The sequence below is a fragment of the Wolffia australiana genome, chromosome 6, assembly GCF_029677425.1.
Source record: "Wolffia australiana isolate 7733 chromosome 6, ASM2967742v1".
NCBI classification, from domain to species: Eukaryota; Viridiplantae; Streptophyta; class Magnoliopsida; order Alismatales; family Araceae; genus Wolffia; species Wolffia australiana.
In genome coordinates this window covers 57,584-129,672 of record NC_135840.1, presented here as the reverse complement: position 1 = coordinate 129,672, position 72,089 = coordinate 57,584, and the positions used below count along the sequence as shown (strand labels likewise).

The window sequence follows — 72,089 nt, the reverse complement described above, 5'->3', positions numbered from 1 at the left end:
AAGACACTTAAAGAAAATGTACCAAACGGCTTGTTGTGCACGTGATGAGGTGGTTAGTATGATCTTTATCATTTTTTGGCTCACATTTTTATCCTTTTTCCTTGATTATCATCACCGATTGCCCATGTTTACACGATCACATGCACCACTTACAGCTCTGCCGCTCATCGGTCCAAATCTTCCCCGTATCCACTACTCTCATCTTCTCTGTAGCTCATTGGCATGTATTTACCACTGTCTCTCTTGAACCAGACATGATATTCTGTGCATCTGCACTATCCCTCATGCCATCCCTGTCAACCATCACTTGGAATTCCATAATCATTGGCTAAGGCATTGTAAGTAGAATGAATTAGGACTTTCAACTATCGATTTCTTGAAATTTTCAAATCGGCAGGTTTTCATAAATTAAATAAGGTATGATTAAAGTTTTATGAATTTCCATCATTATGTTGAATTAACTGTCACCAATTTGCTTTCATTAAACTATATTTAAATATTAAAATAAATATAAAAATAAATTGACATTTTGCTTATTCAATTCTTGCTCCCTATGGATTTGACCCTTACTCACTCTATTATTGTGAGGAAAATTATAAATATTCTGGTTTCAACCAGAAGCCTAAAACAATGTATTGAACCCTAATTTATGGTTTATCAAGGGTATGCTTAAATTCATAAAAGGGAGCTTTTGGAGGGTAATTTTTTTTGAAAATTTTTAAAGCTTTTGGCAAATTACATGAAATAATCCAAGGATGATAAAATTTTTGAACCACAAAATCCAATAATTTTACCCCTCAGCTTAAAATATGCATTATCTTTAATGCAAGAAAATGGGAGGAAAATAAATTACAAGCGTGGGTCCTTATGCCTATTGAACTTGTGAAATAATGATGATTTTTACTTCAATACTTATTACCATTCTGCTCACTTCCCCTTCCTGGAAAAAACACTATAGAGAGGTGATGAGATCATATCGTCTACATGAGAGCCACTGATTATATTAAAAAAAGGACAAAAATAGTTTTCATATAAATTTTAAAAAAACAGAGTTAGCATATATATGAAAGAAATATAAGAACTAGAAGAATAATTAATTAATAAATAAATAACCCATGAAAATGAGATCATTGACCATATGTATTATATTTTGAATACGCATGTGCACAAATTTTTACCGTCAAAGGTGTCCTCCTTACTGATTTGGATGGACAATTGATATCGATATGATAATGGATAAATAATTGAGATAGAGAAAAGGGCGATTGTTTCTTACATGGGATGAAGATGATGTGATTGAGATGATGATGAAATAGGGTTGTATATCTAAGGGAATGTGAAGGAGAGAAACGAATGAAAGTCATGAGACTAACCTTAAATCACTATGTCCCATCCAGATACAGGAAATTTCTGATGCAAGTCAGCCTCTCCACTTTTCTGTTGATATTCTCCAATCACACAAAACACCAAGAAAAATTGATGGACCTTGAAAAACCTCATAAAACTTCAAGGCTTTATTTATATATCCAATCGTATGGGTGGAAAGAGTGGGAAAAGGAAGGTCCACTCAAAATTTCAGCCCAAAAATCCTTCTGGATTGTCAGATATCGTGTTTTGAATTTGAATCATTCTCAGCCCTTGTATTTGTTCTATCCATTGATCTTCTCTTTCCTCCAATTTCAAAAATGTCAAAGAGCCACTAAATCATTCCAAAAAATCAATATTAGTTCATAAAAATGTTAGAAATATATTTTATGAATTTAAAAACTGATAGTAAAATTCAAATATCATTCTACGAATAGATTTAATCATTTTTTGCTTTTTATCATATTTGTCTTGATAACACCCATATAATAATCAACTTAATGCAAATACTATGTAAGTATGGTCATATGGACCAACTAAAATGCATGTTGTCAATAATCAGCCCATAATTAAAAACGATTTTCTTCAAAATTAATTTATTTACTCTCCCTTGAAAGCCTTTTTCTAATATTATTTCTCTTTCCATATTTACAGGCCGGACTTCATTATCTTGAGATTCATCAATAGCTTGATGAATTTTATTATATTTAGATTTTTATAGTAACATTTATCCGTATAAGAATCACTTTGAACATCAAACCATATCCGAATATCACAAAAGTCAATAAAAGGACATGAAATATTTATGTTCTTATTTGTATGAAAAACATCTTTTCATAGGCACCAAATCTTAATGAGATTCATCTATAAGAATAACATTTCTAGGATCTTAAAATAAAATCTTAAAATCATCAAAGTGACATAAATATATTCATCTTAATTTTTTTAAAAGTCCTTTTATTCAAGTGATACCATGTCATTTTCATATGATTCCTCCACTTTCATAAAACTTACGTTATCAACATGAAAATCAGACATTTCACCACCAGGGCATACACATTCAACCTGATTTTCATCAAAATAATCCTCTAATGATTCTTCATTAATGTTTGATTTTCTTAATCATAAGGGCATACATAAAAAAACATCCACTTTTTTTGTTTAATTTCCTTATAAAATTGAACTTTTGATTTTTGCCGCATCCGTTTTTGTTCATTTTCCTTATAAAATCAAACATTATCAGAAATAAAGAATTGAAATTTTGAAGAAAGTTTATCATTTTTATAGTATTCTTTATTTTGAATTATACGGTTTTTAAAATATATATTTTGAGAGTATATCTTAACATATAATTTTAAAAGTTAATTTCTAATCCTACTTTGAAGTGATCTTATCGCTTGTACTATAATCCACATTATATTCCTTAACATCATTTTACTAAGTATCGATCACTGTCAAAAGAATCAACAAGTTGTGAAATTTTATTTGGAAGTGATAAATAAACATTAATTATTATTTCATAATACTTAAATATTTCCAAATATGTAGATTTAATCTTTTGATTTTCAGAATATTGAAAATGGGAGACATGTGTCATGGTTTTCAAGAGAATGATGATAGAAATCCAAGAAACTTCTATGAGTCAATTGAAAACGATAGAGTCAAGACTTCATATACATCAAGAGCATCAAAAGTTCATATATTCCAAAGAAATTATTCCAAGAAAAGAAAGTCACTGTATTAAAGTTAAATATAATTCCTAATGGCAACCAATCCCTTGAAACTGCTCCAATTTATTATCTCAAAATTATGGTTTTGAATTAATTTGATTATTGGATTTTGAGTTCAACCAATAAATTTATAAAAACCTTTACTCCAATAGAATATGGCTAGTTAGTGATGAATTAGGGTTGTCTCCAGATGAAATTAGAATTAGAATTTAGTATTATTTAAATGATCGGTTAAGAAGGTGATCCTAATATCTAACATTTAATAAGATTGATATGATTAATATAATGGATAATAGAGAGGAAGTGTTGGTATGAGAGAGAGTGAAAGTGACGGGTAAAGAAGATAGGTAAAGATTTGCATAATATTGTGTCAATACAAGTATATTTATAAATGGGTGTTTCTTCTTATGGATCCAAGTGTAAGGATCGAAACAGGAGAAAAATGACAGCCCCATCAAAATTTCAGCTTGATTGGAATTTGGCATTGTAATAAGGTTTGAATTTGGAGCAATCCTATTATTTTATTAAAATATTTTGTCTCCTCATTGCCACCACTGCCAAGTCAGATTTAGGGCTTCCATCCTTCAAGTCATTGACTATCAATATTGAAGATTAACCTTTAAGGGCATTTTTAGCACAATGCTTTAGTATGTGTTTTGATGGATGTTCAAAGTGATGCATGCCTCAATAAGGGTTGTGATAAAAACACAATAGGCCCTTTGTCAACTAGTTGACTGATTGTAAGTGCAGATAAAATAGGAGGCTTAGTTATATTACAAGGCTACTTACTTTAACACTTCGCTCAACAAGTCAAATCATGTATTTAGGACTTGTATTTGTTATGACATGAAGATAAACATAGTTTTTAACATTGTCAAGGTATTTGTGTGAATTTGTCTTCATTTGATTTGTTGAATAACTTGTTCAAAGTCCTAATTACTACCTTCGAGTATTTAATGCTAAATTTACTGATGATTTAATTAAAATTAATTACATGAAGATATTACAATCCAATAGTGATATCTTTGTATAAAATGATGTGGAAAATGTATTTAAAAGTTTAAGTTTATTTTAAAGGTCAAGTTCTTGGCACAACGGCTAGTTTTTGCTCTTAACTCTTGAAGGTATTTTGAACTAATGCAAAATTATAAATTTAAAAAGTCAAAATTAAAATGATTATTATTTTACATTGATTAATCATAATCAATGCATATGACTGTTGGACTTTTGAGATTACCATTATGCCCTTTCATATTTGAGCCCTAATTCCAAACTACCTTCTTCTTGCCCTTTGAAAATCACAATCCAAAAGCTAGAGAGATCTCTCAATCTCTGGAGCAATTTTCAAGAATTTTTTTATCATTCTTTGAATAGATCATTTGTTCTTAACATAAATCCAAGTCTATAGAACTTGGAATCGTGGTTTTTGGTGCATGGGTATTTCAAGATCTGAAGGAAAGAAGGCTGGCCTCCGAACTTTGCACTTCCTTGACCTTGTGATAAGTTTACAATCTTTAGCATAACATATATATTGATTCTGAACTTCTATTAAACACATTAATTGTTTCTAACATCGATACAAAACCAAAGAACTCGGAATCACATCACTTGGTTGAGTTTTGAAAGAGTTACAGGGTTTTAGATTTGGACACAATGGAATCGGGCAGAAAACTAAGGACATGGAAAGATTAATTTCTGGAGCTTTATCTGATCTCATTTTGAACACTTTGTTCAGATGACACGTGAAAAATTGTGTTATAAAATCGTGCCAGGTGGAATCATCACACTTGGTGCATGATTGAAAAATATATTTGAGTTTTAAGCACCAAAGGTCAAATGCGAATCAAGAATTTCATCCAAAGAAAAATCTAAAGGAGAAGAGGACTCAAGAAATAACGGCCACAAAAAGGAGGTATTACTGAAGGGAAGTCATAGTTATATTTATGAATCTTTATCTCTGAATTAATAAAATTTTGACATACAAGTATTTGTGTTGAAATACATAAAACTGGTCCTTGTCTTGAATACTATTTAAGTAGCTGTCATACTAAGTGTTGTTGAGGAGAAGACATTATTCTGAAATATATTTTATTGCTATATCTTTGTGATCACTCAATTTAAACTTTTGGGGGCCACAAGAAGAAGGCTTTCGGGGTCAAGTTGAAGTCGATCAAGTGACGTCATTCTGTGGAAGCCTTTGGGGGTTAAGGACGACAAAGCTTCATTGACTTTTTCTTTGTCTTGGTATCCTAGTTCAGACCTAGTTCCAGATGATTGTTTGGGGGGCATTCACACAAACACTGTTAGGGAACTTCATCACCTGGGGAAGGATACCCCCATATAGCATTAAAGATTAGCCTAAGCTGTCTAAAAATAATAATTGTGTCTTCCATTTCCTCTACCTCATTTATTAGGTAGAAAACTCCTAGACTAATTAAACATAAAAATATAATACACACAGAGAACCTAATTCACCCCCCCCTTAGGTTATTTCTTGGCCACCTAAACTAACAAATACAATGAGAGGCTAAGATTTTTAAAAAAGACACTTAAACTTACTTCTGATTTGACTTAGGCTCAAAAAATACCTGGAGCCTTGTGTACAAAAAGATAAATAATAATAATTTTAAATAAATGATAAATTTTTGTCATGGCAATTCATTAACACACACCGAGTCAACATGTTTTGTGTTTTCAGACATCCATGATTTCACACTGTGGGGCATGTATAAACATGTGTACCACAGGTACACATACACATGGTGTGTGTGCACCATATAAAAGTTTCGAAACTTTTGACGTGTGTACCATACAAGGCACATAAATCAATGAGTTTTAGTGCACTGATATGTATCTTTGTAGCATACAAGGCACACAAACCTTTTTTCTATGGGCCCACTACTTACAAAATTAAAAGTGCGTTAGCTCATAATTGGCTCATTATGGCCTATGTATGCAATGATTACCTACCCAAATAACTGGTCAAAAAATGTGTTTGGTTGTCATTCGACCAAATTGAATGGTGATACATGATAGGATATAAAAGTAAGACCAAAGTAAAATATAGTTTATAATTCTGACAAAATAAAATACAGTTTATAAAATCATAAAAATATAGATTTTAACTTATACAGTAATTTATTCCTGAATACAATGTCAAGAAATTCATTACAAATTTATTATGACTGAGAAATTTATGTCCTAAAATTTTAAAATACCAAATACATAAAAATATGATGTCAAAAAATAAATAAACATGCCAGAAAATAGGAATATTAGTATTAATATATATAATCATTTTAGCTTGTGTGATATGCATATATAACTATTTTAAATATTTTAGTTTAATGATATTAACCTGATAATCAGTTTGTTATCATCAGGTTTACAATGGAACTTTTAGACTCTACTATAATCGTCTTCAGCTCAGATTCTGAATATGCTAAAGACAGTGATGGAAAGCCATATTTGATATAAAAAACACCATTGAATTAGAGATACTGCCAAGTTGAATCCCACTAAATATTCAGGATGAGGATTGATGCCACCAGAGGTGTATGGCTTATGTTCTAATTGAAGAAACTCAGACTATTATGTATTAATACTAAGTGAATCCTCACTAGCATTCACCTGGATACAACTGACCAATGACCGAGCCCCCTTATTGAAGGATGAATATGACAAACACGAGATGGGATGACTAAATGCAACATAGGATTGGAAAAATCAAGCAAAAGATTTACTTGATCGATTTGAATTTATAACTCAAGTGAAAATAATGATGGTGTGGCCCTTTTCCTCAATCATTCTTAGCCGTATTAGTCATTCAGATTCAAAACCCTAATGAAGTTCAGGAATCTAGTCCACTAACCTATGTTGGTAGATCCAACAATTGCAAAAAAGTATACAAATCACCGAAGAGTGTAGAGACAACCTTATCTCTAGTGTAACATGGAAGGGTGGTGTCGTGAATGGTGGATTGGAAGCAGCAAAGGATGGAAGATGATGTTTTATGGTAGGCCAGATAAGAGTGACCTCTCATGAGGGGAATTAAAGAGTAAGTGGTGGAGCATAAATAGTGACACACAAGCAATAATAAATGGTATAATGACAACTCACAAATGGTGGACTGTGAGAATAGATGGGTGGTGTGAAGACACTGCTGCATGAGCAGTTGATAACATTTTATTATTAGATTAATTTCATAATTTTTTTATATTTATTTTATTTAAAATGATTATATATGCTTATAATCATTGAATTGATTTTGGATTAATATTTTCACTTCCTCGATTTTTGGTACTTTGTGGAATTTTTTGACATCACATATTTTTCAAAGTTAAAATATCATACATGTCAACTTTATGATATTATATTTTTAAAGAAGATGTCTTTACAAGTAGGAATTTGTTTTTAGAATTTTTTGACATGAATTTTTAAAGAAAATAAATTTATAAGCTATCGTATATATTTCAAATATGTATTTGAATTAAATTATAACTTAATGAATTATTTGAATTTTCTGCTTTTTAAAAAAAAAGTGTACGAATCTTGCAATCCACTTATAGATCTAGGAGGATAAATGAAATCAAATGGTTGACAACGATTCAACTTCATTTTCAATATTTAACAATCCATAAGAAGTTTGAGACTAAAATTTTGTGGTCATATTTTTATTTCTCCTTTAGGCATCCCCCATATTTATAAATATACTCATCACTTTATGTAAAACACATATGAATTGTGATGGATATTATGTGGCCGAGAAACCAATCACACAACTAGGTTTATTTAAATTCATTGAAATAAACATATAGTATCTTTTTAAATTATTACGACATGCAGCGGTATCACTATTGTATCTCTTTCCGTTATGTCATGGGCGTGGGCAAATGGGGCCTCTGTGTAATTGGGATACATACACTCTATCCATGCCTATAGACCCTCTAAACACTCAACCTTAAAAATAAACCCCTTCCTGGATGGCATCCAAGGCATGCGTGGATCGGTCTACTAGCACATCCAGGGCTGGTCGTACCCGGCACTGTGTTTTTACCAATAAAAAAATAAAAAATAAATATAGATTAGTTATTATTATCGTTTGATGTTTGAAATGAATTTTGTGAATAAATGCAATTACCTAGAGAATTATGATGAGATCCTTATATAGCTATCACTAGTCTTTACACACATATTTTAAGTATTCCTATTCGATAGATAGTTGAGATGGACATCGAACTATCTCAATAGAATAACACTATCTGATTCTACTCACATGTTAATTATGATTGATATTGTGGCCTTTATTGTGGAGACACTAGTGACATATGGTGGGTGTTATTTGGGAAATGATTTTATTGAATTGATCCATACGAATCCCAAAATGGTATAAATCTAAACATCAATCAGGTTGATTCATGTCTTGGTTGTATAAGTGATCCATTAACCTGAGACACCAAGGACATCTTGTGGATGGACGACTATGTTTTTACTATGAGTTATGAGCCTCCAACGATGGTATTCGAATAAATCTTGGTTGAAATATAGTAAGAAGTACACATAGGTGATTGAGTTCTCAAGAAGGGATCGTCTGTCCCTGGTATAGGAGGATATTGAGTCAAGGAAGGTGATGCAGATAAATTCCTAGATAGGTTAGTGAGGATATTGGAGAAGGTGTTCTCTAATGATCCTCGTTATGCCTCAGTACTAACAGAATGACAAATTAGGGTTTGATGATTAATAATAACATAAGTCAAATGGGAGTCCCATGCAGAAAAAATATTATACATGCAGCGTAACCAATGATTTACAAGGTTTTATAAGAAATATTATACATGTACTCTCTATCTTCTTGAGCACGAGTTCTAGCTTGGCACCTCACAGACTCAAGACTTGATCTGCCGATTGGGTTAAATTGATCTGACATTCATTAATATACAATGATATAGTTAACTAATTTGAAATGCTAATAAAAGTTATTGGGAGACTAGAGGCATTAACTAGACTGATATATGTGCCTAGAGGGTCACACATAAATGATATTTTGGACGTCGAAAGACATACTTATAGTTAGGGGGGTTTCATGAAAAATACGCACTAACTATAAAGAGGGGTCTTTTTCTTCTTCCGCCTTCTCCCCTTGGCTCATGTCTATTCCCGATGTAGTCGACAACGTTTAACCACAACAACGGAGCATGGACGAAGCTTGTCTCAATGAAAGAGGAGATTTGAGGTGACATGGACCCCGTAGATATGTCTAGAGGTTGCACATATGAGAAACTCAAAGAATCGTCGATGTGATCCCTATCAGCATGATTCAATTCCTAGTATTATTAGTGTCATTTTCAATTTTGGTACAAGTCTTCTGCTGTGAGTCATTTAAAGTTTTCACCCAAATTGAGACTTGTTGAACCCAACAACACTATGTAGCCTTGGTCATTCCAAGAGGACATCTGCCCTGATTCTTGATTGCACCCACCATCTTTACTTACCACCCTTAATTTTCTTACTGACATTGACGGATTTGAGTTCAGTTTAAATCTCTTAGAACCGTTGATAACACCCTAATTTCGGTCTTTATTTCATGTTATTAGCACGATTTTATGCATTTAAAGAGCTTAAAATTGGGTTGTTATCATAAATTTACACGAAAATAATGTTTTCAAGTAATTTCTGATTTTTCCCTAATTTTCTGTTAATTATATGAATTTTTAAGGATTTGTTGAAGCTTGAAATAATTATTTTGGGATGAAAATGGCATATTTAACATTTTATTGCGAAATTTATCAGCATGCGAATGAATCAGTAATTTTTCTGGAATTTTCTAGAATTTTTTACGAATTTTTAGGATTTTTTTTGGGATTTATTTCAAGAAGAAATGCATTTATTCTATTAAAAAAGGGCATATTTATAAGAGAAAAAAATGTATTTATATAATTTCTAGACTTTTCGGGGCCTTTTTGCAATGTTTTGTTGCAAAAAGACCCTGAAAACGGCTCTCGGTCGCCATTCCAGGCGTAAAGATCCTATTTAAAATCATTCAGGATTTTATTGCAATTCCATTATTAATTTTTTTAATATTTTAGAGAAAATCAGAGGAGAGAGAAGGTGAAAAACGATATATGTATATATACATTTGAGCGGCGTTTATTTGCAAAAGAATGATTTGTAAGGGGTTTCGCGCAAAAAAGTCAGAAAGAAACTTGGCGGGGGCGACGTGGCGCATCGGTGGCCGTCGGATGCGGATCGAATGGATTTTGAAGAAAGAGAGGGTGTGGACGGTAAGATCACCGCCCGTGCGGCGCATGCAAAGCGCTCGCACGGGGGCTGACGTGGCGACTTCTCAGCGGGTCTTCCTGCGACCAGACGCACGCAAAGGCGCACAACAATACATACGCATTTTCCGCACTTTCGATTTTTCTTATGTTTTCTTTTTTTTTGCAGGGGGTACGTGGCGCCATGAGAGAGCACCCGCCAAAAGAATTTAAAACGTCGCAGCCAATGGGCTGTCGACACGTCATGGCGTGTATTATTAAATAAATCAAACTTTAATCCAATGGCTAAAATTGGTTAAAATTGACTTATTAATAACTTTTGATCCTGAAGTCCGATTGAGATGATTTTTTTATGGATTTGCTCGTCTTGATCCCCTCTTTCTATCACGGTTGGATCATTCAGATCTAGCCTACATCGATAAATAAATATTAAATACTAAACAGGGGTAAAATGGTGATTTTCACCATGTGACCTAAGTATAAAAGCTGAATTTCGAGAGAGGGAGCTCATTCTGGAGGGTGCTTCATCACAGCTGCAAAACAGAGAGGAGTCCCAGCCTGGATCAACAGTTTTGGTATTTTTTTCTTTCATTGTATTCAAACTTTTATGCATTTTGAATTCAATAGGTTAAGTTGTTTGTTTCTTCATCTCTATTATGATCTGAACTTCTAAATCGCTTGGCTTGAGCGGCATGTACAAGCCCTGATTAGGATTGAGAGGAGAAATTGAGGGATTCACCTGGGCATTCAATTGCATTCCAAAAGAAAACTCTAAAAAATTTAGTTTTAATTCTTAGGATACTCAATTACCCCATTTTAGTTCTGAATTATCAACTTGCAAAAATCAACCAAACCCAAATTAAAAATTCCTACCAACCTCTCTAATTGAATTCTTTGATCCATCCAATTGAAGCAATTAATTCAATCTGGAGCCCACATTTCTTCCATTCTTCTCACCTCTTCTACCCCCCTTTCTCAATTCTCATCTAATTAGGGTGACTTGATCCTCGTTGAAGATCAAATTCACTCTAATTAGGATTAAAACACCAAAAAGATAATCACATTGAACTTCCTACTTGCTTCCCTTGGACGACACTCACACTTATCACTATACATGTTAAGTAGAGTTTTACAAAATTTATTGCATAAGCTAGAATTCACAACGACAAGGGCTAAAAATTCATAATTTTTACCCCTATTTTCAGCTTATCAACCGTCGTCTAGGAGGGAAATTTTAACCTTGAGTAAAGAAAACTTACTATAATTCACCTTAGCCTTTCATTAGCATGAGGGATGGTCCATTTTTGTGGATACTCAACCCATGGAGCATTCATCCCTCACAATTAACAAACACTTCTATGGATTTTTTTATGAAATTCACTGCATCAGAAAAAAAAAGTCCAAAACTTCCCTTGCTGACCTGTGATTGTGATTCTAGAGTAGATGCTCTCGCCACCTATGACTCACAAGTCTTTGCTTTCTCGGCCCATTGTTTCCCATTGTCTTTTATCCCTCTTTCTCCAACATTTTCTTATATTTATAATCTCTCTCTCTCTCTATATATATATATGCACTTACATATTTTTCTCACTCTATCTATGTTCATCTAGCTATATTTACCTTTTCTCTCCCTTGCTTTCTCTCTCTCTCTCTCTCTCTCTACCTTTCTCTCTCTCATTCTTTCTTTCCCATTCTCTCCTTTTCTCTATCCCTCCCTTTTGTCAGGTTCTAGGGTCATGATTGACATGTACTTTGACGATTCACATAGCTGAAGACATAAAATAGAATTGTAATAGATATTTAAAAGCTGATTATCTAATCATCTTGGGAAGGATCAGATTTCCAAGTTTTGGTTCTCAAGAGATATGTGTGGAGCTGCTTTAGTGAGTCACCTCCAGACGTATACATGTTATCCCTAACATGTCAAATATCCTCCCTTATCTTGATGATGCCTATAACCAATGCACCATTGTCACCATGACATTTGATCACATCGGGAGTGGAGGATATGGATGAAGAAGAATAACATTTCTTCCAGGGCCTTGTCCTATTTATATTGAAAAAGGTATTTTAATAAAATTTGTAATCTTTATGTATATCTACTAATGTCAAAAAAACATTTTTTGCGTAATCGTCTAGGCCTATGTATCAGTCTAGTTAACAACTCCAATGACTATGCCAACCTTATCAATTTTATATATCAACATAGAGATTAATTAATAAAATATCAATTTAACCTAATATTTGGGTTAAGTTTCTAGTAGATGGGACACCGAGCTACACCTCGTGCTCTAGAAGTGATAAAATGAGTATAATAACTATTTTACGGAAATTTTCTGCCATCAATTATCATGCACATATAGTCCCTCATTCCTTTGATGATCCTACGACAACTTAGATTATGTTTAACTGTGAAAACATAACTGGTCATCCAAATTAGAAGTGATGCCTTGTGAAATTATTAGGAAATAACTCTTTGTTATTGTCCCACCTTGAGCAATGACTTCATCATATCGTCTTTCATGAGATGTCTTCACTTATACTAAGGGTAAATTGTCCTCTCTTGATGATCAATTATCTTCGTAAACTTCTTGTTGCACCCGAGCTACGATAATTTTTCAATGATTAAGAACTCATATACCATAGTTAAAGCTCAACCATTCATACACATGATATTTTTGGTCTAGTACGTCTAAGGACCACTTACACAACTATTGCATGAAATTTTTGTGCAATACCATTCAGGTATTCATACGGATCAGTTTCATGATCCCTTCCCTTAAAGAAAAACTCAAATTAATACTTAATTTTTATGGTTATAGGATAGGCTATACTCGTCATATGAGTAAAACTAGATGGAACTATACTATATGACAAGTTTTTATGTCCTTTTTGAGTATACTTTAAATAGGAATGATTAGAGTACATATTTAAAGTCTCGTGATCAACATGTTATGATCTCATCATAATTCACTTAGTAATTGCATGTATTTATGCACTTGAATTTAAGCAAAGACATATGAATTAAAATGAATAGATTGTATCAATGATTTTGAACAAGATATAGAATGTGTGATTTCTTTCCAGCCACATATATATTTACATCACATCTTGCTTCCTCTCATTCCCACTCTTTTTCTCTCATGTTATATCTTATCCATCTTTCTTTCACTTTTTTACCCATGTCCTCGCATTCTTTATATCTCTTTCTCTTTCACTATTTTCCTTTCATTTTTTTCCTCTTTCTTTCTCTTCTACTTTATGTCTCATTTATCACCTATCATCACTTCATCATTTTTCATTTTAATTTTTCTCCCACTCTATCCTTCATCCTCTCACCAATCACCCTACCTATTGCTCAATTATGGTTTATCTTTTTCAAGTCTTTCATGTTATCCCCTTTTTTCTTAGTGCTATCTTGCTGGATCTGTTTCTTCTCAAGCTTCTCGCTTGCCTCCCTTTCTTCTCGTGCTATTTCGCCCTCTCAGAGGGTCTCAATCTCTCTCACTGCCATAGTCTCTCATTTTTTTCCTATCTTCCCATGTGTACCTCTCTTGCTCTTACATTCAGTCTATCTATGAATTCAGATAGATAGATATTAATACACAGAAATATAATCAAATAACAAACACATATAAATATCATAACTATTGTTCTAACAATCACTAACTCTCTTTATGTCTGTTGATTTGTCTTTCTCTCTTGATCTCTCAACATCTCATTGTCTCTCCTTTTCTCACCCCATCTCTCTAATTCTCACTGTCACAAAAAAATTTACTATATGAAAATAATCTACAAGAATTTAAAATTGTAAATTAAACATTTTTAATAACTGAATACATATGCTTCAAATTGTTTTATGCATTTTGATATACATATTTCTGCCCCGTTACAGATGTGCCCACTATGCAAAGTGCTGGGGGGTGGATGGAAATTCACCAAGTAGGGGTGAATTTATGAGACACACTATGCAATTATCACCCCTAGTTGCTAATCATCTTTGTCTATGTCCCGAATGAGTCCAATCAGTTTGTCCCAAACTACTAAACATCCTCAAATCACATCATCATCATCATCCACTTGAGAATTCAGGATGGTTAAATAAAAGCAATTGTGTTAAAATTATTCAAAAATCTTCTATGGGATGCATGAAAATAGTTAAGAGGTTGGAACTTTGTCTTTTAGTCAGAATCACAACTAAAATTGCTAATTCAGCCTTGTGATTAAATCTCTAATTGTCCCAAACAAATCATTTACACATGCATGCATATTTTAAATTTTCAGAATCTTCCAAGATACTGAGATAGTAACTAGTATAGAACATTTTCAGAACAATTTTATCTAATACATCATTCAAATAAGTTTTCCTCATGTTATCCAGCACCCATTCTGTTATCGGCATCATTATCGTTATCATTATCGTTATCAGCTTAATGATATTGTTATCCCAGTTTAGTCCTGAGACTGTCCCTTATGATTATCTCATATACTCGCTCTAAGGCGTATCCGATATCGATGTCTGTATCGGGTCCGGTTACCCTTAGTAGCACCCCAGATGTCAAGGTCAAATTATTTCTTGCTGGATTCTCTCTTCATCTGTCCTGCAGCTGATCATGAACCCAGGTCCCACTCTCTGGGTCAACGTGTCCCACAGAGAGAGACAGACAATGGGAATCATCCACGCGTCCAAGAAGTGGGGCAAGTGCGCCTGGGCCCAACTAGCCTGGGCGCGGCCTTTGCTGACCACACCTTCCTGTGTGGTGGGCAGGACACGCTCCCCCCCAACCCCCTCACAGGCAAAATATCTCCACCTCCCGACGGTAATTCGGATAAGGTGCAAGTCTATCTAATAGCTGAAATCGAACCACGCGTAAGTTTCTACCTATTCTAGAATAAATTCCTTCTTCCTAATCGCAAAAAATCAGGACGTAATGAATGACTGCGTGTCCCACTGAGCGTGCCACCTGGTCGCCCGTCGCGTCAAGACTAAATGCGTTATTAAGTGGCGATTAAAGGATATTTTTTTCCGGTTACCGTCGCTATCACGTCGTCTTACTCAGCGAATCAAAATCTATCTACCCGCACTTCCACGAAGGGGTCGCAAAAGGCCATGCGCTTGTCTTCTGTGGTTTAATTTTCCTTGGAAATGGATTAGTTCCGCGGGTTAACTATCTTCTCCGTTGAAAGCGATAATCGGAGAACAAATTTGTTCTTCGGGATGTTCTGGAAGGGAAGGAAATAGCCGCGGGCCAGCTGTCCGCGGAGGGTCGGCGGTCGTCACTCTTATCATCTCTCACGCCATCTATTAATGGAGGAAAGCTGAGGAACCCGGGTGCACAGGTCAACTTTTGCGCTCGTCCGAAGGAAGAAAGAAGACAACTTTGCCGTGGTTCAAGCAGAAGAGAGAAGATACAACCCCGCGCTCGTCTCCGTCGCGCTGTTTCTCTAGCTCCGGCCCTTGTCGCCACCGTTGGATCGCCGGGATGTGTGGAGGAGCGATCCTCTCCGATTTGATTCCGGCCGCCAGGTCGAGGCGGGTCACCGCCGAACACCTCTGGTCGGCGGACTGGCTCTCAGATCTCTCGCAGAGAAAGGAGAAGAAGAAGAAGCAGAAGAGCCTCCAGGACGAAGCTCCCTTCCTCATCAAGGAGGAAGAGGAGGAGGACTTCGAGGCCGACTTCCAGCACTTTGAAGAGCGATCCGAGGACGAAGACGATCTCCCCGAGGTCAAGTCCTTCGATTCCTTCATCCGAGGTAAAATTATCTTTCTGTCTTTCTTCTTTCGTTCTTTCTGTCTTACTTTCTTGCTTGTTTGCTTGCTTTCTTTCCCGTGTTCGACGCTCGTCCAATCATCCTATATTGTTTGATCTTGGTTGCAGCCGACTCGGATGGGGTAAGCGAGAGGAGCTCGAAGAGGAAGAGGAGGAACCAGTACAGAGGGATAAGGCAGCGGCCGTGGGGCAAGTGGGCGGCGGAGATTCGCGACCCAAAGAAGGGCGTTCGGGTCTGGCTCGGCACCTTCAACTCCGCCGAGGAAGCCGCGCGCGCGTACGACTGCGAGGCCCGCAAGATCCGCGGCCACAAGGCCAAAGTCAATTTCCCCCCCGGCGGCGACAAGGCCCGCAAACTACGCCAACCCGCGAAGCTCAGCTCTCCTCGAAGCGCCCAAGAAGAGAAGAAGACCCCCCTCGAGAATCTCTCTCCTTATCCTCTTTCAGAGGAGAGCAAGAACAACTTCTCCCACCAAGACTGCGGCAGCGACTCTGACTGCTCGAGCTTTGCGTGGTCGGCTGACTCGAGATCGTCCCGGACTCTGCCCGTCGTTGAAGAACAGGAAGCTCCGCCGAAGCGGCTGAAGACTGACGCCGGCGAGGCGGCGGCCATGGAGGAGGCGTTTGATTTCACGGCGGAGATTCCGGAGTTTGAGTTCGTTAACTATCTCCAAGCGCCGGTTCTGACCGACGCCGACTCGGTCGAGGTCCTCTACGGTGGCGGCAGCTGCTGGGGGCAAGAGTGCGATAATCCGATAGATCTCTGGTGCTTCAACGACATGCCTCCCGCGTCTGCTATCGTCTGAGGCGTGGCCGCCGCTGGGCTTCTCAAACTCTTTCCCCGCGGTTGCAGCGCCGGGAGGAAGGCGGTCGTCGCCCGTAGAGTTGAATTAGTCTTTCTCAATTGGTTTTCTTCTGGCGTGTGTTGTGTGTTGCGTGTGCTCTTGTCTGCTGGTTTGCGAAGACGATGATCGTCGTCGATTCATCTTCTTCGGATATCCAATAACAAGCCAGCGGGATCTCAATGTTTGACTAGTAGGAGATCAGCCAGTGGATTCTTAGCCGTGGAACAAAGTTCGTCAACGTTGCCGGCGCCTTGTTTTCTTCCACAGTTCCTGTTTATTGGCTCTTGCAAGCACCTTCGGTTCACCGGGAGAGAGAGAGAGAGAGAGAGAGAGAGAGAGAGAGAGAGAGAGATAGAGAGAGAAGGGGGAGGGACGGAGAGTCAGAGCGAGAGAGATTGGAGTGGAGGGTCAGAGCAAGAGGGGGGGGGGAGAGAGTCAGAGCGAGAAAGAAAGAAGGGCAGAGATTGAGCGAGAGAGACAGACAGAGAGATGAGAGACAGAGAGACAGAGCGAGCGAGCTAGAGAGACTGAGAGAGACAGAGAGACAGAGCGAGCGAGCTGGCGAGCTGGCGAGAGTGAGAGGGGCAGAGTGGAGAGACGGAGAGACAGAGAGGAGAGGGACAGAGCGAGTGAGAGAGGAGAGAGAGCTAGAGAGAGGATAGACAGAACGAGAGAGAGTGGACAGAGCGAGAGAGGAGAAATGAGAGAGAGCTAGAGAGAGAGAGGAGAGAGCGTTAGACAGAGAGAGGAGAGAGGACTAGAGAGAGAGACAGAGAGAGGAGAGAGCTAGAGAGACAGAGAGAGGAGAGAGAGCTAGAGAGAGAGACAGAAAGAGGAGAGACAGAATGAGAGAGAGAGAGAGAGAGTAAGAGAGTGAGACAGAGACAGAAAGAGGAGAGACAGAATGAGAGAGAGAGAGAGAATAAGAGAGTGAGAGAGAGACAGAAAGAGGGGAGACAGAATGAGAGAGAGAGTGGGAGGGTGAGAGAGAGACAGAGGGAGACACAGAGAGAGAGATAGAGAGAGACAGAGAGAGAAAGAAAGAGAAATAGACAGAGAGAGAAAGAAAGAGAAATAGACAGAGAGAGAGAGAGAGAGAGAGAGAGAGAGAGAGAGAGCGAGAGACACACAGAGAGAGAAAGGGAGAGGAAGGGACACGCACAAAGAGATAGAGAGAGAAAGGGAGAGGGAGAGATAGGGAGAGAGAGAGAAAGAGAGAGACAGAGAGAGACACAGAGAGAGAGAGAGACATACAGAGAGGCGGAGAGAGAAAGGGAGATGGAGAGACAGAGAGACAGGGAGAGAGAGAGAGAGACACACAGGGAGACAGAGAGAAGGAGACATACAGAGAGGCAGAGAGAGAAAGGGAGACGGAGAGACAGAGAGACAGGGAGAGAGAGACACAAACAGGGAGACAGAGAGAGAGAGGGACATACAGAGAGGCAGAGAGAGAAAGGGAGACGGAGAGACAGAGAGACAGGGAGAGAGAGACACACACAGGGAGACAGAGAGAGAAAGAGAGATAGAGAGAGAGAGACACACAGAGAGAGAAAGAGAATGAGAGAGAAAGAGAGAGACACACACACAGAGAGAGACAGAGAGAATGAGAGAGATACGCACAGAGAGACAGAGAGAGAAAGAGAGAGAGATACGCACAGAGAGACAGAGAGAGAAAGAGAGAGAGATACGCACAGAGAGACAGAGAGAGAAAGAGAGAGAGAGAGAGAGAGAGAGAGAGAGAGAGAGATACACATAGAGAGACAGAGAGAGAAAGAGTGAGAGACACAGAGAGACAGAGAGAGAGACACAGAGAGACAGCGAGAAAGAGAGAGACATACACAGAGAGACAGAGAGAGAGACACAGAGAGATAGAGACAGGGAGAGCGAGACAGACAGACAGACAGAGAGACATAGAGATAGAGACAGGGAGAGAAAGAGAGAGAGATATGATTTTTAGATATGATCGATTGATCAAGATTTTGACAAACCTGTTCAATCAGTTATATCGAGTCACGATTAATAATAGAATAAGAAAAATATCGGTCGAGAGATAATGGGAAACATAAAAACAAGCGTCACGTCGACCGGATTGTGGGGTCCAAAATAGGCCACTGAGAGATGAAACAAAATGCTTCTTTGTTTTCTCCGATCGCCGACAAATGTGGAACTTTGGGATTTCGAATCGGTCAATCATGATCAATCAGTGTATCTTTCTCAGTCTGTTCAATTGATCCCACCCAACCAATTTAATCAATCTTACTGGATCAAACAGATCAAACAAGACTTCAATTGATCATAATCGTATAAAATAATAGTACATGATCTATCTAACCCGACTGATGAAACAAATTGATTGATTTATCCAACTTGATTGAAGGATGATGATCAATAAGTAACAAATTCTCCAAATTATGTTACTTCGATCAATCAATTAAACTTAATCGAAAGATCATTCTTATCATGATCTATCTAATCGATTGATCCAACATTTTGATTGTAACTTGATTGATGGATGATGATCGGTCGGAAAAAAATCTCCATATTAAACAAGATCAATCTATTAAACTCAATCCATAGATCATGCTTATCATGATCAGTCTGGTAAGAGTGTTTGAGGAAGATCATTCTGGTTGACCAATCTATTGAAACATTCTTGGATTTGGATCTTAATATCGGCACTGGTTATGTAATCAATAAGGGACGTTATCCATAAGAAATATAACAAGGCTTTATATTTCTATGATGTACTAACTCTCTTCCTCTTCCTTCAATCCTAAATTTTCTCTTCTCCCTGATCCACCCAAGTCAACAGTGCATCTCAGATGTATGTAAAATCTGTGTGTGTCGGTGTTGTTGAACTAGAGTTGTAGAACAAGATGAACAAGAAGAACAACAAGAACAATAAGAGAGAAGATGGAGAAAAGAGAGAGACAAAATATGGTTAAGATGGTTTCATTAACCCATGATCAAATTGATATAAGTGGGATTATATTTAAATTACAGTATAATAGTTAGTTATCTATGTCTTAATCCTAGCCATTATAACAAACATAACAGCTATATCAAGACAAACGAGAACCGTTGGATTTGATCCTATCTATGTGTAATCCTAACCACTATATTGATGATGTCTATGTGTAATCCTGACCGCTAGATTTGATCCTATTTATGTGTAGTCCTATATTGAATACTGACCATCTAATCTCTTAACAAGTATAAGGGTACATGTTCATTTCTTACTAGCTAATCTTAAAATTAAGTTCTATTGGCTCACATCAGGCTCCTTGCTGACTTGGCTGAAAACTGAGAGCCGAGTTTCCGATTCACTAAAATTTTAAAATATCCTCATAAAGATGATGTCGGTGCTCTATGGGTCAGGCCCTCATACCAGCTTATAAATCATGTGGTCGTTACTAACATCAATTCTACATCACATGTGACGCATTGTGGACTGTGGATCCTGGATTCTAATGCCGCAAACTATAGGATTCGCATACTTATGGCTAATGAAAATGTAGATCCTATTTCTTGGACCAGTACCATCCTTGTTAACTGAGAAATCTGAACATGAGCTCTATGTCCCACATTTATCTATGTTTACATAAGCTACATACATGAACAGCTCTGCTTATCTCACCCGAAGATCTAATAATTCATGGATGAAATCAGTGCCCAGGTGATTAAATTCAATGTTTTGTTGATGTTGCTACTATTCTGTTCAAAGCCTTCCACTGCAAATTATTCTAATTTTTTTCATGCACATCATTGGCCTAGAACCCAACATTAATACCATCTCGTGTAAAGGAAAGAAGAAGACCATGGTGTTCCAACCTACTGCTGAAGTTGGGCTTCAAGCGTTAGCCCTAGGCATCTTTGAATTATTATGGGAAATGCATACTTGAGGAATTCAAGATCCATTGTTCCAAGCCCATCATGCGGAGGTGTGACAATGAGTCTTATACATCAATGGCTCACAATCCAATTGAATCACAATCTAATTATTCATCATGCATAAACCAATTATGTGGAAGTAGACAAACACCTCGTCTAGTTCATCATGCCCAAACCAGAACTAAAAGGGAGAACTATTATCCAAGGGGTACATAAAAATTTGATGATGACCTTCTATTATCTCTCTCTATGTAGTCCAATATTGATAGGAACCCAACAAGGTGAGAACCAACTGAACGTGAACAGAGATTCACAAGAACAAGTACCAACTTATTTTGAGCTACATGACTTCTGGATCCACGGTTTGCAACTCATATTTTTATTTCCCTTCTCATTGGATTGCATAAGGGACAATGCATATTTCAAGTAGGTGGGGAGGAAAAGGTGGGTTCCAAAAAAAATCATTTCAGGTTGGGGGTAGCATTCTCTTGTATGAATTTAATCATGACCATCTTGGAGAATCACCCACCCCAAAGCTTAGTAACATGAGTATAGAAGTTCGTATCGTGTAGAGGATCAATACATATCTTAATGGTATGAGCCATGGTATAGATTCATGTGTTTTTCTCCCAAGTGGATAGGACATCTAGTAGGGTGAAGAATAGACATGAAAATCAAAGAGTTAAAGTACTATCATCTTAGGGGAATGGCGAGTAAGCCACCAATCATCCACTCTTCTAGGTGTGAATCATAGCTTGAGTTTTTTATCTTCACTGAGTGAATGCTTCTTGGGGTAAAAGTAGTGATTTATTCAAATCTTAAGCACATAATCACATCTCCTTGAGCCACCTTGAGCTATTTTTGAAACCTATGTGTGTACACTCTTCACTCTTTTTTTTAAATTACCTCTCGCCATTTAGCGCATTGTCACTCATTCCCATATGTACCCACCTATCCCCTGTTAATCCTAAAGGCTTATGATATGCTTAATCCCAGGTTTATTGTATTATTCCCCTTTTTGATATTATTCTCTCATGATATATTTTCTCTTGTTATCCTCTTTGTTTTAGTCTACACCTTCTCATCTTATTTCATCTTTTCTATAATAGTATGTGATGAATGTTATGGTGTGTATTTGATCAACAACTATTTATTTCCATAGTAAGCTTCCATTTATGTTCATCCCCATTTAAAAAAAAAGAGGCTTTCATTTATGATTTGTTCATCAATTTATCATCCATGCTTAGGTGGTGCACGTTATTGCATGCACCACCTCTTTGAACTATGGATTTTCATCTTCCGTACTTTTCTCACACTATTCATGTGTCTTCTATTTTTTTATGTATCACGGAAGTAAGTTATCTAAGTATTCTAAGTCCACCCTTTATACTTTACATATCCTTGATAAGTCCCTAAATTCGGTCTTCATTTCATGTTATTAGCACAATTTTATGCATTTAAAGAGCTTAAAATGGGGTTGTTATCATATATTTACATGAAAATGTTATTTTCAAGTGATTTCTGATTTTCCCCTAATTTTTTGTTAATTCTATGAATTTTAAAGGATTTATTGGAGCTCGAAATAACTATTTTTTAATGAAAATGGCAATTTTAATATTTAATTTCGAGATGAATCAGTGAATTTTCTAGAATTTTTTACGATTTTTTAGGATTTTTATGAGATTTATTTCAAGAGGAAATGCATTCATTCTAAGAAAAAAAGATATATTTATAAGAGAAAAAGAAGTATTGACATAATTTTTGAACTTTGAAGGGCCTTTTTGCAAAGTTTTGTTGCAAAAAGACCCTGAAAACAGCTCTCAGTTGTGATTGCAGGCGTAAAGATGTGATTTAAAATGTTCCAGGGTTTTATTGCAATTATTTAATAATATTTTAATGTTTTTAAGAGAAACCAGAGGAGAGAGAGTGCGCAAGGGGCATATACACAATTACTTTTGGGCGGCGTCCAGCAGCAATTCTAGGCTTTTCGAGGACTTTTCTGCAAAAAGGAGGATTCAAAATGCGCCAGCCAATGAGAGAGCGACACGTCATGGCGTGTTTAAAAATGAAATGAATAAATAAATCAATTTTAAATCCGATGGATTAAATTGGTTTAAAATTGATTTATTAATATCTTTTGATCCTGAAGTCTGATCGAGGTGATTTGTTTATGGATCTGTTCGTCTTGATCCCCTCTTTCTATCTATACGGTTGGATCATTCACATCCAGCCTAGATTGATAGATAATTATTAATTACTAAACGGGGGTAAAATGGTGATTTTTACCATATAACCTAAGTATAAAAGCTAAATTTCGAGAGGGGGAGCTCATTCTTGATGGTGCTCTATCACAGCTGCAAGACAGAGAGGAGCTCTATCTTGGATCAACCTATCTGGTACTTTTTTCTTGTTTGTATTTGAACTTTTAGTGTATTTTGGATGATGTTTAGTGAAATTTCTTCTTCATTCTTCTTGATCTTGGTCTGAGCTTCTAAATCGCTAGGCTTGAGCGGAAGGTACAAGCCCTTACTGAGATTGTGAGGAGAGAATGAGAGATTTACCTAGCTATTCCAAGTGCACATTAAAAAAAACTATAAAAAAACTTCAATTTCTAGGAGAGTAAATTTCCATTTGTATTATCTAATTGTGTAGTTATTTCTGAATTATAAGACCTAAAAAACCAACCAACTCAAATCAAAATTTCCCTCTCAACCTCTCTAATTGACCCCTTGGACCCTTTTCTTTGGATCAAAGAAGCCAATTTAGAGCTCCCTATTTCTTCTATTCATCCCATCTCTTCTACCCCCCTTTCTAAATTTCTCATCTGATTAGGGTGATTTGATCTTCATTGAAGATCAAATTAACTCTAATTAGGGTTGAATTACTAAGAAAACCATCAAATTGAATTCCTTACTGGCTTCCCTTGGATGACACTCATACTTATTACTACACATCTTAAGTAGACTTTTTATAAATTTTATTGTATAAGCTAAACTTGACAATGACAAGGGTTAAAATTGCATAAAATTTACCCCTATTTTTGGCTTATCAATCCTCCATCGCTACATTTGAGCTATCCATCATTTTCTTCTTTCTTTACATGTAGTTAGATAGTAACCTCACCACACATGTTTTCTTGATACACAATTCATATGCTATGTTTGTATGAGAAAAGAAGAATGACTATTTTTTAATGTCATGTGAGAGGAAAGTTAGTGGAAAATCACCACTTGTGAGTGAGTGATAAGAAGAAAGGAGAGAGAGCATCGCCTAGGTAATACTATCATACCAGCGAGAAGTAGGCTTCACTCTTCATGAACACCAGATCTTTCCAACATCATAAGGGAATCTTTAATTCGTTTCAAAAAAAAAAAATAAGGGCGTCTTTCATGTACACTCTAGCATTACATGGGTGTAATCATAGTTAGAGGTGTGGTTGATATCTTAACCACTTCATGATCATGCTGATAGGTTGCAAGGCAAATGGATAATGGAGGAGATTTTAAGTGTCATTGTTAAGTGAATAGCAATGATTTAGGCCGGGGGCTTTGACAACAAACAATATTACTTGGTTAATATATTCATATTATCATACTTATTTTAATTAAATTGTTTATATATGAACGTTATGAAGCCTAAAATAATTAAATCCATTTTTAGAATGATGCTTTGAATTTTGTGCATTCTTACATATTCTTAGGGATTTTAGTGACAACATATTATGAAAGAAAATACTTTTTTTGAGTTATCCAATATGATGTGTTACTGAAATTTTTGACATTAAATTCATAAGCTGATGGAGGCAAATTATGCAATAATTTTGAATTGTTGTTTAAATTTTTAATCTGCCAACAATTAAATAAATCTGATAAAAATAGAAAACTTACTCAACTTTAGAGCAAGGTCGTCTCCACAAGGACTGGCCTTTAGAGATGTTTTTAATAATTGAGTTTTTAGCTAATGAGCAATAATAATAATAATAGCACAAAATATAAAAATAAATAAGTAATTAGTAAGTAGACAAAATAATAGGTGAATAGATAGAATAGAATATCAGATGACAATTATATGTTTTTGTAAGACTATAAAGAGTAAAGAAGATAAGTGGAAGTATAAAGTTTATTTACTGAGTTAGAGAAATAATTAGATGTGATAAAAGAATCTGTAAGGTAGTATAACTAACTAAGGAGTCAACTTGGCCCCCAAAGCCTTCTTCTTATGGCCCCCAAAATCCTAACCTGAGTGATCAAAAATACCCAGCAATAACAGTATATTTTTTAATAATGTATTCTCCTCAATAGCACTTAGTATGACAGCTACTTAAATAGTATTCAAGACAAGGACCAATTTTGTGTTCTTCAACATGAATACTTTTATGTCAAAATTTTATTAATTTGGAGATAAAGATTCATAAATATAACAATGACTTCACTTCAGTAATACCTCCTTGTTTATTGTTGTTCTTTCTTCAGTCCTCTTCTCCTCCACGTTTTTCTTTAAATGAAATTCTTGATTTGCATTCGACCTTTGGTGCTTAAAAATCATATCTTTTTCAATCCTTCACGAAATCTGATGATTCCACTTGAAGCGATTTTTTAACACCATTTTTCACAATTTGTATCTCACAAAAAGTTTTCAAAATTAAATCAGATAGATCTCAAGAGATCAATCTTTCCACATCCTTAGTTTACCATCTGATTCCTCTATGTCTAACTTTAAATCCTTGTAACGCTATCAAAACTCAACCAAATGTTGTGATTCCAAGTTTGTTGGTTTTTTATGGATGTTATAAACAATTAAGATGTCAAATAGAAGCTCAAAATCAGTATATAAGTCATGCTAAATATTGTAAACTTATCACAAGGTCAAGGATGTGAGAAGTTCGGAGGCCACCCTTCTTTCCTTCAAATCTTGAAACACCCTGCACCAAAAACCACGATCCCAATTTCTATGGACTTGGATTGATTTAAACAACAAATAAACTATTCAAAGAATGCTCAAAAAAGGCAAATTGCTCCAGGGACTGAGATATCTTTCTAGCTTTTGGATTTCAATTTTGAAAGGGCAAGGAGAAGGTAGTTTGAAATTAGGGCTCAAAACTTTATATATAGACTTAGAAATCCAAAAGGGCATAATAGTGATATTTCACATGTAAAAATTTCATATGCAGTGATTATGATTAAGCAATGTAAAATAATCATCATTTTAATTTTGAATTTTTCTATTTAGAATTTTTCCATCAATTCAAAATATCTTTCAAGAGTCAAGAGCAAAAAACTAGCCGTTATTCCAAGGACTTGAGCTTTAAAATAATGTTAATCTTTTAGGTATGTTTAACACATCATTTTAATAAATATAGCACCATTGAATAGTAATATCTTAATGTAATTAATTTTCATTAAATCATCGATAAAATCAGCCTTAAATACTCAAAGGTAGAAAATAGTATTTTGAATAAGTTATTCAACAAATCAAATGAATAAAATTTCACACAATTACCTGAACTGTGTTATAAAATATGTTTATCTTCATGTCATAGAAAATACAAGTCCTAAATATATGATTTGACGTGTTCAATGTATGATCAAAGTAAGTCGCCTTTTAGTAATTACGGCTCCTATTTTATCTTCACATATACTCAGTCGATTAGTTGACCAAGGACCTATTGTACTTTGATCACAACCTTATTGAGGCATGCATTACTTTAAACATTCATCTAAACACACATTAAAGAATCGCGCTAAAATGCCCTTAAAGCTTAATCTTCAGTCATACATAGGTATTTCAATATTTTATATTTTTATGGTCAATATGGATCAACGGCTGCGATTAAAGCTCAGTTGTGGACCCATCTCTGCATGGTGTACCCCTTCGCCCACGTCAGCTTGCCCTGTCAGCAGCCCCGTCATCTTTTTGCCTTGTGATTCGTCCATTTGGGTGGTCCCTCATCCGTGTCAGTTGCGACACCCAATAGGGAAGCCTGAAAAAGAAATAAGAAAGACAAAATAATGTGGATTGTCTGATCTTCCTTAAGAAGATCGGACAGTTGTGATTAAGACGACACTTAAAAACTAGCCCGAAACTATACGGGCTTTGAGCCAGGTTGGCTTGAAGCCTGGTTCTATTTCTTCATCTCATTTCTTAAGATCGTTGCACGTTGGGCCGCGATCTTTTCAATTATGTTTAGGCCCAGCCTGACATAGGTCTGAAACAGCATCCCATTACTAATCCCATATTGGAAAATTTTAAAAATAAATATTCTATAAAATTTTTGCATAGAGGTATAGATTGAAATGAAATAATTTCCCTCTCTATGTGAACTGAACTCCCTTGGGCTTTTGATGGCCTTTTGGGGCTTTGCTATGCGGTGATGCAATCTCTGGGTTGTTGTGCCTCGATGCTCATTGGTTGCTGGCCGGCTCGAGCGCTATGCGCTCACTGACTGGCAGATATCTTGAGTGCTGCCAACTGGTCCTAGGCTGGCTGACTTCATACAAAACCACATTTTTTATTATTTATTATTTTCCTATTTTTTAAAGGTCATAATGATTTTTAAGCAATTTCTAAATGAGACAAAAATGGCATTCAAACACTAATAGGATTTTAATGAGAAAAATGGTCATGTTAAGAATTTTCATGAAATAATGCATACAGGGAAAACTTGAAGTAAAAAAAATTAAAAGAATAAAATAATGCATATATCGACTATAAAATGTGTAGATTTTTTAACGATTTCTATAATGGTATTTATTAAGGATGCCATAATGGTATTTATTAACAATTTCTATCTTAGCTTTTTAAGTTCAAGGGTTACATTGCCCAATAAAAAAGGATTAATTTTTTTGCAATAAATGCAATGCAAGGATAAAAAAAAAGCAAATAAAAAATCCTTATTCATTATTTTTTGACTGGTCAAAAGTTGCAGCGCCAATGACATGCAAAGAACACATGTAACACTGATGTGTCATTTACTTATTTATGGAGAAGAAAGAGGATGATGATGTGGCATATTTTGACAAAGCACCACATCACACATCCTCTAATATTTAGATATTATTATAAATACCGCTATTCCTCCTCTCTGTCTTTTTTTAGAACACGACACATGGTGCAACGGGATTAGTTCATCATGAATGACAAGGAGAAATTTGAGCCAAACATTGCATTAAATGTCACAACAAGAGAAAACCCTAACATAATGACTTGAGAGCACTAACAAGGACAAGGAGAGAAATATTTTGGCCAAATGAATGGCTAGGAATTGTCATAATTCTAGGCTTGATATCTGACAATCCAGACCTCTGATTGAGCTGAAATTTTCAGGATAGTTTTGCATTTATATCATATATACATCCATGTGGTTGTGATGGAGAGCATCAAGATGATGCCAACGAGTCATCAGCGGAGCCGTCATCGACGTCATCAGCATTGCCACCGGTCTGTGTCCAGCCCGACCGGCACGCCAAAGCGTCCGTGAAGACACCCAGGTTTAAATACCTCGGGTAGAGCACGTCCACATGCGCATCATTATGTTTTCGTCTTCGTTCGTATCTGTTTTATTTTTGTCATCGTTTTTGTCCGTCTCGTCATTTCAATTCCTATGTCATTTACTTGTGTTGTAAAAGGGGGGTCCCTTATTGGACTCCCCTTGTTGGGCCCTCTCTAAGGGGCCCATCATGGCCCTATATAAGGCCATGATACCCTCCCCCACGGGTTGTTTTCAGATCTGGAATTGTATTGTTGGCAGTTACCACTCGTCCAGGTCTCACCTTGAGAGAAGGAGGAAGCAGAAGAAGAAGAAGAAGAAGAAGAAAGTGGAGAAGAGGAGAGGGAGGAGAAGAAGAAGGATGAGAAGGAGGAAGGCAGAGTTGAGGACACTAGGAAGGTAGTCCTGTCTCAGTCAGGAAACCTCCTCCTACCCCCTCCCCCACTTGGACACAGTCGAGCACCATCATCTCCAGCTAGTCACCACGGTCGTTCCCGATCGATTTCACGTTGTCGTGAAGCAAGGGGTTTTTGGACTAGTCTGTTGCACTGACATCAAGGCTTGAAATTCGGAAGCCCGACCGGCCAGATCAATTCCCAATGAGCCTAACTTTGGTCAGATGCTCGATAGGGCACGGTGATTACTCGGTAACCCGGACGTGTACGCGAACGCACGATTCATCCAGTTCAGTTCAGTCACATGGGCACCTGGCGGGCCAGGTCGAACACCCGACGATCCTGATTTGTGATCAGACGCTCGACACATTCGGTGATCACCAACGGCTCATACGTGTGATTGATCCCGACAAGCCGCCCGGTCAATCGATGACCTAGGCTTGATATCGGAAACTCGCCAAGCCCGCTGCATGCCTAACACCCGAGACTTGAGGCTGGACACCTGGCGCTCCCTTCTTGGACCAAGGGGTGTCCCCCGGGTGCCCGACGCTTTAACAAGGAGGTTTCACACCCATCGATCAGCCGACACATAACGATTCTTGGTCAAGAGAGGGCTGCTTTATCGATAGCCGACCGCCCAGTATCTGCCCAATGATCGTGGGATGAGTGAGACTTGAGAGTGCCCAGAGTCGTCGTGGGACTTGGGGACAATCCCGATCCAGTCTCTTGCCCGACTGTGTCATTCCACCTACACTTGAATAAGCTTCGACCTTGCTCGTCTCCATCGACTCTTCATCTCTGATATCCACCTATTGCTCTAGCCTCGAGCCGTTGCCTGCTGTTGAGCTGGTTCTCTGCATCGCTTCTACCACCTAACCATCTCGGCCCTTGCACCAATGAAAATATCGACGACAAACGCTGCCACCGATGAGTACACCGTTCCCCTTGCTCATCAGTTTAATTACATCTTTCAGTATATTTTCGGCTGCACTCCACCGCACTCGGGTTAGAATAGGTGAGTGAGAGTTACTTCGAGAAAACTACGTCACAAGCGTCTTTTCTAGGTACGTGCCGAGCCAGCCCGTTACGTGCGAGCCCGTACGGAATTGTTCTGTTCGGCGCCCATCGTCGCTCCGGCGAGGGTCATAAGGTCACCGTCATCATCATTGGTCACTTGCCTAGGAGCTCGGAACTCGGCTACACCCCACTTGTCAGCCCTGCACGCACACTTCACCTAGGTCATTCACATCACGTAGTTACATTCACTTAGCGATTCTATCCGCCGGAGGACACCATCGATGACGTCCGACATCATGTTGGATCTATAAATTGAGCTTACGGTTTTTGTTAAAAATATCTTAGGCGCACTTCCTCCTAGAGAAGCAGATTTAAAGAAAGTAAAGCTTTCAAAGTACATCAAGTGTGCGCTTAGTGTTCTGAGTGCTTGGAGAGGATCAACAAAGAAGTTGTGAGGCTGCTCTTCATTAAGAAGGTGCCTTCATCCTGGTGAAACATAGGGATCTAAGGTTAGCTTCTTGCCTTACATTTCTCATTCTTTAACACATTTAGGTAGATCATCCCAATCTATCACAATCTAGCATACACCTCAGGTATCACATTTATTGTCACTATCTCGTTACATCTTTCCTCTAAATTTTTCTAAGATGACCTAAATTACTATCTCCCCCATTTCACTCCTCACTCAACTCCTATTTCACTACCTTCATCACCATGTCTCACACCATCATCTTCATCCAGTTTAGCCTTCACACCCTCTTATATTTTATTAAACCCTAAATCAGATATGTTGGTTTCTAGAGGCCTTTATTTAGATGAACAACTCAAAATGATCTGCAGCATAAGACTTTAACGAATCGTAATGGCATCAAGTAAACATGCAACGAATCACCTGTGCATAGACTGCATCCTTGATTTGTTGGATCCTGGAGTGAGATGAGTCAACATTCTCATGTGTGAAGCCTCTAGATTTATCTACGTGGTTCATGGCACGTTGAATCTCCTCCTTCACCTTGATGACCTTCGTTCACCCTCCAACTTCATCGTTACATCATCACGGTTGCATCTGGAATGGAGAGGAGGTGTGGGGAGAAGGTAGAAGAAGGGGAAGGCCTTTGAACAATTCTGGCATGGGTGAATTTCTTTTATGGTCTTCTCCTATTTATACTAAGTATGTATATTTCATAAAATCCCCATAAGTATATCTTCCAACATCCAAAAGACCATTTGCGTGTCACCCTCCAAGCCCATGCATTATGCTAGCGAGAAATTCTAGTGGCCCAAAAACCTTTATTGGCCTTCCAAAATTATATCATCATATAGATTAATTAATATCACATCAATTTAACCTAATTTATAGGTCGAGTCTCGAGCCGTGAGATGCCAAGCTATACCTTGTGCTCTAGAAGATACAGAAGAGTATGTACCGACTCACGCATGGAACATATTTATTTGTTATTGGTTACCATGTACGTATAGTCCCTCATCCACTTAACTCTCCTAGGATGACTTAGGGTATGGCCAACTATCAAATCCCAATTAGTTATTTGAGGTAATAATAATGCATTCAGAAATCATTGGAAAACTCTTCTCCAATATTTCACTACCTTTGCCAAGGACCTCGTCACATCATGTCCTTTGAGCTATCTCCTCTTATATTGAGGGCAGAGGATACCATCTTGACCACACAATTGTCTTTTTTAACTTCTTGGTGCACCCAAACTAAGACTATTTAGAATCCAATAATTAGAAACTTGTAGCTCATAGTCAAAATAAATTTTGTCCACAAGAAGTCTTTGGTGTCTCAGATCTTAGAACCAATTACACGACAGTGACGTGAACCAACCCGATTGACACTTTGGTATAATACCATTGAGGGATTTGTACGCATCAATTCAGTAAACTCTTTCCAGTAAAGAGCACTCATTATCTATCCTTTGTGTCTCCACAAAAATGGCTATGGGACCAGTCATACTAATCATATGATTGAGGATAGACGGTGTTATTCTATCCGAATAATTTGATGCCTTTCTCCAGTATCCTTTGAATACGAATATTTAGAACAAGGATTAAAGATTACTGCTTTTGTATTAGGATCTCATCTGAATTCACCAAGTCTGATCATGTATTCACATACTTCATTATAGGCATCATAAGTGCATTATAATGAATATTTTCTATAAATGAACATGGAACAAGATATAGAATGTGTGATTGGTGTGTCGGTCACATATATATTGCCATCAAGATACTCCTTACCATTAGCTCTCATTTCATCCAATTTTCACTTCTTCATGGCTCTCTTCATCTTTCTCTCTCATTTTCACTTTCTCTGATCACAACCACCACTCATGCATTCCTTGTCTCATTCTTCTCAAATAGGAATAATCCCAAATTTTGATCACTACCTCCATTGTATCTTTATCTCTTATGTTCTACGTACCTCGTCATCTCATATTCACCCTATAGAGAGAGCTATTTCCTAAGATTTTTTCCGTGTGGAGACGACCCTTGCGCATGAGTAAAGGTTTATAAATATTATTGACTAAACTTGGATACACAACAACATAATTTTACCCCAACTTTGAGTTAATCAGATTCCCTCCCTATCCCAATGCAATGTGAAGGATGAGGATATCCTTCTCGAATCAATTGTGGTGCTTGCAGAAAAACTAAAACGAGATCCTAATATCTATTGAGTGACCATCAAGCCAATCACACGTATTTTTCATGTTTAAGTTCAAAAAAGAATTATTCATCATTATCATCTTGTCATGTTCATAATGAAGTCCTTCAATACATGCAATGACTTAATGAATTATGATGATATCATAATACACTTATCACTAGCCTTTAGATATGCATTCTGAATATTATTATTCAAATAATATTTGAGACAAACTTCAAAACATTTCAAAGAATAACACTATCTGATCCTATTTATAAGTATGGCTGACCTTATGATCATTAGTATAGAGACACTTAGGATAGATGGTGGGTATTTTGTAGTGAAAGAGCATTGAGTTTATTCGTATGAATATCTCAATGGTCATGTGAGGGTTCCTAATACTTGAGTGGCCAAAGACTTAGCGTATGGATGCTTATATTTTGACTGCAACTTATGAGTCACTGATCATCGGATCGAAACTAGTCTTATCTCGGATATAGAAAGAAGTACACAAAGATGATTGTGCGACCAAGATGGGGTTGTGTGTCCCCAATATAAGAGGATACTGAATCAAGGAAGAAGATATATTAAATCACAGGCCATGGTAGTGGAAGAGTTGGGAGAAGATATTCTCCAATAATCTCCATTATGTATCAATACAAACTAGAAAGACAAATATTTCCATGATGGTTAACCATACCATAAGTCATTTGGGATTTTCACATAGATGAATGATTATATTTAAATAGTAACCATTGATATTAAGGTCCCATGAGAGAATCCATTTGCTACTTTGTATCTTCTAGGTCATGAGATATAGCTTGGCGCCCTATGGGCTAGAAACTTAATCTATCTATTGGGTTACATCAATCTTTGATTAATAAATCTTCATGATGATATTCTCAATTAATAAGGTCGACCAATAAATCTAATTGGGCCTTTAAAATTAATAACTAAATTTATACATGGGCCTAGAAGGTCACGCACATAAGATCTATGGACATTGGTGGAAATACTTAAATTATTTAGGATTAAAAAAAACCTAAAGATGCATAAATACTGGGGGCACCTTTTTTAGGTGCCCATGCCAGCCAGATTTGGGTGCCCTGCCCCTTTATCTTCTCCCCATGTCTAAACATCTCTCTCTCTCTCTCTCTCTCTCTCTCTCTCTCTCTCTCTCTCTCTCTCTCTCTCTCTCTCTCTCAAAATTAAGATTGGATGGCGAGAAGATCAACTAGATCGTCAAGGCAGATTGAAAAAGTTCAAGAGGATATTCATCGTTCTATTGATTGTGTGGATGTTTAGAGGCCAGGCACATGAACGCCTAGAAGGTACTATTTCACTGAATTAAGTTAGAGTTGAATCAGTTATAGTTTCATCCAATTCATTTTTTTTGACAATTATGTCACATGACTCACTTTTGGACAACCAATCAAGCCAAAGAAACCAAATAGATTTGATGTATCAAGGACTGCGTGGATACATCTAGATACCAGACGCACATGCGGCTATGATGACTCATTCAAGGAACCAAAAACATAGTGAATTTGAATTCACACAAGGTGATCCAATCACCTTGTGTGGTATATTTCATTTATGTTTTAAAGGTGTCTTCCAATTATTATTTTTACTATTGTTGTAAGATTAATATTAACGAGTCATAGTAACATACTATGTGGTACGTGTAGCTTAATTAAGGTATTCTAATAGATATGGTATGATTAGGTCTTTATTCTTTCTATTAATATGAGATTATGATTGACCTAGTTGTATAGCTCTAGATTAAGCCAGAGATATATATACATGCATACAAATAAAAATATATAATTATATATGTATACACTATATACAATATAACTACTTGTTTTCATGCATACATATATTCATTCCATTTATATATTTAAAGATATGTATTAATTTTAGATATAATATTAGATAAAGACAGATGCATAAAAGTATACATATAGGGGTAAATGTATTATAGACGAATATATAAATACATTATAAAGACAGTTGGAGATTGAGATGGAGATTTCATGAGGTGGACATTGAAAATGTCTAATGAAGTTGGAGATTGAGACGGAGTTTTTTTATTTAAAAAGTGGGTTATTAATTTATGGTGCGTTTTGGGCGTTCTGACCGTTCATGGACATCGATCGACGACTGATGACGGTAACCAGGGAGGATCAGGGGTCAATCTTCTCTCATTACTATCATCAATTCATGTCAATCTTCTAGCCATAAAAAGCAGGCTGTCACAGGACCTTCTACCCCTAGCCCAGAAACCCATCCAACCTTTCGACTAACCCATGTTTATCCTCTCCACAAGATTCCAATGAATATATGTATACCCACTCAAATCTCTCCACCGGCCGCCATTCAAGACGCCAGCTTTCAAACGAAGATAAACAGCGGCAGCGACTCGGATCTCGCCCTCGTGCACGCTATTAAACGTCGCACCCGACTCGCTACAACGAACCAGAAACTCTTCGAAGAGGGGGAAAGTCTATGGTGCGAGAGAAACAGCCGAAGGTCCACATCGGGCAACCAATCGTCGCGTCAGCTGGGTCCGCGGACGGGCCCGGTGGGTGCGGCGGAGGTCAGCGGCGTGCCCGACCAGCAGCCGCTTCCCCGGACACACCACATGGCTCTGTCGCTCCCCTCGACGTCGACCCGGCAACTACTTGTAAATACAAACGGGACGGAAAATCTCTGCATGGAACGGGAAAAAGACCGAGTCTAGTCGCGTCTGATCGAGATCAGCAGCGTAAGAGAACAAATGGGGAGAGAAGGATTTGGTCAGACGGCGTAGAACTCGATCAGTTCGTCGAGGGACTCGGGCTGCGGGTCGGCGTTCTCGATCATCCAAAGGAGGTGGTCGAAGAGGACGACCTCGCAGCCGACCACGGCGGTCGGGGTGGTCGCGCCGTCGCCGCACCGCTGCACCAGAACGCGGAGGAGAGGGTGGTCGACGAGCCGCGAGCTGATCAGATACCGCCGCCGGGACTTGCCCACGTAGACCGGGTGCAGCCCGAGGGGGACCTCCTCTTCCTCCTCGCCTTGGCTCTTCTTCCACTGCTCCTCCTCTTCGTCCACTCGCGGCGTTGAACAGCTGCTTCTGCCGCCCCCCTGCGAATACTTCTTCACCATGAACTTGAGCTTCCCCAGCATCCCTCTCCTTCCCATCCCGCCAGAGCTGTTTCTTCTCTGAAGGCAGACTAGCGAACAACGTTTAGAGAGTTATAGAGGGCTGAGATGAAGAACAGCTGGGGAGAAGGCGGGTCTGATTCTTCTCCGAAGAGAGACTAGCAAACAAAGCGTAAGAGAGATATGGAGGAGAAGAGAGATATGGAGGGATGAGAGGAGAAAGAAGAGCTGGGGAGAAGGTGGGTCTGATTCTTCTCTGAAGAGAGACTGGCAAACGAAGTTTAGAGAGATATGGAGGAGAAGAGAGCTATGGAGGGATGAGAGGAGAAAGAAGAGCTGGGGAGAAGGTGGGTCTAATTCTTCTCTGAAGAGAGACTAGTAAACGAAGTTAAGAGAGATACGGAGAAGAGAGGGGAAGGAGAAGAGAGTTATAGAGGGGTGAGAGAAGAAAGAACAGCTGGGGGAGGTGGGTCCGAGGAGGAGATCAAAGAAGAGATGCCTGCGCAGACATTCGGATGGGTTTCTTGTCGGGGGCGAGCTGTGACTCATGGACCACTCTAAGCCGTCAGCCTCCTATGTATATTCATGATACATGGTTTCGGAACCTTGTCCGAAGAGCGCACACGGGTTGAATTAAAGAAGTACAGCTATCGGCCATCTGGATCAAGTGTCATTGATATGTGGGCCTGAAATCGTGGCCAAGTTGACGTTCCGTTGGCTGATCGTAGGCAATCGCAGTGCCTCCGGAATTGGTTGTATCGTTTATTCTAATCATTCTTTTCTCATCGACGAAAAGGAGGTCTTTAGAGAGAGAAAGGTGGAGAAAAAGGGTGCAAATTATTGGCCCATGAAGGACGGTAGGTCCTCCTCTCCAACTGTGGGAATCGACTTTATCTTTTCTGAGAACTTATGAAAATCAGCCTTCTTTTGTCCTTTTTCTTACAATTGACTGATTAGTCATTTCATAATCCCCCTACCATCATCAAAGCAGATGGAACAAATTGGTGCCAAAACGTGCAGTATTGGACCGACCAGGCATAATGTAAGAGTGGTTGAGTGGGTAGGAGATGAACCCAGAACATACAAAGAAAAATCTTCTTCAGGACAACACAAAAGAGCAAAGCAAGACTGCGGACACAGATAGAAGGAAGCCGGTATGATCATCAGTTGGCGCGGGGGGTGGCCCATTCCACACGGAGGATGAGATTGTCATAGCCATAACCGTTAAGCTTGTTGATGGCGCGCTCGGCGTCGCTGCGGCTGACGAAGTTGACAAAGCCGAAGCCACGGCTGACTCCGGTCTTCTGGTCGACGGCAACATAGACGCGGCTGATGGGTCCGAAGGTGCGGAAGAGCTCGAGCAGGTCCGGCTCTCGCGTGTCCTCCGACAGGTTTGTCACCCGCACCGAGTTCTCGTCGTTGCGCCGCCGGTCTGGCAAGCTACGCTCGCCGGCCGGCGCCGCGCCCGCCCGCATGCCCGGCGGCACGTAGGCGCCCGTCCTGGCGCCGCCACCTGGTGCCGCAGCCGACGACTCCGAAGTCGGAGCCTCGAGGAATGAGTCCGAGGGCGGGGCGAGGTCCTTGTAGGGGCACTGGGCAGTCCAGTGGTCTCCCTTCTTGTGGCAGATACGGCACACCATCAGCACTGCCCCAGCCTTCGCCACCGCCGCCAGAGCATCGGGAGCCGCTGCGTCCTCCGCCTTGCCGCCTGTGCAACAGAGACAGATAGTTACGGCCGCCTTTCTTCTTTCTTAATTATAATTGTGATAAAAAAGCCCAGCCTGTGCGCATTCTTTTAATCCCAATAAATAAAGTTGAATCTACGATAGAGACCTTCTGAATTTTGTCAGCGAAGACTAAAACATGATTTGTAGATTAATGTTTGGGTTTCAAATTTTCACTGTCCTTGAGCTAACAACAAAATAAAAGAATTTCCAAAACTGGGTGTTTTAAACTTGGTCAGACTTTGAATTTTGCATAGAGGTCGCGAGACCAAATTTGCAGGTATGACAATACTGACTTGTTTTTTTAGAAATGGCATCATAATTGCTAATTTGGTCAAACTGTGGAACAAGATGGCTTGGTATGAAGAATATATGATGAAGATAGGGGGGCATAACCAAAAACATGGTCAACTTCAAATACCATTGTGACCCCTAAATTTTCTCGAAACCAATTTGAACCGATGACAAAAAAAAGTCCTGAATCTTAGATTCTCACAAAATTGTGTAAACAATTGAAAGCCTTTGGAATTTTGATCTGCCGGGGGGCGGTGGTTGGTTGAGTTGGGTTTCTCTTTAATTTAGGGTTTCTAGTCGGAAACGTCTTCAATTTGATCGAGTCAAGGGTTATATCATGCACCGAATCTCGATTGATTTCATCAGGTGAGAGCAAAGTCTTTCATTAACAGGGAATCGAAGTAAAATACAAAATCAGGACAATTTACGACAAATCACAACGTCAATGGTGTCTGCGAATGACTTCTTTTCTATCAAAATGCAGGGAATCGGCCAAACTTATTACGGATCTGGTTCAATTTGAACCTTGCGCGCCACAATGCCAAAACTCTACTCAATTTGAAGCACGCTACTATATGATCCGCAACCTCAATTGATCATCAGTGTTCCCGGTTAACACAAAATTCTCCGACCAAACTTGGGAAAATCGCCACCAAACTTTTCACAATTAGAAACCCTTGACTTGAATGAAAATCATTACCCGATTGATACGACAGTTCTCCATTTTCTAATTTGATTACACAGCTCGCGTTTACGATAATCATCGTCCCAAACAGAGTGGGAAAAATCCGAATGGATTCCGGCGTTTCACTAGGGCGTAATTAAAGAAGAAAGATATCCGCAGATCAATTAAATTAAGGAGAAAGTCGGAAAAAACGAAGACGGAACGGGACAAGAGGGACGAACCCGCTGCCCTGGGGCGCTCGAGGATGATCTCCTCGGTAGAAATCATGGTCAGACGGTTCCCAACTTCCTCGCGGACAGCATCCCCGAACTTGGCCCAGCTGCGCCGCTCCAGAGCCTTCTTGCTGAGTCGGGCTTGCGCCAATTTTCGAGTACGGGTAGTCTTGGTGACTTTGATCTTCTCCCCAGCATCGTTGAACTTGTACTCAATCACCTTCTTGATCCCGTTTTCATCTGGGCCGATGACAACGGGAGGAGGCAGGAGATAAGCATAGTAATCGGCGTCGTCTTCTTCGAGCTCCCCCCAACGGATCCTGCTCGGAGGATTCTGTTGTTGTCTTCCATCGACGGCCGCCATCTCCGCGTAGAGATTCGTTCCGCGACGAGCAGAGATCGGCGCAGAGAAGATTGAATTTGCGGCAACGAACTCCCCACCGCGAATTTATACTAGAGAAACCCTAGGCAAAGATCCCCTCTTCCAAATGACATTAAAAATTTTATTTCAACAAATTTCTTCACTAATTAATGGTGAAAATCATGTCTGATTTTGCATCTCTTTTTCGATGGATTGTCCTGTTAATCCACAAGTAATCATCATCAGTGATGTTTAATCGGTTTTGATTATGGGGCAGAAAGGTATCAGTTACCTTCTAAAGTCCAAAATTTGTGTGAAAGTGTTTTTCTATACACCTGTGGGTTGAGTGGGAGTAATGTTTTGGGGCGAAATGTCTTGATGGCAAGGTTTTGAAACCTTTGATATCCATATGGAAGATTTCTTTATTGTGCATAAGCAACATCTTGTAGAAATCAATGTCATGACATGTGAACTAAAGTGGTCGGAATAACAAACCATTCGGCTGCTGGGATCATATAAGTGACTATGACTTCATTATATTCATCATAAAATTTCAGCAGTTAAAAATGTAGGACGTTGTTAGTGTACTCATACCATGATGATCTTGACAATTCTCTATTGTTTAATTATCATCGACAAAGGTGAGTAGAAGTAACGTATAGCATATCTGAGTCAAATCAGGTATTATAGATTAGTTGTCTGCAAGCCCCCTTAAATGAAAATATAATTATTTTCTTAGAGTAATCCAATCAACCAATTATTTTTCTGGAAACATTTCAGTATAAAGACATATGTAAATAATATGACCTTGAAATGAAATTATACAATAGAGAATATTTTTTTATAAATCAACTCATTAGTTGCTTGGTTTTAAAATCCTTACATATTTTGTTTGAATCCTTAATGTCAAATCAAATAAAGAAGTAACTATTATTGGAGAAATCAATTCACACTAGCAATTTGTATCCATTTGAGGATCAATACAAACTAGATGTGAATAAAATCTCAAAATGTATTAAAGAAAGAAGTAGAATATTAGGTATGCATGGTAATTGGAATCAAAATAATTAAATTTTAACATTTTACACAATGTGTACTAAAACGCCTGACCAGGTTATTAAGTAGCCCTATCTATGTACAATCTTTGACAAAAAGGAGACAAATTCATGTTTGCCATATGGGGTTGGTCATCATTTGGCCTTTTATCGAGGAACTAATGCTTGATATCTCAATGTTTTATTTTTTGGCCAAATTTATTTCTATATATAATTCAGTCCAGTGCTGGTCCACCCATCAAACAATTTAATCCCAGTATTGGTCCTAGTTAAGAATCTCACAAGCGAACTCAAAGGCAAAGTGAAATTAAAAATCAAAATCCATATTCAAATTTAATATCATCGTTATAAAAAAAATCCAATCTCAATGTTGAAATTTGAAAGTCAACATGAAAGGAATTTGCCAATTTGGAATTTATCTTGAGAACTAGCGAATTGAGATAAAATAATTTGATAGTTTATATTCTCTTTTTGTTCATTTGACCTTATACTGTCTTTTCGCACTTAGGCGTTCCCAAGTAATCATTATTTTTCATTGGATTAGGGAGGAACAACTTTATTAGGATAAATAAATTATTGTTCCAAGCTACTATGGAAGATTCTCAAGGTAGATTCCTTCCCAGCTACTGAAATAGATGCACATGTAGTCGTAGTCGTCGACCCAGAATGCATATGTTCGTTCTATACAAGAATTTTATTTTTTGAATGGAGAATGGCATCACTCTTCGAAAGGGGATGACTCCCTTCTTAATGCATGCACTATTGTGTTGGCACTCAAGTAGTAGTGCTAGCACCTTATCTCCTCAACAAACTTTGATATCATATACTTTCTCCTTAAGTGCATGTATCAGCATAACAAAATGAGGGTTTTTCTTGTAATAGAACTTCACCAGAAATCTTATGAACAGGAGATGATGAAAACAATGCAGCACATATACAAAAATAAGTATTATCCCATTAAGGACATTCTTTATTGTGCATATGTCAAGTGCTGGTAAGGTTCTGTGCATTGTATCAAACTAAACCAGAATCAAATAAGCCCTAATAAGTATGAAATATTTCTAATGAGATCCATGGATCAATTATTAGATGGCAAGACCTAGCTCATGGTGCAAATTCATAAAAGTAACCAAAGACAATATCAAATAAATTGAAATGCATGTGGTGGTTATTATGTTGGTTTATGGTGCTTTGACTGATGGCTATAAAATATTTTCTATGCAACGGAAGCTACGATCAATTTCAAAATTGATCAGTAAAACACAAAAAATGAAATGTACCTTGTGGGCATCTGGTTCAATCCTTGATCTTTCTCCCTTGGATATTGTTATGAAGCCGTTAGCATGTCTAGCCTCTAGAAGTATCCATGCGATTAAGGTGCTATTGGACCTCTACTTCCTTTTCTCTGAGTTTTCGTTAATTCCTTATAGATTGTCTCTCCATGAAGACACTCTTCTTTGGTGGTGGAGAATATAAGAATGAAGAAATTGGGGGTGGTCGATGTGCAAGCTCTTGCTCGCTGGGTGCTTAAAATGGATGCCCCCTCCCCTATTTATACTTCACTTTAGATTTTTTATAAAAATCCATGTCCACCGATGCCCATATAATCTTACATGTGTGACCCTCTAGGCCTATGTCTTATTCTAGTTAATAATTTTAGCGGTGTAATAAAAATTATTTGTCAACCTTATTATTTAGCTTTATCAACATATATATTAATTAATTAAGGATCGATTTAGCCAAGTCAAGAGGTTAAGTTTCCATTCCGTGGGGTGCCAAGCTATTGTTGGATTCTAGAGGTCTTTGATCTAGATGAACATAATGATAAACTTACACGGAAAGAGCTATAACAGAATCATAACGACATCAATAAAACATGAAATGAATAACCTCAACATGGATCCCATACGTGATTCCTTTGATACTCAAGTGAGTCAAATGGAGCTACTCATGCGTGAAGCCTCTAGACGTATCCAGGTGATCCATGCCATGTCAAATATCCTCTTTCACCTTGACGAGCTCCACTCAACCTCTGTTGCCATTGTAATGTCGTCCCGATCGTCAGGAATGGAGTGGAGCTATGGGGAGAAGCGAGAAGAAGGGGAAGACCATTGAATAATTCTGGCCTAAGTGAATTTTTTTTAGGGCCTTCCCCTATTTATAATAAATAGGTATTTCTCATAAAGCCCCCACACTTTAGTATATCTTCCGATGTCCAAGGACCATTCGTGTGTGAACCTTTAGGCCCATATATCCGTCTAGTTAATGACTCCAACAATCCAATAACCTTTATTGGCCTTCCAAGTGAATTAACTATATCATAATGTGGATTAATTAATGTCAAATTGATTTAACCCAATCGATATGTTGAGTCTCTGACCTATGGGGTGCGAAGTTACACCTCGTACTTTAGAATAAACAAATAATTATGTATCGACTCACTCATGGAACATGTTTGTCATCGGTTATCGTGTGCATACCATCCCTCCTCCACTTGACTCTCCTAAGATGACTTAGGGTATGGTCAAATTTCAAACCCTAATCGGTCATACGAGGTAGTACCGATGCATTTAAAATCATTGGAGAACTCTTATCAGATATTTCACTGCCTTGACCAAGGACTTCATGACATAGTATTCTTTGAGTTGTGTTCTCTTATACCAAGGGTGGACGATCCCATCTTGATCACTCAATCGTCTTAATGAATTCATTGATGCATCCAAATTAACACTATTTAGAATCCCATGATTAGAAAGTCTTTGGTCATTGTCAAAGTACACATGTCTCTCTGCAAAACATCTTGGGTGTCTCATGTCTAAGGACTATTTACACGACCGTGACATGAATCAACCTGATTGACAGTTTCGTATTATACCATTTAGGGACTTGTACATATCAATTCAGTGAGCTCTTTTCACCAAAGAGCACCACTATATATCCTTAGTGTCTCCACATTAATGGCTAAAAAACTGACCATACTCATCAAATGAGTGAGGCTAGATAGTGATACTCTATCTGGATTCTTCGATGTCCTTCTCGAGTATCCATTGAATAGGAATATATAGAACACATGCTTAAATACTAGTGATCTCCATACTATGATCTCATCATAATTCATTGAGTCTGATCATATATTCATGGACTTCTTTATAAGCATTTAAGCATTAATAAACATATACTATTTATGAACATAGAACGAGATATGAAATGTTTGATAGGCTTGTCGACCATATATATTCCCATAAGCTACACCGCGTGCTCAATCAGATATATAGTAGTGTTCAAACTCTCTCATGGAACATTTACTATCATCACTTATATTAGAAGTATAATCCTACATCTGCGTGAGACGCTTGAATGACTTAGAATATGGTTAATCGTCAAACCCTAATCCGTCATTAGTTAGTACTAATGCGTAACGAAGATCATTTTTTCTTCATCTTTTTCTTATTACCTAGTCATTATCACCATCACATATTGCCATCTTCATCTCATCACCACTTCTTATCCCCGGTTTTGTACATATCCCTGATCTTTCTTTTTAATTGCCATTTAATGAGTATTAAATGCCTAATTTCCATTCCCTGTGAAGACAATCAATATTCATCCACTTGATAGAATTAGTTCTTGAGTATTGGTTATACAATTTTTTGAATAAGATCACATCAACAATGATGTAACTTTTACCTTAAATTTGAGTTTATCAATACACTTCAAGTTTTCAACCTTTAACCAGGTATGTCCACCTAGATCATAGAGTAACTCTTACCCATTTCCTTATTCCCACCTATGTTTTGAATTTTTTCTTCATGTGTTTCCCATTTGTTGATAGCCCTAAGCATCTAGATATGTGCTCCCACTTTAGGGTGGAATTTAAGATTGGCACCCCACATACTCATCCACTTTAGCGGGGAACTTAAAACATGTAGTGATTTATGTTGTTTATTATTATATCAATGTCCATATCAAAGCATTATCTATATTTCTCGTCATAAAATTGGTCAAGACGTACTTTTTAAAAAACTACTTGTAAGATGCATTCGCTTAAACTAATTTCTATAAAGTTAACTGTTTAGTAAAAAGTCACAATGGATGCTTGCATAACATACTAAAATTTGAATTTTTATGCCCTTGATTCATAGATTTTGGCATAACTCTATGCTAAAAATGTACCAATAGTGCCCTGATGAGCTCATCAAGTAGTACTATGATTTTTTCAGCTAATAAGAAAATATAACTAGTTGCGCACGTTCAATCACCATTCATGATTTCTTCAATAAGGCATCTATTTGAGCATTCTTCAAAACCCTCAATTGCATTCTTCCAATTTTGGTTAAATTTACATTTTTGGAAGGTACCTAGCCATTACATGTCAATATATTAAAAAACTAGGAAACATAAGCGAGGCAAAATTTATGCGAAAAGCTTAGCAAAATAAACATCAAAGAAACATTACTTTAGAGTCAAAAGAGCATCAGAAAGATAAACATACTGTCATCTGAATTTGCTTGGTCATTAACCCGGCTTGTTATCTTCAAACTACATATTATTAGTTATCCAATTATATAAGATCATAAACATTACAAAAAGATAAAAATGACGCAAGATAGTATTTCATAACCCTGGTAACCTAGTTCAATTCATCTTTTATCGGTTAGATGCCCCATTCAGCAAATTGTTGGGCCTTATGACTTATGAGAATGGACTCTCATAAATTCAAGGAGAGTGATCAAATAAAATTCAAGTGTGTTATACATTGCTACCTTTCTAGTTATAAACGTCCCATCCTCTCTCCGTCGTCGTCTTCCTCGTTTGAGTGGCGGAGGCGCAGGGCTGTCTGGCGCTATCAGTCTATCTCAATATTTTGATTGAGCGTTCTTACAGCTGCCATCTGTGGTGGATGTGCGCTAGACAGCCCCTCAATCAGGAATAATGGTAGAGAAAACGACCGCCACGAGGAGGCAAGAACGAGAGGCTGCGGCTGAAGAAGAGGGAAAGCTTTCGCGGTGTGAAATATGCTGGGCGTCTCGGGTTGTCTGTAAGAAGGGTAGAACTCGAGGGGAGTTGAGATTACTGCGGGGACGACGATTACAAAACTCGGAAAGCCATCGTTGGCGAACCCATTGTTCACGATGGCCTCGTTACTCGTCTAATTGGGTCATGCTTCCCGTGCATAGTACGTGAGAACCGTCGATTTGGGATTTGCAGAAACTGGGTGGGTACCCATAATTCGGTAGTTCCTATTTCCGTCTGGTTTCACCCGTTATCGTATTTCGTAGATTGTGCTTTTGCGATTCCTGATGTGATTATCGCGCGTTCCCTTGTTCGTCGTGGAGCAAAAACTCTTTTGAGCTGCCACCCGTCCGTCCTTATGAAAACAAGCGGGGAAAGGTTCATTTGTGGTTAAAAATCAGCGTCTGGTTTGAGATTTTTATGACGGGCTCTCCGGAATGTGTAATGGGGGAGAAATGAACTATTTTCATTCATTTTAATGCGTCGATACGATCGTGGACGATCTTTTGTGCCTCCAAATTCACCAGTTTCCATCAAAGAAAAAACCAAGTAATTCTCCGCTGAACTTTGATGGTTAATGGAGAAGCTTATTTCTTTAGAAATGTCGGGCTTCTGATGATAACCATCCGAGTCGTTACGAATTTTGAAATCATTCGAGCTAAAGAAACCATTTTCACGACCGACTGATGCATGCAATTTGCGTGATGTGCCTTTAGAATATTGCTTCCTTTTTCGTTTTGACAACTGGCGTTTTGATTCTACCCATTTCCTCCAGGGAATTAAAGGAGCAGGGATTAAAGTTCTTTAGTCTCTTGGGACTAAAGATTACTTCTGAAACTTAAAGATGACCTCAAGCGACATGTTTCTTTACAATGACAAAAGCTCAAGGTCATCATGGTCACAATTCCATTTCAAATCCCTTAATCCCAATGCGGAAGAATTTGTCCCTTTCGTTCTTCGGCCTGCTTCTGGAACTGAGAAGAAGCTGCAAGGGAAACAATTCCAATCGCCCGGAACCGCTGGGAAGAATATTGGCTTTGAGAAAGAAGCTGTTCCAATGAGTAGCTCCGCTGCCGAAGGATCTTGCCAAGACTTGTGCAATATCCTCCCAGAGGACATTACAATTGATTTCACGGACATGGTTGGCCAGGATTTGCAGTCAACGGCTCCCAACTTTTCAGGAAATGAGGGGATGAACAAAGTGAGAGTTGGGTATTCTTCTATTCCTGCCTTGGTGGAATCTCTCCCAAACGCTTATTGTTCCAGGGACAACCGTTTAACGCTTGGTGAGACGGAAGATTTATTTGTAGGAGATTTGCTAACTCATCCTCGAGAAGAGTTATTCTCTTCAAAGGAGGCAGTCGATCCATTGGAATTCTTGTCATTGCGGTTTCCTCAGTTTCCCACGGAGCAGCTTTTAGAAATGCATCTTTCAAATGGATGCGACTTGAACTCAACTATCGACCAGCTTGCTAGATTCGAGGTATGCATCGTACATATTTCAATTCAATCGATGTGTTTTTTCTCCAACACTTTGCATGTTTCTTGAGATAGTGGAATCTGAACTGACAGCAGTTGTGATCTTGTCCTAAACCAATTTTCTTTAGAGTAATTTGGCGCCTATCCGATTCCTAAAAGCACAATAAATCAGTAGAAAGTTTCATATTTTCTCTTTACAAAAAGTCACAACGAAGGAGTTCTGTGGTTTTCAATGTCAATCGATCAAATTTTTTTTCTTGTTAGATTGGTTTTTTTTCAAATTTCGATGCATTACCCTTTGAATTTATTAAAGAAAAAGTCATGCCTAAATGTGCTATCTACAGTTTCAATCAGGAGTATTCAGTCGCAACATGAACCTCAGATGGTCCAGTTCTCCCCAACCAATGCAGCCTCGAAATGGACCAAACTCAGATTATGGGGGAGCAAATTTCATTAAAAGAGGCCCAAGCTCAGTTTTTCTCCCCTCTTCCCCCAAGTCAATGCCTTACACTCATGACTCAGCTCCGTATGGATTTGCCGTAGCAGCCAGAGACTATGTCCCGCCAATAATTCCCCAACCTGCTTTATCCTCCTCTTTCTGGCATGGGATCAGAGATCTGACAGGTAAGATTGACTCTCTTTTCATGTTCATCAGCTTTCAAATAATAAATAGTCAATAAAACCTTTGAAGCCATTGACTTAATGAAATCAGGAGAGACGTGCCCTGGAAGAAGTGAGAATGCTGGGAAGTTTCCGCACCTTTATAACAGAGCCTGTCTGCAGCAGGTGAGTTAAGTCTTATCTCAGTGTTTTTTGAAATATCCCTTCTTTTATTTTGTCAAATAGTAAATGATTTTCCTTGCTGCAAGTGGGTTTAGATTATCTCTAGGTTTTCGAAAGTAAGGCATAGCTTTGTTTCAAGTTGGTAGCTTGGAGAGAGAATTAACAAGTGATTTTACTTTTTTCCATGTGATTAAATTTCTTGGCAGTTTCATGCTCCCAGGCCCTCCAAATTTAGACGCGAGCCAGTCGTGGCTGAGCAGAACCTCCACCTCTCCGGGCATTGGTGATTTGATGCCTTTTTCTCTTTTGTTTTTTGAAATAGGGCAGTGTTAGAGGAGGGAGTCTGTTTCTTTTCTGTTTTTGTTTCTTTCTGAGGTACAAAGGGTAGGATGTTGGGGCAGAAAGTGAATAGAAGAGGTCAGAATGAGTATCTTGAAAGGTTGTTTTCATTTTGTTTTAAATACTTTGGGGATTGAAAGGGCGGTGGATTCATCTTAGGTCGTTCAATATAGTGATGCAACTGTATATTTATAACAAGCCAATCACAGGTTCCGTGCTTTGTTCACTATTCATTATCAAAAATTAGTTCATAAGATATTTGAGAATGCCATCAAAATATCTTTGATAAAATAATACTATATAGTCATATTTCAAACAATGAGTAGGGATGGATTGTGGTTGCTTTCTGGTGATCTATGAATCCCTTGACAGTATAATACCTAATTATCAATTAGGTGTATTCATATCACAGTTGTGTAAATTGTACTTAAACCTTATATACCAAGATATATTGTGGATGGACTATTATATTTTTGCTTGTGTATGTACTAATTCCTAAAGTCTTCTAAAACATCTTACATGGAAAAATTCCATAAAGATGGTTGTGTGATTAAGATGATATTTTTCACCCTGGATGTAAGATAAGACATCTCAAGGAAGACGATGTAGTGTATTGATAGAACAAGGTAGTAAGAATATCAGAGAAGGGGATTCTTTCATAGTTTTTTATGCGTCAGATACTCAATAAGATGAATGATTAGGGTTTAAATATTGACCATACTCTAACTCATTCTAGGAGTTTCACACGGATAAGGGACTAAGTGTACACAATAATCAATAATAGATAGGTCCCATGAAAGAGTTATTAAACTCATTTTTACCTTCTAGGGCATGATGTACAGCTTGATTCCCCATTAGTTGAAAAATTAACCTATCTATTGGGTCGAATGATCCATGATTAATGCCTATATTTTCTATATAGTTAATTAATTAATCCTGTTAGATAATAAAATGTTAATGGAGTATTAGAGCCATTAACTAAATAGTACTTCTTGTAGGGTCAGAAACAAAGTTTACTTGAGGAGGAAAGGTGAACAAAATATTACATTGGCTGTATCAAGTATAGTGCATGCAGTGAATTCTCAAGAATATTTGACTTATAAAGAGCATCTATAACACTACTGCATCTTGTTATACATATTTTGGGGAATCGAAAGGATATCATGTTTCATTCTGCAGAAAATGACTATATCATCATTTTTGGTTTATTCTAAATGTCCATTCTCTCTGTTTTAGTCATTATCTAGTACATCATATTTGGATTATAAAAAACGCAACCAAAACATTACATATACATGAAGATTATTCATTTTACAGGAAACGTAGAGGCAGATAATAAGCATGATATATGAGTATTTTATCAAATTGGTTCCACATCGAAGTACTTATGTCAACTAAGATGGGGCCATCAACACAACTGTGTGAGTTATTTTCGGTTTTGTTTTTACCAAAAAAAGGTATTTATAAAATGGTTTATTTCACTAAAAATATTTATTTAATTTTTTGGTAAATAAACATAATAAAACTTCAAATCAAACCTCAAAGACAACTCTTTTTTGTTGAAACAAAGGCACGCATTCCCATTGTATATTTTGAATAAAACATTTCACCCAATATTGTATTTTCTATAAAATATTGAAATAATTAAATTATAATGGAGTAATTTATACTTATGATTCTTGATCTTGCCATTATACTTTTCAAACAAATTCAAATCAATTTAATATTTTTCCTTGGTGAACTATCTCCATAATTTTAAGGATACTTGGTATGAAGTAAATACATTTTGTTAAAAATGATTTCTTTCAACATTACGTAGTATTTTGTGAAATTTTAGCCAATGAAGATAGTTTTTCATTAGTTGACCTAGTGAAAAATAACATTTGACTTTTTCATTAAACACTTTAAATCATAATGGTATCTTTGAACACTCATCAACATATTCATCTTGGTGTTATAAATCAATACCTTCTTTATATTTCTATAGTGTGATAAACCCAAATCTAGGGTTAAATTTAGTCTTTGATTTTGATTTTATTCAAAAAAAGTTATAAACTAGTACTCACATAATAGTTCTATCTAGTGGATGAGTATGGGTAGTGTCTACAAGCAATGAATCTTAGGGATTTAACTATATGTAGATAGTGAGTAAGGGCAGATGAGAAGGTATACACATAGGGTAGGAGATAGTGATGTAATAAATATGGTGAGATGAGAGGGGGTGTACTAATTATTTGATGAGAATATGACAGTCAATCAGAGGAGATGTAAGTAGAATGACGTGATGAAGTTAGGTAGAGGAAGACATAAGAAGAAGATGGTGGATGTAGGAGATGAATAAGAAGTGAAAGTTAGGAAGGTAGTGCTTTAGGGTTTATGATTTAAATGAAGAATATAAAAAGGGACTTGATAGGGATGAGTTAAATGATGTGTAATGATGATGAATGATAAGTATAGGTTGGAATGAAGGTGAAGTGGTGATAAAGTTCTACCTAATGGATGTGTTGAAGAATCACCAATGTAAATCAGGATACTAACCTTAAATCCCTATGTTCTTCTGAGAACAAGGCAACTTCCTGATGCAGATCAAACTACCCACTTCTCTGCTGGTGTTCTTCAAACAATGAGTAAACCAAAAAACCAAAAAAGCTCAGTATGAAAATCAGCCTCTCTAGGAGTAAATTATTTACAACGATCTGGGCTCAAATTATATATCTAAACCTATGGATGGATAGAGGAAATAAATAAAAAATGCACTCGAAATTTCAGCTTGATCCACCTTTCAGATTGTCACATATCAAGCTCTAAAGTTGGAAGATTCCTAATTGTTGATTTAAGTCAAAGATATATCTCTCTCCTCATCCTCATCACCGTCAACAAGTTATTTTTGGTTTATTGTATTTAAATAATATCAAATACAATGATTAGCCCAGATTATCCTACATCATCCTCTATCAATGGCTCACGTTGCGCTTGATGCCCTTGTAGGAAAAAATACAAGAATAGTGGTCTATGATAAATAAAAACAATAATAATACTACTAATAATAAAGAGATACATGTGAAGTGGTGGCATGTCAGCACATGCCACACCAACACACTTTTCCTCTAGGGCCAATGCTTTTAAGACATGTCCATGCCACATGTACATGTGGCACCATGTGTCTTTTGACACGTGGAGTCAACACTGCCATTGTTGACTTGTAAAGTTAATAAAATAAGGCAAAAATAAAGTTACTTAAATGCACCTCATTCGTCCCCACGAAGCAATTATTGGGAGTAAAATCACATATTTGTTTTTGGGCTATGGCATTAAAAAAGAGTGACCATTAGTAATCAATGGATGTTATAGCATTACAATTTGGGATGCCATAATGTGACAACGAGTAGCACAGCCTAATCATTTTGGAAATGTGTGATTCATCATCTTTGGAAGATTCATATGAAAGAAATCTGATATCTAACTTGGTCAAAAACTTGACTTAAGCGGAAGCGTTCTATGATTCTCTTATGAGTTCTAGGGGTTTGAAACTTTTTCTTGAACCTCAAACTCAACTGGATTACAATCATCTATTCATAGTATGATTGTATGAAACACATTTCCATCATAAAGCAAATAAATAACATACCATTGCCATTGGTAATGATGAAATGGTTGAAGTTGATCCAAGAAGCTTTCCTCTAGAAGAAGATGATGGACTTTTGAGCCTCCCTTGTGTTTGGCCTCTACCGGTATCCACACGATCTTCCCTTGGAGGTGAGTTCACTGGTGCTCTCACAGATCCTTCTCTTTGACCCCTCCTTGTTCTCCTTTGCATGCTCTTTGGAATTCTTCCAATTCCAAGTGAGTAGGAGAGGAAGGGGATGAGAAAAGATGAGAGAGAGAACCAAATTCGACCTGGAGTTGGTTGCTTGTGCCCAGGGCCCACATTTCCTTAAATAGGGCTCTCCACATGTCCTTTGGCATTAATTTCCATTATGCCATCAATTAATTATAACTTCACCTCATAAGATCTTATGTGTGTGACCCTATAGGTTCACTTATCATTCTAGTTTAATGACTCTAATAGTTGATGATCATCCAATCAACTTTACCAGTCAATTAAATTCATAACTCACTTATAATTTAATTGACCTTGACCAATTTAACCTAATTGGTTAGTTGAGTCTCCTGCCATGCCATAAGGACAAGCTTCACTTGCATTGGCCTAGAAGACAAATGAATTTCATCCATGCATTTTGCTTCATGAAAACCTTTCTGTTATCAATACCATATCAATATAGTCCTTCATTCATTAATGATCTCATGATTGATATCTGGGATATGGTGGTTCAGTCAAATCCCAATCATATGAATCAATTTTAATATGATTGCATAAGAGATCTCCAATGAATCACATCATTGGAATCTCCTTTATTACTCTGGCCAGAGATTCACTGCAATCTATTAGTGAGACCATAACTTCTATTCATCGAAGTTGAATGATTCCTAATCGGCTATTCAATTACCTCCATGATACTCTAGAAGTGCCCAATCATATTTATACCGGGCCTCTAAATAGAAGCCTTTGTCAACATGATCAAAGCACAACTTTCGTACCACAAGATATCTTTGATACCTTAGGTCAAAGGACCATTGATACTATGACAACATGAATCTTCCTAGTTGACTTAGATGTTTAACCATCCAGGTGATTCATACGGATCAATACAGTGAACTTCTTCTTACCAAGAAGCACCTGACATCCATCATTAGTGTCATCACACAAATGGCTATTGGGAACGGCCATTATCATCATCCAAGTGATCATGAAAGATGTCACCACTCTTTCCGGAATATCTAGTGTCCCTTACTAGACTTCCTTCGAATGGGATTGTTTAGGTTAATGTCCTTTGAGTCTAGTGATCCCTAAATTATGAACTCTTCATAATTCACTCAAACATATGGACATTACCTGGGACTTCATTAATCATATATGTACAATATAGAAATAATGAAAACAAGAGTCTCGATAGAATTAACTATAAACTCAAGAATGTACTTTGATTGGCTCTTTAGGCTACCAATTCTTACATCATATACATATGGCAGACAATAAACCACAAAGTCATTTACAAATTCATGCAAAATGATATATAAGCCCAAAAATGTGAATAAATATGTTTTGGGACTTAGAATATTATATCTTCATGAATATAATGTCAAAATTGCAGGAAAAATCATATTTTGGCTCAAAACACTATTTTTTCGGAGTATTATCTCAAAAAAATTCCTAAAATGCCTAAAAGTTCATAAATTTAAACACAATTTTAAAATTAGATTTAATCATTTTAGGCATGATGACACACACATATAATCAATTTAGTGCAAATAAACATGTAAAATTGTCTTAGTAACCTTTTTGGAATGCATGTTATGACAGTGGTTATGATTACGCATTGTAAAGAACACAAAAATAGCATTTTTGAGAAACATTTAAGTTTTGATAGTGATATTGGTTAATCAAATATGTTTGCATTAATTATAGTCTAACAATTTGCTAAAAGTTACTTGATTACACATGATAAGACACCCTTCTATCTGATAAAAGACACATTTCTTTTTTTATCAAAATATGGATTTGAGTGGGATCCTTATATCAATTGTTACTACTCTCCATCGAAGTCCCACATCATTATATGGTTAGAAAGATGGCCATTTCATCGTATGCATTTTTTGTTATTGACACATTATTTTTCCATCAACGAGAACTTGACTGATCATATTGGCTAGGATAAAACAGCCAATTACTTGAAAAAAAGTGATTCTAGTTGTAAAAAAGTGAGAGCTTCATTTAAGGTTCGAACTGCAACTTCATAATTAAAGGACACCATACGATGACCCTAAAATTCATAGAATTTCAATAGACATCTGCTTCACTTATTTACACATGATACCCTTTGATTTACATGATTTTTTGTGCGTTCTCATTTTTATGATAATTTCAAATTTCTTTCCTAATTCTTCCATTCATGCACTAGTAAATATTTTTTTGCATTATTTGAAACAGATACTGCATAGTTTCCATAAAAGGAAAGCATATGTGATATGCCGCATAGTTTGGAACTTGGTTTGAAGTTTAATCTCAAGAAAAATCATGACATGCTGATTATGATTATGCTAGATCTACTTAACACAGAAACATACTTCATTGGTAAAAATAATGAAATCCAAATACATCTTTTCTTCTCTAAAACTAGTTATCTATCTGTCAAAATGTTTCAACTCTAACTCAAATTCAATATTTATGCTTCTGCCTCAATTATTTGAGCATCTTTCTCACTTGGAAATTGTTTTGAATCTTAGAAAGTTTCTTAAATTATCTATTTTTCCAGTATCCTAATGATACCCCATCTCTTTTTTTGACTTTCTCAAGTAGTATATTTACCCAAGTCAATCTCACCATTTCATACAATGTCTAAAGTCAATTCACATTAAACATTTCATTAAACTCACACTCTCTCTGTTTATCTTAGTACATTTATTAATATCAAACTTTCTACTATATTTCTCAAATCAGATTTGAAACATCCAAATAGTGGGACTTGATCTTCAGAAACTTGACGAATCACTGCTGGAACGGCGAACCACTCCTGCCTTGTGCTCTTCTCCGATCCAAAGACTGACATATGGTCTAATATCACACGCAACTACAAGCTGAATCGGTCGTTTTCATTTCTTTTCTCGCAGTCTCTTTCATTTACTTGTTCTTAGACTTGCGGGATAATTTCTCTTCGTAAAAAAATCAACCCAGCCCTCGAATTACAAGTATATTCTTGAAGGATGCGGATCGATCAACCCCATGGCTCTGTCGACTCTGCGAATCGATCGACTGGGCCCAACCTAGAGGATGGCAATCTTGTCTTACATAATATTCGATTAGGTTCTAAATTCCTGCTATCGTGGGTCAACAGACGGAAATCCTGGGAGAATCTCGATTTCGGAAGGATCGTCCTCTTCCGACAGATATCGGTTCTTTCTTTATCTTCAATGTTCATTCCCCAGGGAGTGATTTAGGTATGTATCTGGGATTTCTTCCTCTTATCCTTGTTGCACGTTGTGTGATGGAAAGTGGTAATCTTCGTCTCTTCTGACTAGCTCGAAAATCGCCAGATTATGAATGAACTTCGAAGCACTATGGCGACAACGGATATGGCTACTGCTGCTGTCATTCTTAACTACACATTGAACCGAAGATTGCCGATCAGTCAAACACGAGGAGATGAAATTGATGATAAAGGAGAGGAACGACAATCTTCTTCTTCCTCAGGCAGAAGAAGAGTTTGGAGGAGACCTGCCCAGGCTCCTGCTACTTGGGTTGAGACCATCTCCACTTTGTCTGAAACTCTGAGATTTACCTACTCTGAAACTCTTGGGAAATGGCCCATCACAGACTTGGCGTTCGGCGTTAATTTCCTCTTAAAGAGACAGGTAAACAAACCATATTTGGTTATTTCTTCTTAAAGAGATTGGAAAACATGATCAGCTGTAAAGAGTTCTCTGAATTGTGTTGTTTTAGTCGATGAGATGGAACATGTTTACTATTCTCTGTCTCATTTACTCTGATTTAGAGTTTGCTGTGTGTGGCTACTGTGCTATCTGCTTGCAGGACCTTATTGTTTCAGCTCATCTGTTTATTTTTATTTGCACCAACTTTTGATTTTCTTTTCAGGGGAATTTGCCGGTTGCAAAAATATACGCTGGAAATCAAAGCACACGACTTGTAGATTCAGAGATTTGTGCGGACCTTAAATATTTCCTCAGATTATTAGGCCTATGTTGGCATTTTACGAAAAAGCCCTTCCCCTTGTTTCTAGAAGCAATTGGTTTTTCTCAGGAAGAGGTTCTCCTTCAGGAGCCCAAAGCCAGGGTAAGTCGCGCCACTTGGTATTTTTTCACTCTATATGGAGTTTTCTAATCATCTAGAGAACTCAAATATTTGCAGATCTTGAAGCCGGCCTTTGCAATTCTAACTGACAAGAGTACAAAGTGTATAATTTTACTAATACGAGGGGCAAGTACTGTTAGAGACCGTCTGACAGCTGCTACTGGGAGGACAGTTCCCTTTCATCACACTGTTTTGAATGGAGGCAGAGTCAGTGATGTTGTTCTTGGTTATGCCCATTGTGGAATGGCTGCTGCTGCCAGATGGATTGCAAAGCTTGCAACCCCGTGTCTCATGAAGGCAGCTCGGGAACACCCAGAATACAAAATAAAGGCAAGTTTCTTAAAAATTGTCTTTTTTTAATGACCCATCTCCGCATTACCTTGTACTTTTTTTTACTGCCTGAAAAACATCAAAGAATAGGTTTCAGATCATTGGTCACTCTTTGGGAGCAGGGACGGCAGCCCTCCTCACTTACATACTGCGGGAGCAACCAGAATTCTCCAGTATCACTTGTGTTGCATTTGGCCCAGGTTAGTCTCCATTTAAAGTTTTTTGACCATGTTGTTACCATTGGGCTGCCCTTCCATAAATGTTACATTAAATATGTAATCAGGGATCGTCTTCAAACTATCTCATTTCCATGAGTAGCTTTTAAATTTTAACAACGATTTTCCAGCTTTAAATTAGAAACTCTACCGTATCATCTCTCTTGTCCATTAACTTGTACTATTTCATCTTTCTTTTATGTACAGCTGCGTGTTTGACATTTGAGCTGGCAGAGTCTGGAAGAGATTTCATCACTTCCATAATTTATGGTTCTGACATGGTTCCAACCATCTCTCCTGCCTCTATTGATGATCTTCGAGCTGAGGTTCACCCATCTATCACTCTCACCCTCCAAACCATTTTCGAACATATTCATACTTCCTCGTAAGAAAATTAATTTCTACAAACAGGTCACAGCATCTGCATGGTTAAACGATCTCTGGAGCCAGATTGAACGCACTCAGATCCTCAGCACTGTGTGCAGATCTGTGAAGGCCCTTGGGTCTTGTCTAGCATATGCGGCCAGTGCACAGGCAAAGCTGGTTAGTTCCATTGCCGCTCTCTGGCCCAACTCCAACGGCACCCAGGTCCATCATTTATTCTCACCCCTTTATTATTTCCAACCATTGGTTGAATATTATGATTGGAATTAGGTTGTAATGAAGAAAGCCATGAACGTGGCTCAGGCAGCATGGACTCACCTGCCCTTGAGACTACCCTCCTGGCCCTGCATGGGACCGCGCCATCGCAGTGGCTCATCCATGGTGCCGACGTCGAAGGACAAAGGCGATGGAATTGAGGTCAAAGCCTCTGCGTTCACCTCTGCAAATCAATCTGAGATACTTCCTGTAGAGGAGTCGATAGCTTTGATCGATGGGGACCAAATGATGGAGGCAGAACAATGGCAGCATCTGGAGGATGAGCTATGCTGGCGCCAGACGGAGAAAGATCAGGTAGATGATGTTCCAGCTGTGGGGGCACTTGCCAAGGAGGAGCCATGCAGATTCTTTCCACCTGGTAGGATCATGCACATAGTCTCCCTCAACGAGGAACCTCCCCTAGGGGAAGTTGATCCTAGGGAGTCACAGAATTTAGGTGAAAACAGGGTTGGTATTTTTCTCACACCAAGGTCTCTCTATGGGAAATTAAGGCTATCTCAAATGATGATTGATGATCACTACATGCCCCGATACATGATGAACATGGAAGCTCTGATTGAACAGTTTGAGAGGGAGATTATGGTATTGAGTTTATTTTGACATGGGATGATATGATTGTTGTAAACTGTAAATGATCATTGTTTAATGTTTGGGCTTGTGATATTTGTTGATGAATGATCCCAGAAAAATATTAACGATGGCAGTGGAGTCAGTAAGTGAGGGTATCAAATTGTTTGGTGTTTAAAATTAAAACTTGAACGTAGGATTGTGTTTTATAGTGTTAATGAAACATATTTATAACCAGAATGTGGTTCTTTTAGGATGGTAGCGCCACAAAAATACAACGATTTGTTATCAAAGTTTGGGAACTTTCTCTTCCTTTGCCAGGCATAGAGCCAGTATGATCTAATTTGCATACAACTACACACATTGTTGGTACATTGCGCAAGCTTTACTAACCCAAATCAGCAGATTTTTTTATATGTTTGGAGGGGACTACTGAAATCACAAAGATGACACTGTTGGGCTCCCTAAGTAGAAGTATGATGATAAGAAAAGGAAGATGCCTCTACCTTCAAAATCTATCAGAAGTGTAAGCCATCTCTAGAGAGAACTAGTTTGGAGGACGTATTCCTCTTCCCCCTTGAGGTACTTTCTCCTTAAAAAATATGGTGAGTTGGAAATAAGAACAGAGAAAATCCAATGTAACTAGGGGAGAAAAATTTGGGAAGGGACTGGCTGCACATGGAAATTGTCATCTGACTGGCTGATAGCAAGGAGACATTAGTGTCAGGTTTGATGACTAGCCCATATAATACCTTACTAGCCAACATCCAAGGTTCATTTATTTGAATACATGCTTGGAGGCGGCCCATAAGCTCCTCAATAGTGACAGATGGGTAAGGTCTTAGTAAGGCCTGCCTCTTACTTTACTCAAACCTTATCGTGATTTACATTTGTCTTCTAAATCTTGTTTACACCATCTTGTCTCTTAATGCCATCGGCGATTACTTCTCATCTATCCGCTATGAATCTTTGGCATCCATGCATCCTTGCATTAGAGACTTTTTTGTATATGGTCTTATCAACTGATGACAGACATGTGAAGCTAGGTTTTTAAATCCCATCACGTTTCCCTTGTTGTCTAGTCTTTTGGACTGAAATTATTTTTCGTTTATTTCTGTGAGCAAATCAGAATCAGAATTCTTGAGTAAAACAGATGCAGTTGGCTTCTGCAACCGCTATGGGACACCATTTCATGAATGCATAGATGGATCTTTGGATTTTCTTCATGAGAAACCTGTCAAGCAATAAACGCAAAATGGTTTAGGAAGCACATAATATTTTTGGTGTGAGTGATGAAGAAGTAAACAATTTTGCAACGATAATAATTTTAGGTCCTATTTTCTTCCAGGACTATGGAAAATTTCAGATGCTAGTGAGCTCCTCTTCTCTGTTGCTTCTCTTCAATCATTCAAAAACTCCAAGTAAACCTCGATGGATCTTTAACTCATTTTGTTTCACTAAGCCTAAAATATTAGCCCCCCCCCATGTATAGATAAGAGGGAATGGAGGGATATTGGGGATAAATACGAATATACCCTCAAAAATCTCAATCAACCTTATGGATCAGTAGATACACTTAAAACTTCGTCCAATTGGTGAACTCAAATTTAGGGTAGTAATTTTTCATTGTCATTTGAGTTAATCAATAGAAATTTATATACATAGACTCAGAAAAGAATTTGAATAGTTAGTGATGAGCACGAGTCCTCTCCACAGGGAACATATATTAGGAATTTAATGTCTTTTATATGGTAATTAGGGAATGAGAAAATATATATTTAATTAATAATACAGTGAGAGGAGACGGATCATAATTAAATATAGATGTATGGAATAATCATATACAGATATAAACGATTGGAATAAGTGGGTGGAGTGGATTAGGATGACGGATAAATTAGATATGGATGGGTGATTTGTACAGATGTGATGGATGAGATGGATTTGGATGGATGTAGATGATGTTGATAAGAGATAACAAACTAAGCGTAAGAAGACTCACCGGATATCCTTATATTCTAGCAGAATCAAGGCAATTTGATAAAGTGGGAGAACCCCTCCACTTGTCTTTCGCTTTCTAACTTCAATCGACGAAGAATACCAAGAAAATATGATGGATCATGAAATCCCTTTCTTTCACTCAACTTTCTAGAGTTGGGGCAATTCCAAGGTGTTTTTTTCAAAGATCAGGACCCATTCTTCTATATCCAACCATGTGGATGGATAGAGAAGAGAAATGCCTCCAAATTTCAGCTCAACTGGGCTTTGGGATCGTTTGATTTCAAGCCTTGAATTTAGATTAATAATGGGCGTGCATTTAATGAATTATTTCTCTTTCCTCATTTCCTCTTCTGCCATCACATCCCATTGAAGGTTTTATTCCTTATTATCTCTAACACTCTCTAATGATTAGTGCATATTTCCCCCCTTTTATTCTTGATTAACGATGTCATTTTTGCCACATTCTCCTGCACAAAGCAATACAAAATTAGGTTACTGTTGAGTGATTAATAAATGTGTGACACAGTGATATGTCCCTGCACATCATGTCAGAAATTTACTATATTTGGTCCACTAGAAGGATGAGACCTGGCCTTGTAACATAACAAAATGCACACAATGATTAACTTAATACATATGATGTGGTGACAGATTTCTACTCACCATGGTAACCTGTATTTCATTCTTGTGCAAACACCATGTTACACACGTATGCCACATGTATAGGAGCAACTTTTGACTTTTCTAATTTCAAGTGAGGTCATGAAATAATTATAAAATAATGACAGGTGGTCTTGTTCACACTTTGCACACAAATTTATTGACAAAATAAGTCACACCATTTTTTCTATTAGCCCATGTAAGCCCTGCACATAAAAGGTTAAGAAAAACATCAGTCAATATTGGCCATTATGGCATAGTGATTTGGAATGCCATCATGGCACTTTTTTGCGACAATTAGCTGTGCTAATAATTGTGGAAAGAAATGATTGTTTGCATTTGATAAGTCTAATGGTGGCAATGTGCGCCATAATATTTAGACCAGGAACCTTTTATTAATTTATTAAAAATTAAATATCATTCATAAAATTTTAAAAAACACTTTTGACATTGAAAAATAATGTCTTCCTGAATTTATTGTCAATAATTTAGAAAAAAACTCATTTACAACTCAAAACTTATTTACCCCAGAATATGATGTTGAAAACCCGTTAAAATTCAAAAAATAAATTAATCACTTAAGGTTTGATAACATGAATATATAATCATTTTAGTGCAGATACAATATAGTGATATCAACTTAATATTTTGCATGCTATAAGCAATCTTGGCTGTTGATTTGTTTATTTCTTTCTCCTTGTCAACATCGCTGCCACATCACTTTACCATTTGACATCTTTGAAATTTCAAAAGATTCCTTCAATGTGGTTGGGTGTGATTTCTGGGTCATTCTTGTTTTTTATCTTAAGCTGTGATATCTATCGTTACAATGGAAAAAATAATTAATTACTTTTCTCACCTGGTCCCCATGGAAATAATCCTAATGAACCTAGGGTTTTGTTGGTTAATATTCCTGACATTACAAAATGATAGGCACATATTTAACTTGTCATTCTCGATTGATCGCCCGCAAAATGCCACATAATTTAAGTGGTGATGCATTATGTGATGTGATTTGATGTGTGATCTGGTGACCCTTCAGCGTCCGCCATGTTCTAGAATTTATTTCAGTCATCCACACATGGACACATGTGTGCCACATGTACTCATGAACACACTCTACACCCATCTGTCCGATTTTGTCATTCTTAACTTTTCATGGAAATATATTAAATAAGATTTCTATTTATCTTTTCTTCAGCCTTCACATCATCTTTTTAATTATTGAAAGTGTGAATCATTCTTAAAGTCAGTGATTGGATCAAATTAAATGGCAACACATGACACGACGAATGATTAATCCCAAAGACCCGACTAATTCGTAATAGATCAAATATAGATTAAAAACATAATAAATATGTTTTCAAACTTTCAAAATTATATTTTTGAATCTAATATCAGAAAATTCGTAAATAATCATATATTGGATAAAAAATTAAGGTATTTCAGCATATGATGTCAAAGAAATCCCCAAAATGACCAAAAATACAAAAATATTATAAAACTATATTTAAATATTTTAGGATGGATAACACCCATATGTAAAGATTTTCATCTAATTAAACATGCAAATATGATAGTATGAACCTTCTATATAGCATGTTATTAGGAATCAATTATACAAGGTGATGTGATCATCTAGTAATAATTAAAGAACTAGAGAACACAATAGTGGTGTCATAGCTATGTTATATAGTTGACTGATAGATTATTTTTTTTAAACATCTCTAAAATTGTGTGCAAAAGTTAATTGTGGATATATGCATGTTTAATTAGGTGAAAATCTTTATTTGTGTGGTCCACGACAGCTACATGTGCATGGTCCACGACAGCTACAAAAAAATAATTATTTGGTTTTGAAATGGGGGTGATATTTTAAACTTGAATTGTGCAATTGGAAATTGTGAGACGCAACCATTGTGATGCTTGGTTGTTCTTAACAAATTTGTAGATATATTATATTTTCATACTTTATAGTATGATGAATTAAATCATATAATTTATAAATATGTTCTTTACTGATGAAATAAATCAACCACAATTCTAAAATTTTTGGGAATTGAAGATTAAGCTTTACGGGAATTTTAGTAAAATGCTTTAGTATGTGTTTTGATGAATGTTCAAAGTAATGCATGCCTTAATACAAGTTATGACCAATCAGAGTAGGTCCTCAGTGAACTAGTTGACTAACTGTAGGTGAAGAAAAAATAGCATCCTTAGTTATATTAAATGGCTGCTTAGTTAACCATATGGTGAACCATACAAATCATGGATTTAGAAGTACAATTTTCTATGACATGAAGATAAACATATTCTCTACAAATTTTCAAATATTTTTGTGGATTTTATCTCATTAATTTGGTTTAATGACTTCATCAAATTCCTGATTACTTACTTCGGGTATTTAAGGCTGAATTTCTTGATGATTTAATGAAGATTAAATACAGGAAGGTATGATTTAAAGTTATGTATTAAAATATAACTGAAATTTCCAAATTGTTCAAAACCGAGGTTGTCGCATGATGAGTAGTTTTTAATCTTAACACTTGAGAGGTGTTTTGAACTTATGGCATAATGGTAAATATAAAAAAAATCAAAATTAAGATGATTACTCCTTCATATTGTCTAGTAATAATTAATACAAAGGACTGTTGGAGTCTTGAAAAATTACCATTAAGCCCTTTTGGATTTCTAAATCTTTATACAGTTTTGATCCCTAATTTCAAACTTCCTCTTTCTCCTTGCTCTTCAAAAATTTTAGTCCAACACGTAGATAGATCTTTTACTCCCTAAATAAAATTTTAAGCAGTATTTCAGCATTTATTGAATATGGTATTTTTTCTAACATCAGTCCAAGTCTATATTACTAGGAATCATGTTTTTTTTGTTGTAGGGTTGTTCAAGATACAAAGGAGAGAAATCTGGCATCTGAATTTGCGTGTCCTCGACCCTTGTGATAAGTTTGATATTTTTAATATGATTTTTAGGTTGATTTTGATACTTATTTTTCAACTTATAACTAGTTTCTCACATTCATTAAAACCATAAAACTTAAAATCATATATTTTGGTTGAGTTTTGAAAGAGTTACAGGGTTTTGAATTTCATATAGATATCAAGCGGTTGACTAAGAATGTGGAAATATCAACCTCTGGAGATGCATTCAATTCAATTTTCAATATTTTTTCTAAGATAAAAGTAGCTGATAACTGTGTTAGAATGTATAAAATTTATAATCATATCATTTGGTGTAGGAATGAAGAATATATTCGAGTTTACATACCGACGGTGAAACACAAATGAAGGAATTTCATCCATAGAGAAACATGGGGAAGAAGAGGACTAGAGGAGAGACCAACAATAAATAAGGAGATCTTTGTGTTCAGTCAGGTTAAGGATTTGGGGACCATAAGAAGAAGGCATTGGGACCTAATTAGAAAAATTCTGGGTTACTTAACAGAGAAAAAAATATAGCTAGATAACCTAAAATTCATCCACAATCTTAGGTTATCCCTTATTCGCTTAATAAAGCAGGAATATGTAAAATAATTTATTGATACAATAAATTTGATTAAAAATATTTTATCTTGACTCATTTATTCAGAAGGAGGGAGTAAGAAATAGGGTATATCATAATGCTGGGGTAGAGTATGGTTGGAGTTTTGGGGGCGTATAGTATAGCATTACTCACAAATCTACTTCTGTAAAGTAACAAAGGTACTGCGGAAACCAAGTGTGGGTATAAACTATGCTGCATTAACATTGGGACCAAAATATGATTCTATATTTTGATCAGTTGTAAGTCCCATGAGATGGGTACAGTTATGAGTGGTGGGGATATGCTGTAGACCGTAATATACATTTTGTGATTTCTGTTCCCACTGGGAGTTAGTTGGTTTCTCCGCGTCCATATTCTTGAGGGTTGTATGGACTGATAAATTTGAGTAGGGAAAAATATTTTCTTGATGAAATTATGATGTGCTTGAATCAATGGTTCATTAGAAATATCTCGTCTAGGAAGGATGTGATTGAGTAACCCTATACACTGTATTATGGATTCTAACCATGTGACTAGCCCAAAATTTACTGAGTTGTTAAAACTCAAAGATTATTCTTAAGTTTGAGTTCATACCATATGCAACTAAAGGGAAGATATTGGAGTATCAAAACTGGAAAGATAATTGCACAATAGTCTAGTGCTCCGTGTTCGCTTCCATGTACAGTTAGTTATAGAGACAACATGAAGATATGGAGCCCATACCCATGATGCTTCATTTGATAAAGTTATTTTCTAAGAAGAGTACGACTCACATATATCAGATATCAAATAATGTATGAAAAGTTTCCATGGTGAAGTCGCCATCAGTGAAGAACCATATACTAAATATTATCTAGAAAATTTAAAGGTTGGTTGTCCCCCTTTAGATGAGCATGTATCTCAGTATTCAGTGCTTGCCTGTCTCATTCTCCCAGTTCATTATTAAATTTAACATGAATAAACTTAGCCCACTCTATCCAAGCTTCTTAACATGCATACCGAGAACATCATAAGGTTCCCATAATTACATGAATTTCATAAGATTTTAATCATTTAAATGTTGTATTTATCATGTTATTGACTATATTATCTGAATATTCCTGAATTTCACCATAAATACAACTAAATGCATATTTTGGGCGTTTTAACCAGCCGCGCTTGACTTTGGTGTCAAGAATATTTTTCTTACTGATGAATATTTTTGTGCTCCATGTGTGCAGAAATTTAGAGGAAGTAAATTGGATGATGATCAATTGGGTAGAACATCCCATTTGATTTTTTAGGGCCATTTATTTGGACTATAGAGCAATTTATTGGAGAAACTTTGATTTTGGGCCACAAAGGAGTAGTTATAGAGGGGTGGGGCACATCTTGAATTCCTACACAATCCCCTCTAATCTCCTTTTTAATGAGGATAAAAAATTTCAAATCAAGAATTTTAAAATTCAAATTCAGCCTGTGGGAAAAGAGGAAGGAATGGCAAGGAGAGAAAATATGAAAAAGTAGAAGGGCATTTTACATCATGTCTTATGTATAAATATTATCTTCATCTCACTCTAACTAATTCTGGAAATGCACTGGAAGTGCCTAGTCAAGGCTCTCCAAGATCCCATTAGTTCAACCTGGTTGAAGTAAGTTTTCTGAAGTGTTATTCCTTTCTTCATCATTTTCTTGCATAGAAAAATGCCTTACTCTGAAAAAAAATGAAAGGATATGAGTTTATTAATAGGAATTGAGTCTCAAAACCTAAGCATCAACACTTCAGGAACCTAGATATAATGTTTCATTATAATCCCCATCCATTTTCCCAATATTTCTGTCATTTTACACCATTTTCTCTCTCTCTCTCTCTCTCTCTCTATAAGTCCGTTTTCTGTAATATTTTCTATGTAGAACCCAAAATTTTCTCTTGCTAAACCTCAAACAATATCTTTAGTTTCTTCACTTAAAAATTTATTAGAAAATTCATCCATTTACCTTTCCAAAATCATATTTTGTCTCATTGAAGAATGAAAAAGTGATTCCGGTCAATACGAATGGTAGAAATAAAGGAACATGCTTCCATTATGGCACAAAGGGTCAATGAAAGAAGATTTTCAATGCAAGAAGATTTTTAAGAAGTGCTTAAACTAGATTTCTCAGAAGAAACATGGTCATGTTTCCGGTATCTATGAGATTTATACTCACTTTTCATGTAGAAAATTTACATCATTGGTATTTTCTCGGAAAATATCAGAAGTCTTCTAATTAAGGTAAATATCATTTGTATACTGTTTGGATAGACTAAGATATACTGTGGCCACTACGAACAAGAGTTATTCTATTTATTTTCAAAATAAATTATGGCTTTAGCACTGTTGGTTATTTCTATATCTGATGGATAATTACTTTTCTAATATCTGAGTAAATTTTTTGCTATCAAAAGTAGATATGTCTTAACACAACCTACTTACGATATTATTCTCTTGTGAACATTTGAATTGGTATATTTTAAAGCTCTGATATGATTCAAAATCAAAAAGACTCAGGTATACATCAATCAGAATCATAAAAGCAATGTATTATGAAATTCAGTCATTAATAGAGATAAGGACTTGACTACAAGACACTATTATCACCAGTTTCCATGATTAGGTCAATTAAAATGCTTCTCTACATTGATGCACACTATGACTATGAAAAATGGCAAATATATGTCATGATTGCTTTCCTTAATTTAGTTATTGAGGAAAATGCATATGTGATACAACCCAAAGGTTAGACGTCCAAGGAGTTTCTAGAAAAAAGAGGGTAGGTTTTTAAGATACATTTATGGCTCTCCAAGAGGATTGATAGGAGCACGATCAATTTCATGATTTTATTTGTAAAATGCTGATGGAATGTTGATATTATAAATGCATGGATGTCTAAGAGCTTTTATGTGAATATTAGGAGAAGAATTGACGTATTGAGATTACATTAAGACAATCTATGTACATAGATACAATTATAAAAAGGTTTGGCATAGAGAAATCCAATAGAGGTCTCATACCAAGGAGATGAGTATGTAATTCGCATTTACCTTAGATTCCTTAAGATGGAACGATGACGGAGAAAGACACAAATGTTTTGGCTATCAGATCCATTATGTACACACGACTATACATTAGACCTGGCATCACATTTTTCCAAGTGTTAGAAGTATATTTCATGTAGATCCAAGAGAGGAACTGATGCACTACTAATAAATATCCCAATATAAAAATGAATTATTGAGAATATTCTTCAGGGTGAACTGAATGATTTAAAACCTTGCAGGACAGGACTTGAATCCGATCGGGTAGGAATTCATGTACGCCCGATTAGTGGAGTGATTCAAGTGGCTCCTATTTAATTTAATTAGAGAAAACACAATTTCCTGAACATAACTCAAAGTTGGCATAATAAAAAAGTCATACAATCCCTTTTATAAAATAGATAATTATAAATATACCAGCAATGACCTCAAAAATTAAGGTGTCCCAAGGTACCTTACAGAAGGGAGGCAATAACTTGGTTGGTCCAAGGTAAAATAGTTATGATTGAGATTGATCTAAAACTCCACTAAAGGATTTTAAAGGGAAGAAAGAGAAGGTGTGTGCAATAGATAGGGAATGAACTACTTAGTGTCAGAAAGATGAAGAAATGAACTACTTAGATTGGAGGGGAAAATATGGGAAAAAGAAAGATACGAGCAAAACATTTGGAGAAGTGGATGAAGAAATGTGGGGAAATTTGAGGCTTTGATCGACATGATCCAAACTCTTTGATCGTATCTTTACTGTCATTAGTTTCTATGTATATATAATACCACATTTGCATGATACTCTTGAATGAATTATGGTATGGTGAATCTCCAAAACCTAATCGGTCATTCTAGTTATTAGTGATACTAGTATAAATCATCAGAGAATGCCTCCTTTGATATTTCCACTACCCTAGCTTGGGATTTTACTGCATCATCTTCCTTGGGTCAATCTCCTCTAATACGAAGGGAGAAAGATCATATCTTCTGCGCACAATCACCTTTATTGATGTATTCTACAGCCGAGGTAGGACAGTTCGGAATCCCTTAATTAGAGGCTTGTAGATCATACTCAAAACACAACCATCCATCCACAAGGCATCTTTGGCGTCTCAAGTCTAAAGATTAGTGTCAAGCGGTCAAATCTCAAGCTATCCAATTGCTCGAATCTGGCGCGTGCCAGCCTTAGTGCTTAGAGCAGAACACTGAGCAACCTTGATCTCTTGCAGTAGAAGTCTTTTGCAATTGCTTAAGATCGCACAGAAGGGGTTAAAGGAGAGGGTTGGGATGCAGCCCCGTCGAGGAATAGTGTCATTGCATTGATATCATAAGAAGTTATATCGTATTCATGATCGTTACAAGGGGGAAGACCAGGAATGATACCAAAGTAATGAGAAGAGGTGCCACGTGCTTGGGTAGGGGCACCATTGCGCCTTGAGGCCTGCAGCCCTGCGCGCACGCCCCCCCGGCATAGCCGCTACACGCGTGCCCCGGGCTAGGGGCCTGACAATCACACACGCCATCCCCGCCTTTAGGCGATCACACACGCCACCACACCCGCGTGGGCACCTTTCGCTCGATCCGCTTGGACGCTGCTGTGGTTGGCTCCTTAAGCTGGGTGACGCATGCCCAGTGCTACCCGCTGGAGCGCCGTGTGCCCCCATGCTGTCTTGGCGCTCACTGAGTGCCAATAGCCTTACTCTCCTGGCGGGATGTCTATTGGCCCGCACCCTGCATACGCAATGCGCCCGCTACCCGCGCGGCCACTGCGTGGCATCCCGCACAACTCTGTGCGCTGCACCTACGACATGCCGCCCGACCTGTGCGTCCTGGGCTCACGCATGGCGCTTGGCACTCGCGCAAAGCATTGGCGCCCGCACGTGGCGCTTGGTGCTGGCGCACGACGCTTGGCGCCCACGCGTTCACGCCTGTCGGACCGCGCGCCTAGCACGCACTGACTTCACCTAATCCGTCCTACCTAAGCGTGAACGGGCACGCGCACCGTCCACATTGTATCACTACTTACGGGGGCGATGGCCTGAAAGATCAGGTTGGGCGTCACCACCCTTAGTGTATCTTAACGCTAAATCAGACTCAGGTTACAGATCGTGAGTCTCACGCGAACACACCCTCCCAATAAGCACGCAGGCCTCTAGGTAGGGAATGCCGCCGAGTTAGGGGCCTGACGATTAGTTATATAACTATGACATGAATCAACCTGATTGATGATAGGTATAATATCATTCAAGGATTCATACAAATGAATTTACTGAACTGTTTCCCCAAAGATCTCCCACTATTTGTCCTTAATGTCTCCCCACTAATCCCTACATGATTAGCCATATTCATCGTATGAGTGTGACTAAATAGTGCTATTGTATCAGAGATACTTTAATGTAGTTCTTGAATATTCTTCAAATAAGAATATTCAAAACATATGTTTAAAGACTAACGATCACCATTTTATAATATTATCATATTTCACTAAGTCATTACATGCATTCATGGACTTCCATTATATGCATTGTACGTGCATGAAAAATGAATTTATATTGTTAATGAACAGTGAACAGGAAGTCAAATGTGCTATTGGCTTCTAGGACACATATATTTAGAACAATCTCTCACATGGACAAAAGCCAATCACTCCTAGAGAATAATGATGTGGCTTTCTAGTGGTATCAAACATGTTAAGTTAATGGCTTTCCCTAGGGATCTTCTATATAGTTGATCAATGGAACTCTTCCATCATGACATCTCCTTTTGGCATCATCTCCCTAATCAAGTAAAGTTTCTCATAAAGTTATTTGACTTGTAATGAGACCTTGACCCTTTTACTTGTATAATCACACTGTAATTGTCTCACAACAAGGAATAGGTTTTGAGATCGATGGAACAATGTCAAGGTCAATGATGAATTTATTAAATCATACTACCTCCTTAGTGATGGGTATTATGTGGATGTCAAGCCAAATCACACCACCATGTTTATTTAAGTTCATTGAATAAAATATAACACTCATTATTACTGTAGTGTGACGCTTACAATTAAGTCCACGAATATGTGCAATGACAAAGCGAATTATGATGAAATCATAATACAATGATTACTAGTCTTTAAACATGTATTCTAATTATTCTTATTTCATGACATAGTGAGTTATGTGCAATGACATAGTGAATTATGATGAGATCATAATAGAGTGATCACTAGTTTTTAAACATGCATTTCATATAGTCCTATTCAATAGATATTCGAGAAGGACATCGAATTATCCAGATATGAGAACACTAACTGATCCTACTTATAAGATAAATATAGCTGATCATGTGGGTATTAGTGTGGCAACACTACGGACAGATAATGGGTGCTCTTTGGAGAAAGAGTACAATGAATTGATTCGTATGAATCCTTGAATGACATTATACCTAAACGTCAATCAGGTTGATTTATGTCACGATTGTATAAGTGATCCACTAACCTGAGACACCAAGGACATCTCAGAGCTTTCCAATGCAATAGAGCCTTAGTGAAGGTCCAAATCACATATATGTATGGTGATGAATTGAATATTTACTTCGTGGGTACTTAGTTTGACTCTCTTTTTGGTTGGAGGTAGCATGTCTCAAGAACAATAGGCCTCCATTGTCAATGCTTGTAATGCAATGAAGATAACATTCCAATAATCCTTAGCCATATAGGAATTGCATATGAATTTCTCCCAGCGTGAGTATTATTGCAGTTCCCAGAGATTCTTCTCCATTGAGCATGGTGTAATTATTTTGAAGAGGAGCAAATTGACCAAGAAAAACATTGAATTGCTGATTCTAGTCAAAAATTTTGGGTAGAAGATTTCAATTCTCCTAATGAAGATGACGACCTTGAGATGCCATAATCGCCTTGTAGGCATGAAGATGACGCTCTGTTGCACGCGAAGCTGTGTGCCCACCACGAACAGAGTTGCACGCTCAGCCTCGGGCAGAACCACACACTCAACCTCAGGCAGAGCCGCGCTCTCAGCCCTGAGGGTAGAGCCGCTACGAAGGGAGACGACAGTTGTTGAGGAGGCAGTCGCATCGACTGAGGAGGCGATGGTTGAGGCATTAGCGACATCTGAGGAAGCGACAGCTCTGAGGAGGCTGCGTCAACCACAGTGGCCACAACGACTACGGTGGCCGCACCTATTGTGATGGAGACGCCAGCCATGGCCAGGTGGCAGCGACGGCTCTTCCTCCTCTTTCTCTCTCTTCCTCTCCTAAACCTAATTTTCTCTCTCCTCACTTTCTCGCTCTTCATTTTCCCCCTTTTTATGTGGGGGTGAGGAAGCCTAATCTGGGCAGATTGCCCCGACTTAAGGGCGATCAGACGGCTAGGAGTGGCTGCGATCACCCTTAATAGAGGTCAAATAGAAAACATGGGGCATCCTTTTTCCTTTTGAAAAAAAAACCAAAGTCCCTGGGCTTTCTGGGCAAAATTAGAGAGGAAGGAGATCCCGGTAAGTTTAGGTGGTGCCGATAGTGAGATCCACTACCGGAGTGCCAAGAGCAAGCATCAATGTTGAGATCCACCATCGAAGAACAAAGTGGGAGCATCGGCCGCCATGCGTTTGACTAAATGCTTGGGCTTGAATCAGGGAATTTGCGGTGAGGACACACTCGATCTGATACGCTTGGATCTACCGAATTGCGCATTCAAGGTTAGTACCAACATTTTCAGTCAAAACTTGTCGCTTATTTAGGTTTACTTTTAGTTTTAATTTTGAATCTTAGTTTAAAAATAGCAAAAACCCTTTAAATTCTAATTCTGACTTTCAACATTCGTGATTTCTCATCCAATAGGAATCCTATTTTGAAAATTTTGGACCCGTTGGATAGATTTTGTGTCTCTCAGTGTTTTCACCTTTTATTTGTCATTCTTCTCTAAATTTTTCTTTCAATTATCTGAAATTGTCGCTCGTACGCGCAGAATTAGAATTTTAAGGGTTTTTGCTCTTTTTAGACTAAGATTCAAAATTAAAACTAAATTTAAACCTATATAAATGGCAATTTTGACTGAATACCTTGGAACTAACCTTGAACGCGCGATTCGGTAGATCCAAGTGTGTCAAATCGAGTTTGTCCTCACCCCGAAGTCCTCGACTCAAGCCCAAGCATTTAGTCAAACACATGGTGGCCGATGCTCCCCCTTTGTTCTTCGATGGTGGATCTCACCATCGAAGAACACATGGCTGACAATTTTGGACCCGTTGGATAGATATTGTGTCTCTCTTCATGTTTTCACCTTTTATTTATCTGAAAATGCCTATTTCTCGATGGATTCGATCTCGACTTGTCACTATATTACGTTTTATTCGTAAATATAACCGAGTTTTGTTTTATTTTCTTTGACGCGTAAATTTGTGTTTAATGACCGCGAGTTATCGTCACATCAAAGGGGCCCGTCACCTATACTTTACTTTGGTGGGGCAATCATGTGCACCATGAAAATCTAATTTCACCTTAAATCCAAGCCATCTGTCATAGAGAGGTCCATATAGGTAAAGGTTCAACGAAAGTGTGAAAAATTTTGCTTGGAATGCATGGACAACCATAGTAAAACATTACATTTTTTCAAA

At 37.5% G+C, this 72,089-nt stretch overlaps 5 protein-coding genes across 10 annotated transcripts; 4 read left to right on the top strand and 1 right to left on the bottom strand.

Annotated features, from left to right (window-relative positions):
* The first annotated feature begins 15,686 nt into the window (after window positions 1-15,686).
* On the top strand, window positions 15,687-17,061 carry LOC144704694 (ethylene-responsive transcription factor 1-like). Its single transcript, XM_078577205.1, has 2 exons — window positions 15,687-16,123; window positions 16,249-17,061. Exons 1-2 carry the CDS (start codon window positions 15,853-15,855, stop codon window positions 16,944-16,946), a joined length of 969 nt encoding a protein of 322 aa, XP_078433331.1. The 5' UTR covers window positions 15,687-15,852; the 3' UTR covers window positions 16,947-17,061.
* A 16,479-nt stretch (window positions 17,062-33,540) lies between these two features.
* On the top strand, window positions 33,541-36,248 carry LOC144704375 (uncharacterized). 2 transcript variants are annotated; one of them, XM_078576787.1, is made up of 2 exons: window positions 33,541-33,773; window positions 34,772-36,248. In XM_078576787.1, the coding sequence occupies exon 2, from the start codon at window positions 34,951-34,953 to the stop codon at window positions 35,548-35,550; it is 600 nt and encodes a 199-aa protein (XP_078432913.1). In that variant the 5' UTR covers window positions 33,541-33,773; window positions 34,772-34,950; the 3' UTR covers window positions 35,551-36,248. The 2 variants fall into 2 exon arrangements, with proteins under 2 accessions (XP_078432913.1, XP_078432912.1); XM_078576786.1 differs by having other exon boundaries at window positions 33,880-36,248.
* A 422-nt stretch (window positions 36,249-36,670) lies between these two features.
* On the bottom strand, window positions 36,671-38,933 carry EIF3G1 (eukaryotic translation initiation factor 3G1). Its single transcript, XM_078576785.1, has 2 exons — window positions 38,514-38,933; window positions 36,671-37,297 (listed from the first exon to the last, which is right to left on the bottom strand). The coding sequence occupies exons 1-2, from the start codon at window positions 38,866-38,868 to the stop codon at window positions 36,753-36,755; spliced, it is 900 nt and encodes a 299-aa protein (XP_078432911.1). The 5' UTR covers window positions 38,869-38,933; the 3' UTR covers window positions 36,671-36,752.
* Window positions 38,934-44,719: 5,786 nt separating this feature from the next.
* LOC144704373 (polyadenylate-binding protein-interacting protein 7-like) lies at window positions 44,720-47,692 on the top strand. 2 transcript variants are annotated; one of them, XM_078576784.1, is made up of 5 exons: window positions 44,720-45,153; window positions 45,709-46,416; window positions 46,757-47,036; window positions 47,125-47,198; window positions 47,402-47,692. In XM_078576784.1, exons 2-5 carry the CDS (start codon window positions 45,778-45,780, stop codon window positions 47,480-47,482), a joined length of 1,074 nt encoding a protein of 357 aa, XP_078432910.1. In that variant the 5' UTR covers window positions 44,720-45,153; window positions 45,709-45,777; the 3' UTR covers window positions 47,483-47,692. The 2 variants fall into 2 exon arrangements, with proteins under 2 accessions (XP_078432910.1, XP_078432909.1); XM_078576783.1 differs by having other exon boundaries at window positions 44,721-45,135.
* A 6,568-nt stretch (window positions 47,693-54,260) lies between these two features.
* Window positions 54,261-57,337, top strand: LOC144704627 (uncharacterized). Of its 4 annotated transcripts, none has more exons than XM_078577107.1 (8): window positions 54,261-54,590; window positions 54,687-55,004; window positions 55,246-55,443; window positions 55,519-55,791; window positions 55,889-55,991; window positions 56,214-56,332; window positions 56,418-56,594; window positions 56,694-57,337. In XM_078577107.1, the coding sequence occupies exons 2-8, from the start codon at window positions 54,690-54,692 to the stop codon at window positions 57,264-57,266; spliced, it is 1,758 nt and encodes a 585-aa protein (XP_078433233.1). In that variant the 5' UTR covers window positions 54,261-54,590; window positions 54,687-54,689; the 3' UTR covers window positions 57,267-57,337. The 4 variants fall into 4 exon arrangements, with proteins under 4 accessions (XP_078433233.1, XP_078433234.1, XP_078433232.1 ...); XM_078577108.1 differs by having other exon boundaries at window positions 54,263-54,590; window positions 56,418-56,549; window positions 56,661-57,337; XM_078577106.1 differs by having other exon boundaries at window positions 54,269-54,590; window positions 54,672-55,004; window positions 56,661-57,337.
* The last annotated feature ends 14,752 nt before the right edge of the window (window positions 57,338-72,089 follow it).

Excerpts from the sequence above, each read along its gene's own strand:
- LOC144704627 (XM_078577106.1), top strand. The coding sequence starts at position 54,690 with ATGAATGAACTTCGAAGCACTATGGCGACAACGGATATGGCTACTGCT. Across the intron at positions 55,992-56,213 it reads TTGTGTTGCATTTGGCCCAG|CTGCGTGTTTGACATTTGAG; the intron begins GTTAGTCTCCAT and ends TTTTATGTACAG. Across the intron at positions 56,595-56,660 it reads CCAACTCCAACGGCACCCAG|GTTGTAATGAAGAAAGCCAT; the intron begins GTCCATCATTTA and ends GATTGGAATTAG.
- LOC144704373 (XM_078576784.1), top strand. The coding sequence starts at position 45,778 with ATGACCTCAAGCGACATGTTTCTTTACAATGACAAAAGCTCAAGGTCA. Across the intron at positions 47,037-47,124 it reads TGGGATCAGAGATCTGACAG|GAGAGACGTGCCCTGGAAGA; the intron begins GTAAGATTGACT and ends TAATGAAATCAG. Across the intron at positions 47,199-47,401 it reads ACAGAGCCTGTCTGCAGCAG|TTTCATGCTCCCAGGCCCTC; the intron begins GTGAGTTAAGTC and ends ATTTCTTGGCAG.
- LOC144704375 (XM_078576787.1), top strand. The coding sequence starts at position 34,951 with ATGGTGCGAGAGAAACAGCCGAAGGTCCACATCGGGCAACCAATCGTC.
- LOC144704694 (XM_078577205.1), top strand. The coding sequence starts at position 15,853 with ATGTGTGGAGGAGCGATCCTCTCCGATTTGATTCCGGCCGCCAGGTCG. Across the intron at positions 16,124-16,248 it reads CTTCGATTCCTTCATCCGAG|CCGACTCGGATGGGGTAAGC; the intron begins GTAAAATTATCT and ends TCTTGGTTGCAG.
- EIF3G1 (XM_078576785.1), bottom strand. The coding sequence starts at position 38,868 with ATGGCGGCCGTCGATGGAAGACAACAACAGAATCCTCCGAGCAGGATC. Across the intron at positions 37,298-38,513 it reads CGAGCGCCCCAGGGCAGCGG|GCGGCAAGGCGGAGGACGCA; the intron begins GTTCGTCCCTCT and ends TCTGTTGCACAG.